The 72,089-nt window shown below is 35.2% G+C and overlaps 2 protein-coding genes, 1 long non-coding RNA gene and 1 other non-coding gene across 4 annotated transcripts; all 4 read left to right on the forward strand.

Annotated features, from left to right (window-relative positions):
* The first annotated feature begins 805 nt into the window (after positions 1-805).
* Positions 806-6,421, forward strand: LOC112727789 (serine carboxypeptidase-like 11). Its single transcript, XM_025777689.2, has 14 exons — positions 806-1,038; positions 1,251-1,399; positions 2,420-2,496; positions 2,620-2,739; positions 2,847-2,949; positions 3,158-3,195; positions 3,309-3,407; positions 3,498-3,584; positions 3,714-3,866; positions 4,119-4,190; positions 4,494-4,609; positions 4,714-4,827; positions 5,398-5,443; positions 6,138-6,421. Exons 1-14 carry the CDS (start codon positions 887-889, stop codon positions 6,219-6,221), a joined length of 1,410 nt encoding a protein of 469 aa, XP_025633474.1. The 5' UTR covers positions 806-886; the 3' UTR covers positions 6,222-6,421.
* An 18,690-nt stretch (positions 6,422-25,111) lies between these two features.
* On the forward strand, positions 25,112-27,263 carry LOC112730306 (uncharacterized). The gene is made up of 2 exons (XM_025780400.1): positions 25,112-26,206; positions 27,054-27,263. Exons 1-2 carry the CDS (start codon positions 25,112-25,114, stop codon positions 27,261-27,263), a joined length of 1,305 nt encoding a protein of 434 aa, XP_025636185.1.
* Positions 27,264-45,446: 18,183 nt separating this feature from the next.
* LOC112732179 (small nucleolar RNA R71) lies at positions 45,447-45,554 on the forward strand. Its single transcript, XR_003167915.1, has one exon. It is a non-coding gene; the product is annotated as a small nucleolar RNA R71 (small nucleolar RNA).
* A 20,162-nt stretch (positions 45,555-65,716) lies between these two features.
* Positions 65,717-66,491, forward strand: LOC114924844 (uncharacterized). Its single transcript, XR_003812482.2, has 3 exons — positions 65,717-65,828; positions 66,145-66,266; positions 66,360-66,491. It is a non-coding gene; the product is annotated as an uncharacterized lncRNA (long non-coding RNA).
* The last annotated feature ends 5,598 nt before the right edge of the window (positions 66,492-72,089 follow it).

The following is a 72,089-nucleotide window of genomic DNA, read 5'->3' on the forward strand; positions in this document are numbered from 1 at the left end:
TTGAAATTTTAGAAATTTAAAATAGGAATTTGAACCAAATATTGAGCACTAAAAGAGTGAAACAGAAACCTACATATATAATGTCATTTTTTGTGTGAGATTTTAAAAGATTTTTTATCCTTTTATTTATATTTTATAAATTATTTTTATTTAAAGTAACTTTAAAAAAATCACTTAAATAAATACGTTTAAAATAATTTTTTAATAATTAAAATTTAATACATATAATCAATTAAATCGTATTATTTTTGTCAAAAATTATATTAAATAAATTGATTTAATCAAAAAATTAATAAATCAAACATTTAATTAATCAACATTTATGACTACAATAATTTTATTATAGAAAATAACTAAAATACTCATATTATATATTCTAATTTTAAAAATTTTAAATCCAAACTTTACCACCACATAAAAAAAAATAGAATATAAAATTCTCAAATAATAATAATAATAATAATAATAATAATAATAATAATATAATTATTTTTATTAAAAATATTAATTTAAATCGATTAAAAATATAATTTATCAATTTTTTAATCAAATTAATATATCTAATTTAATTTTAATAAAAATAATATGAGTTAATAATTATATATATTAAATCTTAATTACTAAAAAACATCTTAAAATACCATTTTATCTGAGTGGCTCCAATCTAAAAATAACATGAAATAAACGAGTCATGTTATCAATTAGGGGGATTTGAAAATGACCAACCTACTTGCATATATTCTTACTGTACAACAACAATAATAATTTATTATAAAGCCATCGGTACTTTGGTAGTAGGTGGGATCCGTGAATGCATTCATCTTTATAAGTCATGGAAGACACCGAATACAGAGAAAAAGTAAAGTGACTCGAAGTAGTAGCAGCCATGGCTTCTAATAATCAAGTGCTGCTTCTTGCATTCACACTCACACTCACACTTTTCTTGCAGCTTCTACCATTTCAGATTGAAGGTATTGGTGCAAAAGTTGAAAACCTTCCTGGTTATGATGGACCCCTTCCCTTTCATCTTGAAACCGGGTACGTTCATTATTATCGTATCACCTGTCGTTCTCAAAATCTTACTAAACATTCTTTTGAATAACAAATGAAGTAGAAAGATATCCGAAAGCAATCAGAAACATGTATTATTCAACATTTTCTTTTAGTTAGTATATTTTTCCAATTCCATGCAGCAATTTTAACGAACAATGTTTGGATCTGAGGAAAAGTTATTATTATTATTATTACAGGTATATTGGGTTGGGGGATTCAGATGATGACATGCAAGTTTTCTACTATTTTATAAAGTCAGAGAATGATCCTAAGAATGACCCTCTTTTGCTATGGCTCACTGGTGGCCCTGGTTGTTCTTCATTTTCCGGCCTCGTTTATCAAATAGGTGATCTTCAATTCTATTTCATAACATTTGATTAAATTTACCCACATTTTACGGTGAAAACTCATGTGCAGTCCTATAGTTGATAGTTAAGAACAGTTAAATGATTTGACTGATTTGACTAAATTATTTTTATCTAATGATTCTCAGTTATCAACTTCGCTGCACTTGAGTTTCTATCACATTTTATTTCCTTAATCTGTTCTTTAAAACAATGTGTTAAATGGCACTTCTTGCCAGTTTTATTTATAAAAACAAGCTAATGTATGAAATTGAAGCACAAGGTTGAAAGTATCGTAGTATAATACAGCATTTACAAGACTTCATTTTTCTCGTTTTAGCATAAATGTTACTGCATTTTGAATCTAAGTTGCATTTCGAGTAAAATCCAAGGTTATGAAACCGAATCGAACCGATTGGTTCACTAGGTTAGTCAAAAATTGGTTATCAAACCGAGTTAGTTCATAACAAAAAACCAGTTACAAGTAAATCGTAGAAAAAAAAGTATAAATCGGTTAAACCGAGTCAATTTTTTAACGGTTAACTGGTTTAAAATATATAATTTACGGTAAAAACTCAGGTGCAGTCGACCTTCACGTGAAGTTGATACCTGAGAGTCGTTAGTCAAATCAGTTAAATCATCTAACGGCTCTCAGGTATCAACTTCACGTAAAGTCGAATACACTTGAGTTTCCACCATAATTTATACATAAATATATATTTTATTATATTCGATTAAACTCTAATTGAATTTCTGTCGAGTCTTTAAACCTTCAGCTTCACTAGTTCAGCGATTCATTTTTACAACCTTGGTAAAATCACATTGTAGTCCATTCACCAATGCTTGTTCCTCTTAAGCAAGGTCTCATGTTCGAGTCTTGCGGACCGAGAAATGTTAACAGAAAAGAAAGGTTATATAGTCCACTTTTGGTATAGACTTTTCAACCCTGCAGAATCATTTTGCAGGAAATTGGAAGCCAAGGTTGTGAAATTTGTTTTCCTAAAAAAAATGCGAAATTGCAGGTCCAATGAAATTCAAAATTGAGGAATTTGATGGGAGCTTGCCTAAGCTCATCCCGAGGCCACAGTCATGGACAAAGGTAACTATTCGTCCTCAATAATTATTTGGTTTGTTTAGTAGTAATAAGACTATTTATTTTAGGTTGTGGTTGTAATAAACTGTTTTTCGTTCTGCTATCTTCATGGTTTTTCTTTTTTCTCAGGTGGCTAACATTATTTTTGTGGATTTGCCAATGGGAACTGGATTCTCTTACTCCAAAAATGTCCTTCCCCATCGAAGTGACTGGAAGTTTGTTCACCAAACCCATCGATTTATTAGAAAGGTAAAGTTACAATGCTTATGAACACGTCACTTCCAACATATTCAGCGCTATATAACTTTGATAATGTAGTAATAAGGTATGGTATTTTTGTGTCTTAATCTTTGTAGTGGCTTGCTGAAAACCCGGAATTTCTTTCAAATAAGTTCTACATGGCAGCTGATTCGTACTCCGGCATTCCTGTTCCTCCTATTACTCAAGAGATCGCTGATGGTAATGAATTACCAATTATCAATGTGTATGATGCATATGTTTTAGAATCAATAACAAATATCTTCATGCCACCCAAATTTTGCAAAATTTGGGTCCTATTTCTTCTCTACAAAGTTTGACTCATACATAGTCATAATTAAACTTACCGTTATTGTATGCATCGACAAAGGAACACAACTAACTGATATTATATTTCCTTAACTAACAGGAAATGAAAGAGGTCTCGAACCCCGGATAAATCTCCAGGTTTGTAAACAGTTCCTCTGCCTATGTTTTCACTACTAACAAGAGTTAAGAAAGTGCATTTTTGCTCTTTGAACTATGAACTATGAAGCCTAAATTGTTCTTAAACTTTACAGGGATATATACTAGGAAACCCACTAACATCAGGATTAGAAGAGAATGATCGGATCCCATATGTTCACGGAATGGGGCTTATTTCTGATGAACTCTACTGGGTAGTAATATTTTTCTTCAAGCATTCAATGAAATTGGTTACTAGAATGAAATGCCAGTGATTCTAATATGTTTGTTATCTATGGATACAGTCCTTGAAAAAAACTTGTCTTGGCAACATTATAAATGTGGATTCTACAAACAAATTGTGTCTAAATGACTTGCAGTACTATCATGAGGCAAGTGATGATGATGACTACCCTTAATTTTACTATATGATCTTTATTTATTTACTTCTTTCTAGTCTTTTTTGTTCAGAATTTGTTCACCATATGGGTAAAACTTTCATTGTTTCTTATCTTTTCCAGCTTCTTGAAAATATTGAGTTGTACAACATTTTGGAGATATATTGTGTTGATGAGAATATCAAAGGAACAAGACGGAACCCCAGGAGATCTCTGGCTCAGAAGATAAAGGCACCTTTGAGTTCTCCGGTCACAGTGCCGGATATGCGCTGCCAAGTAACTTTCTTTTGCATATCTTGTATAATTTCATAAAAAACATTATGTGCACATTAAAAATCAGTCACTATAAATAGGTGTGTAGTTTAATTATTTTAATGTAGTTTTGTATTTTAATATTTATTCTATACAAGTGATTGATTTGGTGGCTGAATTTTGGTATAGACTTATCATGGTTGATAGTTTCATACACATTTTGGCCAAAGTGTTTTCAAAATATGATCTGAACCTTGTTTTTTTTACCTGTTGTAGATTTATGGTTTCTTCCTTGGTACGGAATGGATAAATGACCCTGCTGTCCGTAAGGCACTGCATATTCGCGAGGTTTGTATTATTTTCTGGTTTAAAATTCTAATAAAGTATTAATTAAGGTTTTCAATTAGATATTTAAAAATCATTAGATGACAATTTAGTCAAACTTTGTCAAATTATCTAACGGTTTTCAATTATTAACTTTATATGAAGACAACTGCACATGGGTTTTCACCATTAATTAATTATCTTCTACTAGTGTAATCCTTTTTATTAGTTATTGCTGTTTCAATGTTTGTATCGCCACTTTTTATTAATTACTGTTTTACAATACTTGTTTCATTAACCTTGAAATCGTATATCAATGTTCTGCAGGGAACTATAGGGAAATGGAACCGGTGCTATAGTGACGATTATGTATTTGACATCCGTAGCAGCGTTCCGTTTCATGCGAATCTAAGTGCAAAAGGCTACCCTTCCTTGATATACAGGTGAAGATTACTGCATTCTAAATCGGTTCCTATTTGTCTGAAAACTGTGCTTTTTGTTTTCTTTCATAGCTGATTTTGTGTCACCATTGATGTTATCTTGACAGTGGGGATCACGATGCAGTAGTTCCTTTCTCGTCGACTCAACGATGGATAAGGTCTCTAAATTACTCCATTGTAGATGATTGGAGGCCATGGTATTTAAATGACCAAGTTGCAGGGTATGCTATGAAACTTTTATACAACATGAAAGAAATAGATATAATATTAGGAAGCAAATACCAAAAAAATATATCAATCATAGTTTACCTTTTTTTTCTCTTCAATTTAATATTTTATAGCTTTTATCAAGCACACTAGCTATAAAGTTGCGTTTGGAAAGGAGACTGATATTGAAAAACAGAGACTAAATTAGTCTTTGTATTGTATTGTATTTGGTGTAAAATGTAGTAGACTGAGTTATGTCTTAGTATTATGTTTAGCGTTAGATAAATATGGAGATTAAGGAAAGATTTAGAATTTGAAAAGTTAAATAAGGATATCTTTTAGAAGAAATGTTATTAAAGTTTTAGTTTCCATCTCAAAAAATTTCAGGCTCTATGTCTTCACTTTATAGAGATATTGAAAGGACTGAACTTTTGTATTTTAGGATTAAAATTTTAGTTTCAGTCTCTAGTCACCAAACACAATACTAAGTCCTAGTCCTTAGTGTTAATCCCAGTATCTGAAAACAAATGCTACTTAAGAAAGCATGCCTCCAGATCTTTATGACAAATTTTTCTTTCATGCAGATACACGAGGACTTACTCGAATCAAATGACATTTGCAACTATAAGAGTAAGAACAAATTAAACTCTTGTAGTTTATAAGTGCTCATGATTTATTTAGAATACATTTAGGATATTATAGATTAATATAGTATCTAAATATATTTTACATTGAATTTATATATATTTAGTTTGATACTAGGTCTATTATTATTAGATTATATTTTTGTCCTATAAATAGAAAATTTTTTTTCTAAGTATTTGAAAATGATGTTAATTCTTGAGTTAGTATTACGATATATGAATTCTAATATGACATTCTGGTTGAATTCTAAATTATTTGGACGATCTTTCTAAATCTAATGGGTCCAGTTTCTTGTGAATACATCCTTAAGATGTTGCCACATGGCAGCCAAGCTCTTATCACTTCTTGTTGCCAAAAAGTGTTTGCTGAGTGGTCCATTCTAGCAAATCACATGTCACTCTAGTGTGTTGCCATGTGTCTCTGATTTAACAATGATGATGTATCATGCTGATGTGGCATTCATCTAGTATTCTCCTATGTTTTTTCTTAATTTGATATTTAATTAATTTTATCATTATGATTCGATTGTATTCTTGATGTATAAATATCAAGCTTACTTTTTAATTACAAACTCAAGTTATTACACTTTCACATTATCTAAATATCAGGCTTACTTTTTAATTATTATTTGAGAAGCTGTCTAATTTATTATTATTTTTTTCACCTTATTTAATTGCAGGGTGCAGGGCATACAGCTCCAGAGAACAAGCCGGACGAAGGTTTTGCCATGTTCGTTAGGTGGATATCTAATAAGCCTCTTTAGCTTAGCCACACAGATGCAAGAAATCTTGGTTACACATTGAATTCTGATTAGTCATTAGTCAAATATTAGTCTGAGATAGGTTTGAATTGGTCTACAAATTGTTTTTAAGTTTATCAATTGCGAATTTGCGAAAAACATTTCGTGGACTAAGTAAGCCACGGCCATTTATTCGAAGATCTAAAATTTTGTTCCTTGCTCTACGTATTCTTTGGAGAAAATCCTTATAGTGGTCCTGTGATTCATTTCGTTATTCGATTTGGTTCTTTAGATTTTAATTTTATTATAGTGGTATTTTAGATTGAACTTCGGACTATGATAGTCCTTGGATTCCTTTGGGATGAGTCAGCAATTGCAGTGACGACATAGCAGTCCATTGCCATGTTGGATGCTGCAACGGCCATCTTACGTGGTCAAATTTTCGACCCAATTTGGTCTATACAATTCTAATTCATTCCCATGACTTTTTATTAGGTTTGATTACTCTATTAATTTTTATAGTTTTGCATATGAGGAATGTTAGGGGGTCAGTAATTTTGGTATTTTGTAACTATTAATTGGCCATCAATAGTATTTTTAATGGTATGAGATTACATCTAATGGTGAGAGATCACTCGCTTTTGTTTTGATGGTTAAGTGCTGGTCAGAAAACACAAAAGTTGCTGGTTCCTAAACTTTTTCTTTGCAAAATTTTCAATTAAATTCTTATATTTTATTTTTTTAATTGGATCTTTGTATTAAAATTTTTTTTAAATTAGATTTTTTTTAGTAGTAATTGACTTAAGTTTATAGGGATCCAATTAAAAAAAATTGGTGCAGAGATTCAAATAAAAGGAAAAAAATATAAGGATTCAATTAAAAAAAAAATTTGGTGTAAGAACTCAATTAAAAAAAAAATAAAGAGACCTAATTAAAAATTTTACGAAATTATAGGGAGCAAGAGAATAATTAAACTTTTTTATTATTATTATTATCAAAAGCTTATCTTTAAAAAAAAAAATTCAGTTTAACTTTTGAAGTGTCGATGATTGATAACTAAAGAGGGATTTTTGTTTAAGAGCAATTATACCTATATGAGTATGATAAGCATAGCTTCATTGAGTTGATCATTTCTGACGGGATTTACACATGTTTTCACTTTGGAGCAGCTTATTCAAAGATTCAGATGCACATAAAATTTCTCCATCCTAAAGAATAAGCACATGAAAGGTTTGGGGCTTCTTATAATATGTGAAAGGTACCAAAGTATAATGCTAAATAAGCTATGCAATACCTACAAGAAGTAGTAAAGAAAATGAATTAGAATTATATAAAAAGGAGAGACCAAATTGGATTGAAATTCAAATTTGGCCAGTTGGTCATTGCAGCGTCCAGCGTGACAATAGAGTGCCATGTCATCACTGCAATTTCTGACTTATCATCGAAAAGGGATTTGAGAATCGCTACAATCATAGTTGTAAGAATTGAACTTGGTGATCAAACCGATCATACTACTGGTTTACGAGTTTATTACTACTGGTTTACGAGTTTATTGATTCAATTGATAAATCATTGGATGAATCAATCTCACGTAAATAAAAAATAAAAAATAGTAAAAAAATTAAAAAATTTAAAATATATATCTTCACTAACATTTTTAGAACAACAAAGTCTCAAATTTTAAAGACAAATAATACAAAAATAGATATAAAATTAGTTAATATTATTACAATAATATCTTAATTTTTTTTTAACCAAAGATAAGAGACTCAAATCCGCAATCTCTTAATTAAGTATGAGGAGACTATGCCAGTTGAGCTATTACTCATTGGCAATAATATCTTAATTTGACACAATAAGAATAACAATCAATAATATCAGTAATTTCAATACTAATATTCAAACAGATAACTTTAATCATAACACTAACATTGAAATAGATAAAGCAAATTAATAAATTTTTAGTAAAGTTTATATTTTTATTAATAATAGTACATAATTAAAAATATAATTAATTCAAAAAATAGAGAATACAAAATTAAAATTAAATTACATATTTATAAAATTATTTAATTTATTGGTTTACTGTATAATTAGTCTTTGTCATACATAACATTGAAAAGCATAGTAGTAGAGTGGCAATTAGAAGACACTGCAACCAAGAGGTTCCTTGTTTGTGGCTCTACCATTTTGGAAGTTTCCAAAATAACACATGCAAAGAGGTGGACAAGTAGCACGCTGGAGGACCGTAACCTGTACTGGATCACAGGTGGAGATGCGGTGCTATAGAGCATCATAGAGTGCACAATTACCATATCAAACCAATTGAATCGGTTTTGGCCGGTTCTCACCAAATTTGACCAATTTTTGCCGATTCTCACCAGTTTATGCCAATTCTCATCCTTAAGCGGTCGAAAAAAATGAACTGAACTGATTTATAATCCAGTTCATTGATTTTTCAGTCGAATCAATCAGTTTGATTCAATTTTTACAGCTATGACTATAATAATATTAGAATCTTAAAGATAAATTTATGTAATAGTGTGAATCTCAAAGACTACTACAAAAATTTACTCTATTCTTGGGACTTCATTAGCATTAGCATTTTGGTTATAGTCAAGGTAGTAATATAATAGGCGAGAGCGGCGCTGGCCTCTGGACCTTTTGTGGTTCTAGGGTTAGGGATGGCTCTTTGAAGCCTATTTTGGGCTGCAACTCAAAAAAAAAATTATATTATGTTTATACAAAAAATTAATTATTAATCAATTTAAATTAGTCTAGTAATTAGTTTACTAATCTACTTAAGTAATTAGAATTCAAATTATATCTTATGTATACAGTAATTTATTGACCAATGCAAATTTTTAAATAAAGCTTCAATCCGTTATAAATTAGTTTTTGGCCAATGATTCGAGAATATCATAAAAAACAAAAAAATAATTACTAAATGAGTCATTTGTGTAAAAAATTGGTAAAAAATACATGTATTTATATATAATTATATACATGATAATTAATTTGATGACTAATTTTTTGTATATATATAAAATTTTTGAAAAAAAAAAAGAGCATAGGTGTGTCTGTTTTAGGCTATTTTTTTTTTTTTTTGAGTGACGTCTCTTTTGGTTTATTCATTTAGTTTTTTTGATAAAAATAATTTATTTTACTGAAAATGTTAATTTTGATAAGCTTGTATAAATTCAATGAGTTAATCAAAGTTCTTCAAAAAGCGAATATCAAGGGCTCAAATTTTTACTAGACAAAAATAGAGTTAGTTAATGTAAGTTCAAATGAAACAAAATTATTAATCTCTCATATAAATTATTATTTTTTAAAAAGAGTTAAAGGGCTTGCAAAATCAGTTTTTAGCTTTTCAATTATATAAAAAATTGAAGTCGTAAAATGTGCATATGTCGCTGTTAAACCGAAAACAACATGTAAAATTAGCTTTGTCATTCATGGGGAAATACATTTAAAATGTTACGTGTGCGAAATATAGAAAATATTCATATAAACTTAAAATTTTAATTTTTATATAATTTGATAAATAATTTATTTTTATTTAAATTAAAAAAATCCGTAATGTTGTCCTCCAATTACCAACCACCGACAGTCTCTGATCAATGGTCACTACCATACTGGCATAATATGTATACATCACTCTTTTCTAGGCCATCGTTTTTTCAGGTGCATATGCAGGAAAGCCACCAATAATATAAGGTGGATTCTATAGTATTTTTTATTGTGATGCCTTTTTACCTAACTTGTCTTTATAAGCAAAAAATAAAATATATAAAATAAAAGTAAAATATTTAAAGTTTATTAAATATTATTTTTTTGTTTTTTTTAAAAAAGTTAGGTACCATATCTTAGGCACCATAGCATTTACCATAATATAATCCTCTTTTATAGGCATATATAATGATATATAAGACCATCTCCATTAGAAAATTCATTCCAGTTTTTATTTATGATCCATCTGTTATAAAAAGTAACTTCACATCAGTTTTTGCATCATAAACAGTAAATAGAAACTCAAATCATTTCTCTCTTCTCTATTAGGAAGAACTAGTTTTAGTCCCTATTGTAGTCCCACTTAATTAATTAATTAAAATAATTACTATTTATTACAATAATATTTTTTAAATTTATAAATTCAAAAATAATTCACTATTAAAAAATATTAATATTAAAAAAATCATATAGAAAAATAATACACAATATATAATTCGAGATTACAATAATTTATAAACAGTTAGTTTTGCAACGGCTAAATTTAATAATATGGTTAGCATTTTAAATTTTAAAAATAAAAATAACCAACCCAACCAAAAATTATTTTGTAAGGTATAAAAATTAAATTTATTTTTTAATATAAATAAATTTAATTAATTATAATTTAATATAATAATATAAATAATATTCAATATTAATTATGACTAAAATAACTAATATAAATAATTAAATAAATAAAATTTTAATTATTTAATCTAATTAATTATTATAATTATTAATAAATTAATTATGATTTAATTATTTAATTAATTATTATTTAGATAATTAATATAAATTATTAATTAAATAGAGATATAATTATTTAATATAATTAATTATTATAATTATTAATAAATTATTTACGATTTAATTATTATTTAAAATAATTAATATAAATCATTAATTAAATAAAAATATAATTATTTAATATAATTAATTAAAATTTTATATAATTATTTATTTAAATGGCAAGTTATTATTGGCTATATCCAATTCCTATTAAGAGGGACTTAGTTCCATCGAAACTTGTGCAAGAACCAATTCTATTTCTCTCTAATGGGTAGGAACTCGTTTGTGTCAGAAAAAGTTTTCAAGGCACTCACCGTTAGAGTTGGTCTAAAGATATTTTATTGAATGAATATCCAGTTCGACCTTTGACAATTTTCAAAGGACAACGAGACTCTTTTAAAAAAAAAAAAAATTTAGACGGCCTTTGAGTTTAAATCCGTGAGACCCATTAGTCTCGATATCTCTCTTTTTAGGTTTAACATGACATGCTTATGTGTAGGGGTGGCAAGCGGGGAAGCCCGCCTGCCCCGCCAGAAGCCCGTCCCGCCCCGCCCCACCTAGTGAGGCGGTCCCAGAATCCCAGCCCGCTCCGCCTAACGACGGGCTGGCGGGCTGGCGGGCCGGCGGGCTAAACCCGCCAAATATCCTCTTTTTTTTTTTTTTACTTTTAATTATTAAATAATATATATAAAGGCATAAAAAAAATCTCTTATGTTTTTTACTTTTAACTATTATAATTTCTAAAAGTATAAACAAATTATAATTTTTATATTCACAAATATTAAAGTCTTTGTAATTATAAATATCTAATAAACATAATTATAAATATTGTTTCCAAAGCAAAATAAACATAATCTAAAACATAATTATAAATATTATCTCTAAAACAAAATAAACATAATCCAAAACACTCAATTTTCATCTTCATTTTCTTGTAAGTTGGGTTGGGGGAAGTTGGGTTTTGGCAAAAAAAAATTGTAAGTTATGTGACATGTTAATACGGTGATCTAGATGTTAAATACCAATTTAAAATGCTCACCTAACTCGGTCCCTATTAATTTTATAGAATTAACATATTCCTCTCTTCTTAAAAGAGAAGAACATGAGTGACCCCTTTTTATTAACCCTAATGTTATTGTCGTCTTCTTCCCTTTATAGCCACCATTCCGCTACTATCATGAGCTGTGAAAACCGTTCCTCAAAAATTAAGAGTTGTACTTTGCGTGATTATAGTTTGGGTAGAGACAATAGGAGCTGCATTTTTTTGGGAGTGTTGGACAATCATGAAAGAAGAAATTCGTCTCTCCCAAATGTCACTGTGGCAGCTATGTAATTCTCTTTCAATCTTATACAAAAGTTAACCCAAATAGATTCTTCTTAGAATGTCCTAATTACAATGTAAGTAATGATTTATAATTTTGGCATGAATTTAAATTTATTTTGAATATTTTCAAATTTTTATATTTTTATAATTGATTTTTTTTTGTTTAATTTTCAGACCACATCAGTCTCACATTGTAAGTATTTCAAGTGGTTAGATATTTTAGTTGAAAAAAATGTTAATGAGAATATTATTTGTTAAAATGCTATTTTAATGGAAAGGAGAATGAAAGAGCAAAAACATATAGTAAAGAAGTTAGACATGGAAGTAAATCTGAAAATTTAGAACAAGGTTGGATTTTAAGGTGGTGCAAAAAACAAATATTTTAGGATTGTGATTGTGAGTGTGATTAGTATCTTTATTGTACTAGCCTTTATGACATATCTTAAATAAATGATGTAAGATTATGTTAGGTATATTGTGGCTATAAGTTTAGTCTGTCATGCTTTTGAAATATAAGCAAACTTATGTAAAATTAAATTTTATGCTAATGAATTTGATGTTAGTTGTATTTTTTATTGTCAATTTATTATGAATTCTTTAATATTAAATGAGATTGCATTACACTTTAAATATTTTAGAACATCAATGTATGGAAACATGTTAACAAATAATTGTGTAGCACATAATATTTGTTTCATCAATCTTTAATAAGATGGTTCAAAATTATCTCTGATATGTGTAATAATCTGTATTTTTAAAATTTTTATTATAAATTATTTACAATTTATTTTATTATTCTGAATTTATTATCTTTAGAGGACTATTTCATTAAAAGTAATTACATTAGTTTTATAATTATTAAAATTTAAATTAATTATGATTTATTCTATTAGTTTAAATTATTTACTAGAAACTATTTTAATAGAAAAAATTAAATTAATTTTTATAATTATATTATCATTTGAGTTTGGATTAATTAAGATTATTATATAATTTTTGCTATAATAAGATATTTTACATAATTAAAATTTTAATTTTAGAAATCTATTAACAATGAATATTTTATAATTTAATTTCGGTAATTAATATTTCAAGTTCAAAATCTACCGGTATGAGTAAATATCGGTACTCTTCGATGAACTTAGCTTGACTAATGTTTCATCATGTATCTTCTATCTTTATGATAATCATATTACTAATGTTATTTATGTTAGTAACTCATATATATTTATCTCCGTATATATTTGATTGTGTACTAAAAATATAAACCTTTTTTGTACATAACTAATTTTTATAATGACCTACAAACATGGTAAAAAAAAAGAGTCAAGTTCCTCCTAAAGGTATATTGGGCTAAAAGGATGGAACCCAAAAGAACACCTTGAGGAGTTGAATTTCTCTTCAGTGGGAACTATATTGGTGGAAGTGGATTGGTTGGATTTGGAGTGTAAAGGTGTCATCTAGTTAAAATAAAACCAAACTAGATGTCCCTTCACTAATGTCACATGTCAGGAGCTTTAGTTTAACGTGTGGGAATCAACTTCCTACATTTTTAGTTGACAAGACTTGAGGTGACACAAATACCTAAAGATATTTTGGAAAAAGCAGTAAACCAAATATCAGACTAAAACCATTGGATAAAGATTTCCTCTTCATCATGGTTTTACACTATAAAAAGGACCTCAAGCCACCTCTGTAAAGCATTCTCACTTTTCACTTTCACCTTCACCTTCATTTTTTCACCTTCACCTTCATCCTCTTCTGAGAGCTTCTTTTCTGAAAAACCTTTTATCTTCTTTTTTACTTCTGAAGCTGAGAAGCTAAAGAACCCATCTTTTCCTCTCCCAAAATTCCTCTCATTGTTCTTCATTTCATCCATCACCTTCACGAGTAAAAACTGGTAATCGGGTGTTTCACTAGAACACTCGACGACCCTTAGCCCACCCCTGTCCACTTTAAACAAAGCTCATTCATCCTCTTGTGACATTAGTGGAGGTCTCAACACTTGTTCTCCACCTCTATTTCTCATCATTAGTCCTTGTATTGTTTATTTGTCATTAATAGAAGTGTTTTTCCTCACAAGTATACTTACCCCTAATCTCTCATATTAATCATTATTTTTCACTTAATCTATTTCTCACAAAACCCACCTGAATCATCTGGCGACTCCACTGGGGAGGAACACTTCGACGTGATGGCTAGAGATCAAACGAGGTATAAAACCCCTCACCACATCTGTTCGCGAATCTGGAGAATATGGAAGAAGACGAGAACACCCCAGTTACTTGTAGGGAGTTGACGCGTATTCTAAAAGTAAAGGGATCGTGAAGCTGAGTTGCAAGAGTTGGAAGGAAAAAGAGAAGTTGTGGGAAGCAAGATAGAAGAATATCACCGGAGACTGGCATTAGCTTATGACAAGCACATTCGGCCCAGGGTGTTCCTAGAGAGAGATCTGGTACTAAAAATCAGTAGACGCAGTAATAAGGAAGATGTCTTTGCCAAAATGGACTCCCAAATGGGAGGATCCTTACATTGTTTCTGAGGTACACCCCAACAGACACCGCATCTTGCTGGACCCGGATCATGGAACAACCATCGGCCCCATCAATTTCAAGTACGTTAAACAGTACTATGCCTAATTTCAGTTTTAAAAGTTAGAATTTTAATTCCAAAAGGCTTCTTTATCAAGAGCCAATGTTTATGTTATATTATTCTGCAAGCATCCTGCAATACATGAGAAAACTGCTTTAGCAATCATACACTCAAAAAATGTGAGTGATGCATCTTAAGAAATTTGCAGTACAAAATAGTTCCAAAAAAGTGAAGTGTCCCACCCTCCAAGCTCCTAAAAAGAGTCGAGCATAAATAGGGCAAGAAAGTTATGGGTACCTTTCTTTTTTTTTTTTTGGAACTGTTTCAAAAGAGTGAAGTGTCCCACCCTCCAAGCTCCTAAAAAGAGTCGAGCATAAATAGGGCAAGAAAGTTATGGGTACCTTCCTTTTTTTTTTGCCTAAAAAAAAGGCAAAAAATGGCTACTACTTTTCTTAAAATCATACACTCCCCTTGAAAAAAAGTAATTAAAATAAATTATTTTTAATTTTAAATATCTATTTATGGTTACAAATGAACATTGCTCATAATTTTAATTCAATTTTTTTTTTACTTGTGATTTCATTGGAAACATATACAAATGAGGATATAACATCCAAAGTTGTAAGGTGAAAGATCTTTATTAAAGAATCTCTATAGCTAATTCCAAAATTAGCAACCCAATATACATGGGGGCTGAGAGGGGTTAAGACAAAAACAATGAAAGAAGAAAAATGGTCTTATCAAGTAAGAAGACAGAGTAAAAAAACAGAGCAAAGTTGAATGTGAGAGTGTCCTTTGCCCTAAGAAAAACTCCCAATTGTTGAATGGTGCACGAAATTGTGATCTTAGGCAACGGCGCCAAAAACTCTGTACGCACGTCTTAATAAATCGTTTTTCATTCACAACTTCGATACAACTAACCAGCAAGTGCACTGGGTCGTCCAAGTAATAAACCTTATGTGAGTAAGGGTCGATCCCACGGAGATTGTTGGTATGAAGCAAGCTATGGTCGCCTTGTAAATCTCAGTTAGGCGGATATCAAATGGTTATGGAGTTTCGAAATTAATACTAATTAATCAGAAAATAAAGATAGAAATACTTATGTATATCACTGGTGAGAATTTCAGATAAGCGTATAGAGATGCTTTCGTTCCTCTGAATCTCTGCTTTCCCGCTGTCTTTATCCAATCAATCCTACTCCTTTCCATGGCTGGCTTTATGTAAGGACATCACCATTGTCAATGGCTACTTTTAATCCTCTCTGGAAAATGGTCCGATGCGCTGTCACTGCATGGCTAATCGTTTGGAGGCATCACCGTGGTCAATGGCTGCATCCTATCCTCTTGTAAAAATGGTCCAAATGCTCTGTCACAGCACGGCTAATCATCTGAGGTTCTCGATCATGCTGGAATAGGATTCACCCTCCTTTTGCGTCTGTCACTACGCCCAGCACTCGCGAGTTTGAAGTTCGTCACAGTCATTCAATCCCAGAATCCTACTCGGAATACCACAGACAAGGTTTAGACTTTCCAGATTCTCATGAATGCCTCCATCAATCTAGCTTACACCACGAAGATTCTGATTAAGAAATCCAAGAGATAATCATCCAATCTAAGGTGGAACGGAAGTGGTTGTCAGGCACGCGTTTGTGGGGGAATGATGATGATTGTCACGTTCATCACATTCATGTTGAAGTGCGAATGAATATCTTAGAAGCGGAATAAGTTGAATTGAATAGAAAAACAGTAGTACTTTGCATTAATTCTTGAGGAACAGCAGAGCTCCACACCTTAATCTATGGAGTGCAAAAACTCTACCGTTTGAAAATACATAAGTGAAAGGTTTAGGCATGGCCAAATGGCCAGCCCCCAAAACGTGATCAATATGATCCTAAGATGAACTAAAAATCATAAGATGTCTAATACAATAGTAAAAAGTCCTATTTATACTAAACTAGTTACTAGGGTTTACAGAGATAAGTAATTGATGCATAAATCCACTTCCGAGGCCCACTTGGTGTGTGCTTGGGCTGAGCTTTAGCTTTCCACGTGCAGAGGTCATTCTTAGAGTTGAACGCCAGTATGTAACGTATTTCTGGCGTTCAACTCTGGCTTGTAACGTATTTTTGGCGTTTAACTCCAGACAACAGCGTAGAACTGGCGTTCAACGCCCTTTTACGTCATCTAAACTCGTCCAAAGTATGGACTATTATATATTGCTGGAAAGCCCTGGATGTCTACTTTCCAACGCAATTAGAAGCGCGCCATTTTGAGTTCTGTAGCTCCAGAAAATCCACTTTGAGTGCAGGGAGGTCAGAATCCAACAGCATCAGCAGTCCTTCTTCAACCTCTGAATCTGATTTTTGCTCAAGTCTCTCAATTTCAGCCAGAAAATAACTGAAATCACAGAAAAATACACAAACTCATAGTAAAGTCCAGAAATGTGAATTTAACATAAAAATTAATGAAAACATCCCTAAAAGTAACTAGATCCTACTAAAAACATACTAAAAACAATGCCAAAAAGCGTATAAATTATCCGCTCATCATTGAAGAAGACAGAGAATTTGGATGATGGTGGTGATAGCAGTGATGATACTGCGCTGCGTAAAAAATGCCCTTGCAGAGATGATGAGGAACACCTCTCCCCTACCCTTCCAGGTGTTCTCTCTTCTTATGTGTCTCTCCAAATTCAGGTACTCAAATTTAAAACACATCCAATTAAAAGGGTAAGAGTTTCTCCCCTTCTTATTCCCTTATATATTAAATTATTATATTAAATCAAATCATCCATCTTTTTTTAATATATATATATATATATATATATGTATGTATAAATAAATAATAATAATAATATTATGTACACACATACACTACTTTTAAAAATAAATACATACGTATATACAAATAAATTATGAATATATTTATTTACTAATCTTATTTATCTATTTATTTATTTTATTTTATTTAAAATATTTGTACAAAAATATTCTTTTATTCATTTTTTTATGAGTACATAATTATATTCATATTATACAGAAATATTTATATTTGAATATCATAATATTTACAAATACATATCTCATTATGACAAAAAATGAATAAAAGATGGGAGATTTGATTCTTTAGAGTTATGATATGTTAACAAAAAAAAAAATTAAATTATTTTTGTTCTGTTGAGTACAAAAAAGTTCAATGCAGCTTGAGGGAATACTTTGTACCCTCAAAGCACTACTAGAAATAGGATTTTTTCGGACGAATTTTGAGACGAAATTGAAATAAATTTCGAACAAATTATAGACAAATTTTTTTTTTCAAACAAAATTGGGACGAATTTTTTTTGTCCCAAAAAGCCTTGTTGCTAATTTACATTTTGTCTGAAATTTCGTCCGAAATTTTTTTCAGACGATTTTGTGACAGATTTCGAATAGGCATTTATCTGCTAGATTTCTAACTATTTTAGACGAATTTTAGACGGATTAGCCAACATAAAGACAATGTATTTCAGACAAATTTTAAACAAAAAATATAATTTATTTTAGACAAATTTCTAACGAATTTAGTCAAATATAACAAATTTTTTTCGAACAAATTTTAGACAAATCAAATCTTTCTTTTCAATTAAATTTCAGACAAATTTAATTTAAAAGAATTTACGTATTTAAAACAAATTTCATACAAAATAAAAAATTATTTTCGCAAATTTTATACAAATTTTCATTTAATATATAAATATTTTAGAAAATAAATTGTATTCGATCTGCTTTCTATATTAAGACCATCATAATTATTTTTTCATATTACATCATCGAAATTATAAACACAATAAAATCATGAAAAAAGTAATTACCATAAAAGAGTTAAAAAATTATTTATTATTAAAATACTTTTGTCCATAAATATAATCAAACTAAAATAAGAAAAAATACTTAAACTAAAACAAAGAAAGCCTTTAAAAAGGTCAAATATCATGAATAAAATAAAATATACTAACTAATTCACCTAAAAATTTCTTAATCTAAATCAGAAAAAACATATACTCCTGACATCAATCACTTATGTTATCATCCTTATCATCACTAGAGCCTGTCCCAAGCTCATCTTCTGCAGGCTCAGACAAGGTTGAAGGAAGTGAGAGATTCAACTTTTTATACAAAGATGAATTGTCTTTTTAGTATAACCAACTCTTTTTCTGTTGAACCTTTAGTTGACGTCCTTGATCTATTAACTTGTGCTCAACATCATTCAACTTAACATTTTGCTCTGACCACTGAAGAATACATAAATCAAAACAAAATATTAAATTCAAAGACATTGGCAAATGATAGAAAAAGAAAAGTGTTAATAGAGTTGAAGAAAAACTACTAACAGTGTTGATAGGATCAAGAGTTTTATTACATGAAATAATCGCTTAATAGGACCCAGACAATAACTTCAATAAAAATCCATGTATAAAACAGAAAATAATATAGCAAGAAGAATGCTAGCAGCAAAACTAAGAAATCCAGATTTTCACCTCAATATCAGTACTTGAATATAAATATATATCTGATTTAATCCTAAGGCGTTCTGCTCTGTTACCAAATATTTGATTTAATCCTAAGGCGTTCTGCTCTGTTACCAATTTGCTCAAGGCTCTGTCACATAACAAAAAACAAAATAAATGCAACCAAATTAGAGAATGTTAACTGACTCTAAACTCAAAGCACAGTCACAAATCAAATGTTAAACTTCAATGCCCACATCAGGGAAATCAAATATTATCCCAAACTACAATACCAGGATGCAGGAAAGAAACCCAATAAAAGCTAACCTCTTCTTTCTTTCTATTTTCTCTATCCCACATGCTTTATATATACACATAGAAACTATGGTTACAAGCTTACATACATGGCAAACAATAACACTGGCACTTAAATTTAACTTGAAGATATTCTTGATTTTAGCATAGTAATACAAGCACCAGCGGTTATTGGGGGAAAAAAAGAGAAAAAGAAAAAAGAAGACAGTTGTGTACTAAAAATATAATTGTGTACTAAAAATATAAACCTTTTTTGTACATAATTAATTTTTATAATGACCTACAAACATGGTCAAAAAAGAGTCAAGTTCCTCCTAAAGGTATATTGGGCTAAAAGAATGGAACCCAAAAGAACACCTTGAGGAGTTGAATTTCTTTTCAGTGGAAACTATATTAGTGGAAGTGGATTGGTTGGATTTGGAGTGTAAAGGTGTCATCTAGTTGAAAGAAAATTAAACTAGATGTCCCTTCACTAATGTCACATGTCAGGAGCTTTAGTTTAACGTGTGGGAATCAACTTCCTACCTTTTCAGTTGACAATACTTGAGGTGACACAAATACCTAAAGATATTTTGGAAAAAGCAGTAAACCAAATATCAGACTAAAACCATTGGACAATAGATTTCCTCTTCATCATGGTTTTACACTATAAAAAGGACCTCAATCCACCTCTGTAAAGCATTCTCACTTTTCACTTTCACCTTTACCTTCACTTTTTCACCTTCACCTTCATCCTCTTCTGAGAGCTTCTTTTTTGAAAAACCTTTTAGCTTCTTTTTTACTTCTGAAGCTGAGAAGCTAAAGAATCCATCTTTTCCTCTCCCAAAATTCCTCTCATTGTTCTTCATTTCATCCATCACCTTCACGAGTAAAAACTGGTAATCGGGTGTTTCACCAGAACACTCGACGACCCTTAGCCCACCCATGTCCACTTTAAACAAAGCTCATTCATCCTCTTGTGACATTAGTGGAGGTCTCAACACTTGTTCTCCACCTCTATTTCTCATCATTAGTCCTTGTATTATTTATTTGCCATTAATAGAAGTGTTTTTCCTCACAAGTATACTTACCCCTAATATCTCATATTAATTATTATTTTTCACTTAATCTATTTCTCACAAAACCCACCCGAATTAATATTATTACTTGTATTTTAATATATCTATATTTCGTAATTATCTGTTTAAGATATTTATAACTTGAATGGCTGACTCAGTGACTTGAAAACTTAACACATGTCCCCTTTAATGATACCCAACCCCTTGTTACACCACATCACCATTATTAATCTCATCATTTTCTTCTTCTTCTTCTTCTTCTTCTTCTTCTTCTTTACCGAAAAAGAAAGAGAGAGCCGTGAGAGAAACCATGAAACCTTTGACCTTCCAGCTTGATTTCTTGAACTCCGTAACTTCAATAAAAAATTTACTCCAATTAAAGTGTTCATATCTTCTTCCTCTTCACAACGGTACCACTTTTAATCGGGAGGAGCAATGTGTGAAGTTGCTGTCCCTCCATGCAAGATTCGGTCGAGTGAGCCCCAGAGGTGGAGTAGCCAATTTTGATATTTTCTTCTTCGATTTCTCATTCAAAAAGCTTTCTTGGTGTTTCGGTTTGGTGGCTATCATACAAAGGTAAGGTTTGGTAATTTTGTAATAACTAAATGTGTTCTTGATGTGTGATTGTTGGTTTGATGATTATTGCTTGAAATTGAATGAGTTTATGCTTGATTTTCGTTGAAATGTTAGTGATTCTGTGAGCTTTATGGTTCGGCCCTGTGGAGAGAGCCAAGGACCGAGTTGTTCTTGATGATTTTGGGCTGTTATTCAAGTGTGAATCTAGAAGATTTATTGAGATTTGATAGTTGATAGATTAAATTGAAAATTAAGAGAAATCGGTAACTGTAAAATTCAAAAACAGATTAAAAATCAAATAAAAAACTTAGAAGAGAAGTAAAGAAAAGATTCAGTTTTGATGAGGGAGAGAAGATCACCAACACAAAATTCATTTTGAGGATATAATTGTAATTTAATAAAAAAAGTTAAGGTTAAAGTAGTAATTAAACAAGTTTAGGGATAAATTGGATATTAATAAAGAAGTTTAAGGATAAAACGAATATTTTATAAAAATACAAAGATAATTTTTGGTAACTATAATATTTGTAAAGATATTTTAGTAATTTATAAAATATGTTGAGTCAAAAATGTAAATAATTTAAAAGCTCGAGATTAAAAGCGTACTTCCTAAAAGTTTAAGAATAAGATTTTAATAAACAAATTTTTATAATAAAAATAATAATACTATTACTCTTTTATTATAATATTAGCTTATTTATATCAATATAATTTACTAGTATTTTATTTAAAGGATATTATTTTATATAAGTAATATAACAGAAGAGCAAAATAGTAATCTTTCCTAAAAGTTTTAGAAAGACAAAGCTAATCTTAGAACTTTTGGATCCTCTTCATAAAATATATAGAAAAAGGTGTCAGAGAAGACATAGGAGTGTGTAAGATATTGAAAGAGGTGAAAGATAAGAAAGAATTTTAAATAACAAAAAGAGATTTTTCGCTCTAATCGAAAATTTAAACAAAACTGAAATAATTTGAAAGAACATTTTCCATAGAAAATAAAGAACGGAGACTGAAATAATATTTTAAAGAATTGATATGAAAGAACAAATGATTGAGAATGAGAATTGCTAAGACTAACTTAAAACTGAAAACTGAGAAAGATAAAGGGATTAGTAAATGAGAACTAAATGATTGAAGGTTTGCCTGGCAAGGACGAGGGTTTTGTCCCGCTTGCCTAGTGTACGTATTGATTAATTGTTGAACTTGGAAAAATGCACGTACTGATTGATTATTGAACTCGGGGACTCCCACGTACTGTTGATTTCTGTTTTCCATTGTGCATATATTATGGTGTCTAGTTTTGCGACGACTACCGGTGGTCACATACTGATGGTGTTCTTAACCATATCGACACATATGCACGTACAGTATGCAACGGGAAGCCATATCTGGGACTCAGGTAATGTCGGGAGTGGGTAGGCAACCGACACATCAGCTCATGGCATGCACTAGGAATAGACATGCATCATATTTGGTTGTGCATATTTCTATGTTATATATTTCTGTGAATGTGTATTTGCTTTTGGTTGATTACTTTTTTATTATTTGTTTGTTGAAGTTGTATCTGTTCTATTGTTGTTTGCTGTATAATAAAGAATAAAATAAACTTAACTGCTACCCTGACCCTACTAAAGACTCCCCAGTTCTTACCCCCTATTTCCACCCTATAGATGGAGACGGGAGAACCTTTCCATGATTTACTAGAAGTTTCGCTTACGAGGACCCCGATCTCATTTGTGTGTATATACTTCACAACCTACCAGAAAGAAGGACCATATGGCTGTTGTTGTTTTGACGACATCCTATGTAGCCACATCTAAAAGACCTAGAGTGTCTTTCCCTCACTTTTGTGACCTTAGAGGAGACTAGGCTTATAGAGAGAATTAGGCTAGCCTAGGTTCCAGTTTAGGAGCTTTTTGGACAGGCCAGGACCTGGGATATCATATGTATACATATATAAATATTATCTAGTTATCCTAGGAGTGATTCTAACTGGATCCGTATGAGGTTAACGATGTCTGACTGTATCCTTAGTTCTCTGTGCATATTTGATATAATTGACCATGTTACTGTTAATAATACTTGCTTTATTTGCTAGCCTTTTATAATTCTATTGCATATATCTTTGAATTAATTATTTAACATTTTCAAACAAAAGTTTACCCGTAAATCAACGTGTTAACTATAATCAAGTTCACATTTATTAAATAATAGATAATAATTAGGAAGACAAGTTGGTAGCACTCAGTTTTCGGTATAATATAGACATATTGAAAATTGGGTTATTACAATATGTGCAGTAAGATAGTAGCACATAATGTAACTCTAAGTACAATCCAAAAAGGTCATAACATGTCCTAATTTACGTAATCAAAATCAAGTCATTGTTTGTGCATTATCAAGATACACATAACTCTAATATATTGGTTTTCTAACATATGGACCAGCTCATAAGGTTATAAGTACTAACAAAAAAGTAGCTTTAGTAGACAATGCTCTTCATAAACTAATATCCTCAAATCTTTCTTCGAGGCCTAAAACCAGGTGTTGGCATGAAGGTAAGCATACTTGCATATGTCCCTAAGGTAGCTGCTACAAGTGTCTCTAAATTATTTTGTGATGGTGGTACTAGAGGCCTCATAATGGGTTGCTTCATTCTGAGCCCAACAGAAGATAGTGGTACTGGACTAGCAAGAGGTGGTGGTGTTGATTGAGTAGCCTACATAAGACAAATAATATTTTTAGCCTAATGAGACAAGAAATAACAAATTTATTGTCATAACTCTTCTACCCTATACTTACAGGCCCATCATTCTGTGGTTTAGATTGAGATAAAGTAATCTCTTTAGCGTGCTCTAAAATAGTTGAGGCTGCCATTCTTGGTTTCTTCTTCTTATTCTTTTTTCTCCTTTCCTAGAAGTAACAACAAGATTTTGAAAATTGAACCGGAGCGGTCGGTTTAATCGGATTAATCGAAAATCGATCATTTGGTTGGTCTGATCCAATCCCAAAACCGCCCTGTAAAAAATTGACAAAAAAACTAGTTGAACCGTGGGTTAACTGCCAAACTGGCCGGGTTTTTTAAAGTTACAATTTTCCAAATCTACCAAAACGGCGTTGTTTTGACGTCGAAAAAAAAAACTTACATAGCTGAAGCTGAGTGACCTAGTGACCCACCTAACCCATTTCGAAGAGCACTCACCACACCTCCTCAACCCTAATTTCCTTTTCCAACTTCCTCCAACAAACTCTATCGTCACTACCACAATCAACGTCGGACTGTAGTTGCTTTCAGCGGGCAGAAGGAACTCACCGTTGCAGATCGAAGCAGCTAATAGCGGCATCGTCGTTTTGAACTCTGAACTCTGAAGCTTCTAGCATCGGCGTTGTTTGGTTGTCCTGGTCGTTGGCTTGTTGTCCTGGTCATCAGCTTCTGTCAACGTCGTTGTCAGGCATCTGTTTTGCCGCTGTGAACTCTAGGACTTGGACTTTTGTGCTCTCTGCCACAGTGAGTTCTTAGGTTTTTCAATTAATTTTTTTATTTAGTTCATTAACTATATGAATTGATGGTTGCTGTAGTGAGAAATTTAGTCCACCGATTTGAGTTCAGTTAATTTTTTTATTTTGTTAATTTTATGAATTGGTGGCTTGATGCAGAGTTTTTCTTCTGCTTTTCAATTTTTTTTATTTTGTTAATTATATAAATTAATCATTCTGTAATTCTGAATTTTGCTGAATATAAATTTGATATAAGTTCAATTTTGGATTCTGGATTTTGAATAATATGTAAAATTGATACAATTTTGGGAATCTGGATTTTGAATGCTATATTGAATTTTGCTGAATATAATTTTGGATTTTGAATGCTGTATGAATTAATATAATCATCTGGATTCTGAATTGCTATCATTCTAAATTTTACTATAATTGTTGTAATGGCTAAGTTTTTATTTTGCTGTGTGCTATTTGTAATTAGTGAAATATTCTATGTAATTTAGATGGAACAACCACAAAGTGATCAACAACCACAAGATAATCCCTTCCAAGAATCTCAAACAGGTTCCTCTCAAGGAAAATTTGATCCAGCTTGGGAATATTTCATTGTGAAGTATGACAAAAATCACAAGGCGCAATATACATGTAACTTTTGTTTGAATACTTATAATGGAGGGGGTATATATAGAATGAAATATCACCTTGCAAAAATTCTTGGACAAATTAAAGTATGTAACAAAGTCACTGAAGATGTTGAACTTCAATTCAAAAGGCTTCTGATGGAAAAAAAAAAGATGGAAAAAAGAAAATTTGAGAAGGAGTCTTATGGTGTGGAAACACAAGCACAAGAGTCTAAATTGCCTAACCCTGTACAAGCTACTATTCCTACAACAACGGGAGGCCAAGGAAAGAGAAGAGCTATAGTTGCTACACAAATTGGAAGTTACTTTAAAGAAAGGACTACTCCAGGGTCTCAACCGACTTTGGAAAGTGTTCTGGCTAGTAAAGAAATTGTGCACAAGGCTAAGTTGGGACTTGCTAAATGGATCGTTGATGCACATATTCCTTTCAATGCAATTCAATCACCTTACTTTCAACCTGCATTGGATGGTATTGCTGCAATTGGACCTAGTTTCAAGGGACCGTCATATGATGAAATGAGAGTTCATTTGCTGACCGATCTTAAGAAAGAGTGTCAGTTGCTTGTTGAAAAGTATAGGAGCTCATGGAAAAGCACCGGTTGTACGCTGATGGTAGATGGTTGGACTGATCAAAGGCAACGGACTTTAATTAACTTTCTAGTTTATTGTCCTGCTGGTATGTCATTTGTTAAGTCTGTTGATGCTTCTGATGTGATAAAAACTGCCGATACCTTGTTTAATTTGTTTGCTGATGTTATTGAGTGGGTTGGGCCTAGTAACATTGTGCATGTGGTCACTGATAATGCTGTTGATTATGTATCTGCTGGAAAACTCATTCATGAAAAATATCCAAACATTTTTTGGTCTCCTTGTGCTGGTCATCGTATCAATCTTATTTTGAAAGATATTGCTCACATAGTTGACCTTGCTTCCCGTGCTTCAAAAGTGGCTGTGTTTGTTTACAATCATATGATCTTCTTGTCTTGGCTTAGAAAAAGAAAAAAGTTGGAAAGAAATTGTTTGACCAAGAACCACACGTTTTGCCACTGTTTTCATTACTTTGAAAAGCATATATGATCACAAGGAAGATTTGCAAAGTATTGACGGTGGACAAATATTTCACTTCTCATAAATTAGCCAAAAGTGCTAATGGGAAGATTGTTAGTTCAATTGTTTTGAATAGTAAGTTTTGGCAAAATTGTGTTACTACTGTAAAAATTGTTGGTCCTCTTATTAAGTTGTTATGGATTGTTGATGCTGATGAGAAACCCTCTATGGGATACGTGCATGAAGGCATGCAAAGAGCCAAAAATGCTATCAAGACAATGTTCAGAAATCGATTTTTACCGTCGTCTTATAGTTGATGGTATAAACGGAGCTAGAAAACCCTTTCCAGCAGATTTTTTCCGTCCAACGCTAATTACCGGCGAATTTACCGTTGGTGTTATCAATGGATTATTGAGCATTGGGTTGATGTTACCGTCGGATTAATCTGACGGTAACTTTGGCGCCATTTCACTTTAAAACTTACCTTGGAGTCATCTGACGGTAAATCCGCCGATAGCATTATTAATTTTTATTTTTTTTGGATTAATCTCGGATTAAAACTCTTGTTAATGAAATTGATATAAGAAATCTAAAAGCAGTAGAAATCAACAAATTATTTTATTAAAAATAAATTGTATGAATGCAATAAAATGTCGTAGAAGAGTAATGTATGCTAAAATAAATGGCATGAATGAAATAAAATGTCACAGAAGAGTAATGTACCCTAAACGAACAAAATGGCATAAAATCCTAACAGCTAGAGATCCTGATAATCGTCGTTGGAAGTGGCAGCGACGTCATCGTGGTCCCCCTGCTGAGGCGGCGGAATAGGTGCTGCCGGCTATGCCCCACCAGCAGTATTGCAGCTAGAACCAGCAGCATTGCTGCCTCCAATGCACATCTATCTGCTGGCTGTACTTCTCCATCTGATGTCGCAGCCGATCAAGCTGCTCCAGCTTCTCCGTGAGGTCCGAGCTGGCAGCAACATGTGCAAGAATCTCTCGATACCTATGCTAAGACTACTGGACCTCCTCCCTCAGGTTGATAACTTCCTGGGGATCAGCAGGGCTGGTGGCAGAGTGATGAGCGGATAATTTATACGCTTTTTGGCATTGTTTTTAGGTAGTTTTTAATATGTTTTAGTCACTTTTTATTATATTTTTATTAGTTTTTAAATAAAAATCACATTTCTGGACTTTACTATGAGTTTGTGTATTTTTCTGTAATTTCAGGTATTTTCTGGCTAAAATTGAGGGAGCTGAGCAAAAATCTGATTCAGGCTGAAAAAGGACTGCTGATGTTGTTGGATTCTGACCTCCCTGCACTCGAAATGGATTTTCTGGAGCTACAAGAGTCCAAATGGCGTGCTCTCAATTGCGTTGGAAAGTAGACATCCAAGGCTTTCCAGCAATATATAATAGTCCATACTTTGCTCAAGGATAAACGACGAAAACCAGCATTCAACGCCAGTTCCATGTTGCATTCTGACGTTAAACGCCAGAAACAGGTTACAAGTTGGAGTTAAACGCCCAAAATAGGTTACAACCTGGCGTTTAACTCCAGAAACAGCCTAGGCATGTGTAAAGCTCAAGTCTCAGCCCCAGCACACACCAAGTGGGCTTCCGAAGTGGATTTCTGCACTATCTATCATAGCTTATTCATTTTCTGTAAACCTAGGTTTCTAGTTTAGTATTTAAACAACTTTTAGAGATTTATTTTGTACCTCATGACATTTTAGATCTGAACTTTGTACTCCTTGACGGTATGAGTATCTAAACTCCATTGTTGGGGGTGAGGAGCTCTGCTGTGTCTCGATGAATTAATGCAATTATTTCTGTTTTCTATTCAAACACGCTTGTTCTTATCTAAGATGTTCATTTGCACTTCAATATGATGAATGTGATGATCCGTGACACTCATCACCATTCTCAACCTATGAACGCGTGACTGACAACCACCTCCGTTCTACCTTCGATTGAATGAGTATCTCTTGGATTCCTTAATCAGAATCTTCGTGGTATAAGCTAGAATCCATTGGCAGCATTCTTGAGAATCCGGAAAGTTTAAACCTTGTCTGTGGTATTCCGAGTAGGATTCAGGGATTGAATTACTGTGACGAGCTTCAAACTCACAAGGGTTGGGCGTAGTGACAGACGCAAAAGGATCAATGGATCCTATTCCAGCATGAGTGAAAACCGACAGATGATTAGCCGTGCGGTGACAGCGCACCTAGACCATTTTCACTGAGAGGACGGAGGGTAGCCATTGACAACGGTGATCCACCAACACACAGCTTGCCATAGGAGGAACCTTGCGTGCGTGAAGAAAAAGACAGGGGGAAAGTAGAGATTCAGAAGACAAAGCATCTCCAAAACTCCAACATATTCTCCATTACTGCATAACAAGTATTTATTTCATGCTCTTTTATTTTTCGCAATTCAAACTGATAATCATAATTAATCTCCTGACTAAGATTTACAAGGTAACCATAGATTGCTTCAAGCCAACAATCTCCGTGGGATCGACCCTTACTCACGTAAGGTATTACTTGGACGACCCAATGCACTTGCTGGTTAGTTGTGCGGAGTTGTGAAAAGTGTGAATCACAATTTTGTGCACCAAGTTTTTGGCGCCGTTGCCGGGGATTGTTCGAGTTTGAACAACTAACGGTTCATCTTGTTGCTTAGATTAGAAAAATTTTGTCTTTTGGGTTAGAGTCTTTTATTATTGTTCTTGTTAAAATTTTAGAATCCTTATTTCCTTTTTCTTAATTATTTTCGAAAATTTTTAAAACCAATAACTTCATGATTTAGTCTTCTGTTTGAGTTTAGTTTCATGTTTTAAGTTTGGTGTCAACTGCATGTTTTTATTTTCCTTTAAATTTTCGAATTGCATGTTCTTTGTTCTTCCTTGATCTTCAAGTTGCTCTTGTCAATTTTTCTTGTTTGATCTTTAGTTTTCTTGTTCTGTGTCTTTTCTTGTTTTTCTTGTGCTTTTTCAAAATATCAGTTTTCAAAAAAAAATTATATTATTTATTATATACCTTATTAAAACACGTTAAATTTATAGCTCAATTGGCTAGAGCGTGGTGCTTATGTTCTTGGTAATTGGCTATCTTCTTTTTAAAACTTTTTCAAAAATAATTTTTCTTTGAATAAATCTTGTGCCAAACTTTAAGTTTGGTGTTCTCCTGTTAACTTTTCTTTAGTTTTCAAAAAATTTTATTTTGGTTTTCTAAAAATTTTAAGTTTGGTGTTCTTTCTTCATGTTCTTGTGTTCTTGTGAGTCTTCAAAGTGTTCTTGAGTCTTCCTTGTGTTTTGATCTTAAAATTTTTAAGTTTGGTGTTCCTTGGTATTTTCCCTCCAAAATTTTCGAAAACAAGGAGCATTAAATCTAAAAATTTTAAGTTGTGTGTCTTTTGTGTGTTTTTCTCTTTCATCATAAAATTCAAAAATAAAAAATATATTTTCTAACTATTTTTAAGCAAATATTTCGAATTTTTTTTTATAAAAATTCAGATTTCAATTTCAAAATTTTATCTTATCTTAGTTTTAAAATTTCAAAATTCAAATCTTATTCAAAAAAAATCATATCTTTTTCAAAATCTTATCTTATCTTATTTCAAATTCAAATTTCAATTTTCAACTTCCAAAATTCAAAATTCAAAATTCAAAATTCAAATTTCAAAATTTCAAATTTCAAAATTTAATTTTCAAACTTAAAAATCAAATTTTTTCAAAATTTAAATCTCTTTCAAATCCTTATCTTATATTGTTGACTTTTTCAAAATTCAAAATTTTCAAATTTTCAAATTTCAAAATTTGAATTTCAAATTTCAAAAATTTAAAAATTCAAATTTTAATTTTCAAATCTAAAATTTAAATTTCAAAACTTCCTAACCACTTTCTCTCTCTTCATTTTTCGAAAATCCTTACCCCTTATTTTTCAAATCTTTTTAATTAATTAATTATTTCAGTTTTCATTTTCCTTTTAATTTTTGAACTTATATTCGAATTTTCACTTATTTTATTTTATTTTATTTTATTTTATTTTCGGTTTCCAAAAAAAAAATATTTACAATCCACGTCATCTCCCTTTCTCCATCATGGATTTAAGTGGAAATGAGCAGTCCAGAAGGACTCTAGGGTCATATGCTAACCCCACTACTGCTGCATATGGGAGTAGTATCTGTATACCCTCTATCAAGGTAGGCAGTTTTGAGCTAAATCCTCAACTCATTGTCATGGTGCAGCAAAACTGCTAGTATTCCGGTCTTCCACAGGAAGAACCTACTGAGTTTCTGGCACAATTCTTGCAAATTGCTGACACAGTACGTGACAAGGAGGTAGATCAGGATGTATACAGGTTGTTACTGTTTCTGTTTATTGTAAAAGATCAAGCTAAAAGGTGGTTAAATAACCAACCCACAGCAAGCATAAGGACATGGAAACAGTTATTAGACAAATTCCTGAATCAATATTTCCCTCCAAAAAGGATGACACAGCTAAGGCTGGACATCCAAGGCTTTAAACAAGAGGATGATGAATCCCTTTATAATGCCTGGGAGAGGTACAGAGGGATGCTAAGGAAATGCCCCTCTGAAATGTTTTCAGAGTGGGTGCAACTAGACATCTTCTACTATGGGCTTACAGAGAAAGCTCAGATTTCTCTAGACCACTCAGCTGGTGGATCTATACACATGAGAAAGACAATTGAAGAGGCTCAAGAGCTTATTGATACAGTTGCCAGAAATCAGCATCTGTACCTAAGTAGTGAATCTTCCAGGAAAGAAGAGGCTAAAACAGTAACTGCTGAACTCAGTCCTGCAGAACAAATTACTAAATTCAATCAGCAATTGGACTTTCTAACAAAATAGCTGGCCGAATTCAAGGAGATACTATAAGACACAAGAATGGCTAATCTAAATATGGAAGTACAGTTGAAGCAAACAGAACAGCAGTTATCAAAATAAATAACAGAAGAGTGCCAAGCAGTTCAATTAAGAAGTGGGAAAACATTAAATACCTCACTTCAAGGCAGCAGGAAGCCAAGAAATGAACAAAATACTATTCAAAATCCCTCTGAGGACAGTAAGAGCCCAGCGAGGAATAACTCTGGCGTTCAAATGCCAGAAACAGGCAGGGATTTGGCGTCAAACGCCCAATGGAAGCTCAGTTCTGGCATTCAAACGCCAGGAACAAGTAAGGAGTTGGCGTCAAACGCCACTCCAGCTTCTAACTCTGGCATTCAAATGCCAGTGAGGGATCAGACACACACAAGTGCTGATAACAACCCCTCTAAAAAGGCTTCTCCAACCACCTCTGTAGGAAATAAACCTGCAGGAACTAAGGTTGAGGAATACAAAGCCAAGATGCCTTATCCTAAAAAACTCCACCAAGAGGAGCAGGATAAGCAAATTGCTCGCTTTGCAGACTATCTTAGGACTCTTGAAATAAAGATTCCATTTGCAGAGGCACTTGAGCAAATACCCTCTTATGCCAAGTTCATGAAAGAGATCTTGAGTCATAAGAAGGATTGGAGAGAAACTAAAAGAGTTCTCCTCACTGAAGAATGTAGTGCAGTCATTCCGAAAAACTTCCCAGAAAAGCTTAAGAATCCCGGGAGCTTTCTGATATCGTGCACATTAGAGGGTAATTGCACCAAGACAGCTTTATGTGATCTTGGGGCAAGCATCAATCTAATACCTGCATCCACTATCAGAAAGCTTGGTTTAACTGAAGAAGTCAAACCAACCCGGATATGTCTCCAACTTGCTGATGGCTCCATTAAATACCCATCAGGCGTGATTGAAGACATAATCGTCAGGGTTGGGCCATTTGCCTTTCCCACTGACTTTGTAGTGCTGGAAATGGAGGAGCACAAGAGTGCTACTCTCATTCTAGGAAGACCTTTCCTAGCAACTGGACGAACTCTCATTGATGTCCAAAAGGGGGAGTAACCCTGAGAGTCAATGAGGATGAGTTTAAGTTGAATGCTGTCAAAGCCATGCAGCATCCAGACACACCAAAAGACTGCATGAAAGTTGATCTCATTGACTCTTTGGTAGAGGAGGTCAACATGGCTGAGAGTCTCGAATCAGAGCTAGAAGACATCTTTAAAGATGTTCAGCCTGATTGAGGGTTCAGAGGAATTGAAAGAGCCTCTGAGACTTTCTCAGGAAGAGGAGAAACCTCCTAAACCCGAGCTCAAGCCATTACCACCATCCCTGAAATATGCATTTCTGGGAGAAGGTGACACTTTTCCAGTGATCATAAGCTCTGCTTTAAATCCACTGGAAGAGGAAGCACTAATTCAAGTGCTAAGGACACACAAGACAGCTCTTGGGTGGTCTATAAATGACCTTAAGGGCATAAGCCCAGCTAGATGCATGCACAAAATCCTATTGGAGGATGATGCTAAGCCAGTGGTTCAACCATAGAGGCGGCTAAATCCAGCCATGAAGGAAGTGGTGCAGAAAGAGGTCACCAAATTACTAGAGGCTGGGATTATTTATCCTATTTCTGATAGCCCCTGGGTGAGCCCTGTTCAAGTTGTTCCCAAGAAGGGAGGCATGACAGTGGTTCATAATGAAAAAAATGAACTGGTTCCTACAAGAACAGTTACAGGGTGGCGCATGTGTATTGACTACAGAAGGCTCAATACAACCACCAGAAAGGATCATTTTCCTTTACCATTCATAGACCAGATGCTAGAGAGACTAGTAGGTCATGAATATTACTGCTTTTTGGATGGCTATTCAGGTTACAACCAAATTGCAGTGGATCCTCAGGACCAAGAGAAAATAGCATTCACATGTCCTTCTGGAGTATTTTCTTACAGAAGAATACCTTTTGGTCTGTGTAATGCACCTGCAACCTTTCAGAGGTGCATGCTCTCTATCTTCTCTGATATGGTAGAGAAGTTTCTGGAAGTCTTCATGGATGACTTTTCAGTATTTGGAGACTCATTCAGCTCCTGCCTTGACCATTTAGCACTTGTTCTGAAAAGATGCCAAGAGACCAACCTAGTTTTAAACTGGGAAAAATGTCACTTTATGGTGACTGAAGGAATTGTCCTTGGGCATAAAATTTCAAACAAGGAAATAGAGGTGGATCAAGCTAAAGTGGAAGTAATTGAAAAATTACCACCACCTGCCAATGTTAAGGCAATCAGAAGCTTTCTGGGGCATGCAGGATTCTATAGGAGGTTTATAAAGGATTTTTCAAAAATTGCAAAACCTCTGAGCAATCTGCTAGCTGCTGACACGCCCTTTGTGTTTGACACAGAGTGTCTGCAGGCATTTGAAACCCTGAAAGCTAAGCTGGTCACAGCACCAGTTATTTCTGCACCAGACTGGACATTACCATTTGAACTAATGTGTGATGCCAGTGACCATGCCATTGGTGCAGTACTGGGACAGAGGCATAACAAGATTCTGCATGTCATTTATTATGCTAGCCGTGTTTTAAATGATGCCCAGAAAAATTACACAACCACAGAAAAAGAATTGCTTGCAGTGGTTTATGCCATTGACAAGTTTAGATCATACTTAGTAGGATCAAAAGTGATTGTGTACACTGACCATGCTGCTCTTAAATATCTACTCACAAAGCAGGATTCAAAGCCCAGGCTCATAAGATGGGTGTTGCTTCTGCAAGAGTTTGATATAGAAATAAGAGACAGAAAAGGGGCAGAGAACCAAGTGGCTGATCATCTGTCCCGGATAGAACCAGTAGAAGGGGCGTCTTTTCCCTCTATTGAGATCTCTGAAACCTTTCCGGATGAGCATTTGTTTGCCATTCAGAAAACACCATGGTTTGCAGACATTGCAAACTATAAAGCTGCAAGGTTCATACCCAAAGAGTACAACAGGCAACAAAAGAAAAAATTAATCACTGATGCAAAGTACTACTTGTGGGATGAACCATATCTCTTTAAGAGATGTGCAGACGGAATAATCCGTAGGTGTGTGCCTAGAGAAGAAGCATAGAAGATCCTATGGCATTGTCATGGATCACAATATGGAGGACATTTTGGAGGTGAGCGAACAGCTACAAAAGTCCTCCAATGTGGCTTCTACTGGCCCACTCTCTATAAAGACTCCCGAGAGTTTGTGCATAACTGTGACAGCTGCCAGAGAGCTGGTAATCTGCCTCATAGTTACGCCATGCCTCAGCAAGGGATCTTGGAGATTGAGTTGTTTGATGTATGGGGTATTGACTTCATGGGGCCTTTCCCACCATCATACTCAAACACTTATATTCTGGTGGCAGTCGACTATGTATCCAAATGGGTAGAGGCCATTGCCACACCCACTAATGATACTAAGGCAGTGCTGAAGTTCCTCTAGAAACATATCTTCAGCAGGTTTGGTGTCCCTAGAGCACTAATTAGTGATGGGGGCACTCACTTCTGCAACAAACAGCTTTACTCTGCTATGGTCCGATATGGAATTAGCCACAAGGTGGCAACTCCATATCATCCACAGACAAATGGGCAAGCTGAAGTCTCTAATAGAGAACTAAAAAGAATCCTGGAATGGACTGTAAGTACCTGTAGAAAGGATTGGGCAAGAAGCTTGGATGATGCTCTGTGGGCTTACAGAACAGCATTCAAGACTCCTATAGGGACCTCTCCATACCAGCTTGTGTATGGTAAGGCCTGTCATCTGCCCGTGGAACTGGAGCATAAGGTCTACTGGGCAACCAGATTCCTAAACTTTGATGCCAAATTAGCTGGAGAAAAAAGATTGCTCCAGCTGAATAAGCTAGCGGAATTCAGACTCGTTGCTTTCAAAAATGCCAAGCTTTACAAAGAGAAAGCAAAAAGGTGGCATGACAGAAAGCTGTCATCTAGAGTCTTTGAACCAGGACAGAAGGTTCTGCTGTTTAACTCTAGGCTCAGGCTATTCCCCGGGAAACTGAAATCCCGGTGGACGGGACTATATGTGATTACAAATGTGTCACCATATGGCTATATGGAGCTTCAAGACATTGATTCTAATAAGAAGTTCATTGTTAATGGACAGAGAATCAAGCACTATCTTGAAGGCAATGTTGAGCAAGAGTGCTCAAGGCTGAGGCTAGATTAAAAGCTCAGCAAGGTCCAGCTAAAGACAATAAAGAAGCGCTTGTTGGGAGGCAACCCAATGTTATTTAATTATATCTATTTATTTTCTATTGCTATTTTATGTCTTCTTAAGGTTGATGATCATGTGAAGTCACAAAAACTACTGAAAAATCAAAAACAGAATGAAAAATAGCAACAAAAATAGCACACCCTGGAGGAGGAGTATTCTGGCGTTTAAATGCCAGAAACAAGCATCTACCTGGCGTTAAACGCCAGAAACAAGCTACATTTGGGCGTTTAACGCCAAAAACAGGTAGCAGTCTGGCGTTAAACGCCAGGATTGCACAGCAAGGGCGTTTTACACGCCTAATTGGAGCATGGATGTTAAGTCCTTGACCCCACTTGATCTGTGGACCCCACAGGATCCCTACCTTTCCTTCTTCATTTTCACACAACAAAACCCTCTCTTCTTCCACTTGGCTGAATACATATTCTTCCCCAATCTCCTCTATTTTCTTCTTCTTCTACTACTTTCTCTCTTCTTTTGCTCGGGGACGAGCAAACCTTCTAAGTTTGGTGTGGAAAAAGCATTGCTTTTTTGTTTTTTCATAACCACTAATGCCTCAAGGGATGCACTTCCCTCCACAAAACTATTAGGAGCAACAGAGACAAGGAAGAGACATAGAGGAGCTCAAGAGCACCATTGGTTCTTCAAGAAGGGGAAGATGTCACCCTCACTAAGGTGGACGCGTTCCTTAATCTCCTTGTTCTTATTTTCCTATTTTTCATTTACTATGCTTTATGTTTATTTATGTTTGGGTCTTATTACATGATCACTAGTATCTAAGTGTCTATGTCTTAAAGATATGAATGTCTTAGGAATCCATCACCTTTCTTAAATGAAAAATGTTTTCTGAAAAGAAAAAGAAGTACATGAATTTCGAATTTTAAAATAGTTTAATTATTTTGATGTGGTGGCAATACTTTTTGTTTTCTGAATGAATGCTTGAACAGTGCATATGTCTTTTGAATTTGTTGTTTATGAATGTTAAAATTGTTGGCTCTTGAAAGAATGATGAAAAAGGAGAAATGTTATTTGATAATCTGAAAAATCATAAAAATGATTCTTGAAGCAAGAAAAAGCAGTGAAGAACAAAGCTTGTAGAAAAAAAATGCAAATAAAAAAGAGAGCAAGAAAAAGAAAAAGCAAGCAGAAAAAGCCAAAAGCTCTTTAAACCAAAAGGCAAGAGCAAAAAGCCAATAGCCCTTAAAACCAAAAGGCAAGGGTAAGAAAAAGGATCCAAGGCTTTGAGCATCAGTGGATAGGAGGGCCTAAAGGAATAAAATCCTGGCCTAAGCGGCTAAACCAAGCTGTCCCTAACCATGTGCTTGTGGCGTGAAGGTGTCAAGTGAAAACTTGAGACTGAGCGGTTAAAGTCGAGATCCAAAGCAAAAATAGAGTGTGCTTAAGAACCCTGGACACCTCTAATTGGGGACTTTAGCAAAGCTGAGTCACAATCTGAAAAGGTTCACCCAGTTATGTGTCTGTGGCATGTATGTATTCAGTGGTAATACTGGAAAACAGAGTGCTTAGGGCCACGACCAAGACTCATAAAGTAGCTGTGTTCAAGAATCAACATACTGAACTAGGAGAATCAATAACACTATCTGAATTCTGAGTTCCTATAGATGCCAATCATTCTGAACTTCAAAGGATAAAGTGAGATGCCAAAACTGTTCAGAAGCAAAAAGCTAATAGCCCCACTTATCTAATTAAGACTGATCTTCATAGATGTTTTTGGAATTCATTGTATATTCTCTTCTTTTTATCCTACTTTGTTTTTAGTTGCTTGGGGACAAGCAACAATTTAAGTTTGGTGTTGTGATGAGCGGATAATTTATACGCTTTTTGACATTGTTTTTAGGTAGTTTTTAATATGTTTTAGTCACTTTTTATTATATTTTTATTAGTTTTTAAATAAAAATTACATTTATGGACTTTACTATGAGTTTTTGTGTTTTTCTGTAATTTCAGGTATTTTCTGGCTGAAATTGAGGGAGCTGAGCAAAAATCTGATTCAGGCTGAAAAAGGACTGCTGATGCTGTTGGATTCTGACCCCCCTGCACTCGAAATGAATTTTCTGGAGCTACAAGAGTCCAAATGGCACGCTCTCAATTGCGTTGGAAAGTAGACATCCAGGGCTTTCCAGCAATATATAATAGTCCATACTTTTCTCAAGGATAAACGACATAAACTGGCATTCAACGCCAGTTCCATGTTGCATTCTGGCGTTAAACGCCAGAGACAGGTTACAAGTTGGAGCTAAATGCCCAAAACAGGTTACAACCTGGCGTTCAACTCCAGAAACAGCCTAGGCACGTGTAAAGCTCAAGTCTCAGCCCCAGCACACACCAAGTGGGCCCCCGAAGTGGATTTCTGCACTATCTATCATAGCTTATTCATTTTCTGTAAACCTAGGTTTCTAGTTTAGTATTTAAACAAATTTTAGAGATTTATTTTGTACCTCATGACATTTTAGATTTGAACTTTTGTACTCCTTGATGGCATGAGTCTCTAAACTCCATTGTTGGGGGTGAGGAGCTTTGCTGTGTCTCGATGAATTAATGCAATTATTTCTGTTTTCTATTCAAACACGCTTGTTCTTATCTAAGATGTTCATTCGCACTTCAATATGATGAATGTGATGATCCGTGACACTCATCACCATTCTCAACCGATGAACGCGTGACTGACAACCACCTCCATTCTACCTTCGATTGAATGAGTATCTCTTGGATTCCTTAATCAGAATCTTCGTGGTATAAGCTAGAATCCATTGGCAGCATTCTTGAGAATCTGGAAAGTCTAAACCTTGTCTGTGGTATTCCGAGTAGGATTCAGGGATTGAATGACTGTGACAAGCTTCAAACTCACAAGGGTTGGGCGTAGTGACAGACGCAAAAGGATCAATGGATCCTATTCCAGCATGAGTGAGAACCGACAGATGATTAGCCGTGCGGTGACAGCGCACCTGGACCATTTTCACTGAGAGGACGGAGGGTAGCCATTGACAACGGTGATCCACCAACACACAGCTTGCCATAGGAGGAACCTTGCGTGCGTGAAGAAAAAGACAGGGGGAAAGCAGAGATTCAGAAGACAAAGTATCTCCAAAACTCCAACATATTCTCCATTACTGCATAACAAGTATTTATTTCATGCTCTTTTATTTTTCGCAATTCAAACTGATAATCATAATTAATCTCCTGACTAAGATTTACAAGGTAACCATAGATTTCTTCAAGCCAACAATCTCCGTGGGATCGACCCTTACTCACGTAAGGTATTACTTGGACGACCCAGTGCACTTGTTGGTTAGTTGTGCGGAGTTGTGAAAAGTGTGAATCACAATTTCGTGCACCACAGAGCCAAAGAAAGAAGAAGCTTCCAACACGAAGGAGCGGAGGGAGCTGGCGAAGAACGAGCCCAACCCGAAGCGGCGATTCTTGTGGGGCTCGGAGGCGGTCTCACGCCAAATTTTGTCGGGGTCCACGATTGAGGTCTCTGGTGCGCAGAAATCGTGACGGTTCCATTCCTTGGTAACGGCGCTAAAAACTCAATTCGCACATTCATAATCTTAGTTCTTTGTCACAACTTCGCACAACTAACCAGCAAGTGCACTGGGTCGTCCAAGTAATAAACCTTACGTGAGTAAGGGTCGATCCCATGGAGATTGTCGGCTTGAAGCAAGCTATGGTCACCTTATAAATCTCAGTCAGGCGGATTCAATTGATTATAGAGATTTAATAATTAAAAGATAAATAAAATATAAAATAAAGATAGTGATACTTATGTAATTCATTGGTGAGAATTTCAGATAAGCGTATAGAGATGCGTTCGTTCCTCCTGAACCTCTGCTTTCCTATTGTCTTCATCCAATCATTCATACTCCTTTCTATGGCAAGCTGTATGTTAGGCATCACCGTTGTCAATGGCTACATCCTGTCCTCTCAGTGAAAATGGTCCAATGCGCTGTCACTGCATGGCAAATCATCTGTCGGTTCTCAATCATACTGGAATAGGATCCAATGATCCTTTTGCGTCTGTCACTACGCTCAGCACTCGCGAGTTTGAAGCTCATCGCAGCCATCCCTTCCCAGATCCTACTCGGAATACCACAGACAAGGTTTAGACTTTCCGGATCTCAAGAATGCCCGTCCATGGATTCTAACTTATACCACGAAGATTTTGATTAAGGAATCCCAGAGATACTCATTCAATCTAAGGTAGAAAGGAAGTGGTTGTCAGGCACGCGTTCATAGGTTGGGAATGATGATGACTGTCATGATCATCACATTCATATTGAAGTGCGAATGAATATCTTAGAATCGGAATAAGATTGAATTGAATAGAAAAACGATAGAACTTTGTATTAATTCATGAGGAACAGCAGAGCTCCACACCTTAATCTATGGTGTGTAGAAACTCTACCATTGAAAATACATAAGTGATAATGGAGTTCATTGGTTTCGGCCCCAGAGGGGAACCGGAGTGACCAAGACTTCGAATACAATGATAAAAAGTTCTATTTATACTAAACTAGTTACTAGGGTTACAGAAATGAGTAAATGATGCAGAAATCCACTTCCGGGGCCCATTTGGTGTGTGCTTGGGCTGATCCATGAGCTTTACACGTGTAGAGCCTTCTCTTGGAGTTGAACGCCAGTTTGTAACCTGTTTCTTGCGTTTAACTCCACTTTGCAACCTGTTTCTGGCGTTTAACTCCAGAATGCAGCATGGAACTGGCGTTGAACGCCAGTTTGCGTCATCTAAAATCGGGCAAAGTATAAACTATTATATATTGCTAGAAAGCCCTGGATGTCTACTTTCCAACGCAATTGAGAGCGCACCATTTGGAGTTCCGTAGCTCCAGAAAATCCACTTTGAGTGCAGGGAGGTCAGAATCCAACAACATCTGCAGTCCTTCTTCAATCTCTAAATCTGATTTTTGCTCAAGTCCCTCAATTTTAGCCAGAAATTACCTGAAATAATAGAAAAACACACAAACTCATAGTAAAGTTCAGAAATGTGATTTTTATTTAAAAACTAATAAAAATATACTAAAAACTAACTAAATCATACTAAAAACTATGTAAAAACAATGCCAAAAAGCGTATAAATTATCCGCTCATCACAACACCAAACTTAAATTGTTGCTTGTCCCCAAGCAACTGAAAATCAAATAGGATAAAAAGAAGAGAATATACTATAAATCCCAAATATCAATGAAACTTAGCTCCAATCAGATGAGCGGGACTTGTAGCTTTTTGCCTCTTGAATAGTTTTGGCATCTCACTTTATCCATTGAAGTTCAGAATGATTGGTATCTATAGGAACTTAGAATTCAGATAGTGTTATTGATTCTCCTAGTTCAGTATGTTGATTCTTGAACACAGCTACTTTATGAGTCTTGGCCGTGGCCCTAAGCACTTTGTTTTCCAGTATTACCACCGGATACATAAATGCCACAGACACATAACTGGGTGAACCTTTTCAGATTGTGACTCAGCTTTGCTAAAGTCCCCAATTAGAGGTGTCCAGGGTTCTTAAGCACACTCTGTTTTTTTTTTTGCTTTGGACCTTGACTTTAACCGCTCAGTCTCAAGTTTTCACTTGACACCTTCACGCCACAAGCACATGGTTAGGGACAGCTTGGTTTAGCCGCTTAGGCCAGGATTTTATTCCTTTAGGCCCTCCTATCCACTGATGCTCAAAGCCTTGGATCCTTTTTATTTACCTTTGCCTTTTGGTTTTAAGGGCTATTGGCTTTTTGCTCTTACCTTTTGGTTTAAAGAGCTTTTGGCTTTTTCTGCTTGCTTTTTCTTTTTCTTTTTCTCTTTTTTTTTTCGCATTTTTTTTCTGCAAGCTTTTGTATTCACTGCTTTTTCTTGCTTCAAGAATCATTTTTATGATTTTTCAGATTATCAAATAACATTTCTCCTTTTCCCTTATTCTTCAAGAGCCAACATATTTAACATTCATAAACATCAAATTCAAAAGACATATGCACTGTTCAAGCATTCATTCAGAAAATAAAAAGTATTGTCACCACATCAAAATAATTAAACTAGTTTTAAGGATGAATTCGAAATCCTGTACTTCTTGTTCTTTTGTAATTAAAACATTTTTCATTTAAGAGAGGTGATGGATTCATAGGACATTCATAGCTTTAAGACATAGACACTTAAACACTAATGATCATATAATAAATACACAAATATCAATAAAACATAAGGCTCAAAAATCGAAAAACAGTAGAATAAATAGACAAGGAGATTAAGGAATGAGTCCACCTTAGTGAGGGTGGCGTTTTCCTCTTCTTGAAGAACCAATGGTGCTTTTGAGCTCCTCTATATCTCTTCCTTGCCTTTGTTGCTCCTCCCTCATGGCTCTTTGATCTTCTCTAATCTCATGGAGGATGATGGAGTGCTCTTGGTGCTCCACCCTTAGTTGTCCCATATTGGAACTTAATTCTCCTAGGGAAGTGTTGATTTGCTCCCAATAGTTTTGTGGAGAAAAGTGCATCCCTTGAGGCATCTCAGGGATTTCATGGTGGGGAATTTCCTCATGCTCTTGTTGAGGTCCATGATCTCTTGTTTGCTCCATCCTTTTCTTAGTGATGGGCTTGTCCTCTTCAATGAGGATGTCTCCCTCTATGTCAATTCCAGCCGAATTACAGAGATGGCATATGAGGTGAGGAAAGGCTAACCTTGCCCAAGTGGAGGACTTGTCAGCCACCTTGTAAAGTTCTTGAGGTATAATCTCATGAACTTCCACCTCCTCTCCAATCATGATACTATGGATCATGATGGTCCAGTCTATAGTAACTTCAGACCGGTTACTAGTAGGAATGATTGAGCGTTGAATAAACTCTAACCATCCCCTAGCCACTAGTTTGAGGTCATGCCTTCTTAGTTGAACCGGCTTGCCTCTTGAGTCAATTTTCCATTGAGCTCCTTCCTCACATATGTCTATGAGGACTTGGTCCAACCTTTGATCAAAGTTGACCCTTCTTGTGTAGGGGCGTGCGTTCTCTTCCATCATTGGCAAGTTGAACGCTAGCCTTACATTTTCTGGACTGAAATCTAAGTATTTCCCCCGAACCATGGTGAGCCAATGCTTTGGATTCGGGTTCATACTTTGATCATGGTTCCTAGTGATCCATGTGTTTGCATAGAACTCTTGAACCATTATTATCCCGACTTGTTGAATGGGGTTGGTGAGAGCTTCCCAACCTCTTCTTTGGATCTCAAGTCGGATCTCCGGATACTCATTCTTTTTGAGCTTGAAAGGAACCTCAATGATCACTTTCTTCTTGGCCACAACTTCATAGAAGTGGTCTTGATGGACCTTTGAGATAAATCTCTCCATCTCCCATGACTCAGAGGTGGAAGCAATTGCCTTCCCTTTCTTCTTTCTAGAGGTTTCTCTGGCCTTAGGTGCCATAAATGGTTATGGAAAAACAAAAAGCTATGCTTTTACCACACCAAACTTAAAATGTTTTCTCGTCCCCGAGCAAAAGAAGAAAGAAAGTAGTAGAAGAAGAAGAAAATAGAGGAGATGGGGGAAGAAGATGTATTCGGCCAAGGAGAAGAAGAGAGGGTTGCTTTGTGTGAAAATGAAGAAGGAGTAAGGGGTTTATATAGGAGTGAGGGAGGGTTTAGGGTTCGGCCATTAGGGTTTGGGTTGGGAGGGAAAAGAGTTTGAATTTTGGAGGTAGGTGGGGTTTATGGGGAAGAGAGGATGGATGTGAGTGGTGAAGAGGTGATGGGAAAGAGTGATTGAGGTGATTGGTGAAGGGTATTTGGGGAAGAGAGTTATGAAAAGGTGTGAAGAGGAGAGAAGAAGATATGGGGATCCTGTAGGGTCCACAGATCCTGAGGGGATCCTGTGGAGTCCACAGATCAAGTGGGGTCAAGGACTTAACATCCCTGCTCCAATTAGGCGTGTAAAACGCCCTTGGTGTGCAATCCTGGCATTTAACGCCAGACTGCTGCCTGTTTCTGGCGTTAAACGCCCAAATGTAGCTTGTTTCTGGTGTTTAACGCCAGGTAGATGCTTGTTTCTGGCGTTAAACGCCAGACAGATGCTTGTTTCTGGCGTTTAAATGCCAGACTGCTCTCCTCCAGGGTGTGCTGTTTTCAATGCTGTTTTTCATTCTATTTTTTATTTTTTAGTAGTTTTTGTGACTTCACATGATCATCAACATAATAAAACACGAAATAACAAAAAGAAAATAAAATAGATATGCTTAAATAACATTGGGTTGCCTCCCAACAAGCGCTTCTTTAATGTCAATAGCTTGACAGTGAGCTCTCATGGAGCCTCACAGATAATCAAAGCAAGGTTAGAACCTCCCAACACCAAACTTAGAGTTTGAATGTGGGGGTTCAACACCAAACTTAGAGTTTGGTTGTGGCCTCCCAACACCAAGCTTAGAGTTTGACTGTGGGGGCTTTGGTTGACTCTGCAGTGAGAGAAGCTTTTCATGCCTCCTCTCCATGGTTACAGAAGGAGATCCTTGAGTCTTAAACACAAGGGTGTCCTCATTCAGTTGAAGGACCAATTCTCCTCTGTCCACATCAATCACAGCTCTTGCTGTGGCTAGGAAGGGTCTTCCAAGGATGATGGATTCATCCTCTTCCTTCCTAGTGTCTAGGATTATGAAATCAACAGGGATGTAAAGGCCTTCAACCTTTACTAACACGTCCTCTACTTGTCCATAAGCCTGTTTTCTTGAGTTGTCTGCCATCTCTAATGAGATTCTAGCAGCTTGCACCTCAAAGATCCCAAGTTTCTCCATTACAGAGAGTGGCATTAAGTTTATTCCTGACCCCAGGTCACACAGAGCCTTCTCAAAGGTCATGGTGCCTATGGTATAAGGTATTAAGAATTTGCCTGGGTCCTGTTTCTTTTGAGGTAATTTCTGCCTATCCAATGCATTTAGTTCATTGGTGAGCAAGGGAGGTTCATCTTCCCAAGTCTCATTACCAAATAATTTGGCATTCAGCTTCATGATTGCACCAAGGTATTTAGCAACTTGCTCTTCAGTAATGTCTTCATCCTCTTCAGAGGAAGAATACTCATCAGAGCTCATGAAGGGCAGAAGGAGGTTTAATGGAATCTCTATTGTCTCTAGATGAGCCTCAGATTCCTTTGGTTCCTCAAAGGGATACTCCTTATTGGTCACTGGACGTCCCATGAGGTCTTCTTCACTAGGATTCACATCCTCCCCCTCCCTTGTAGGTTCGACCATGATGGTTAAATCAATGGCCTTGCACTCTCTCTTTGGATTTTCTTCTGTATTGCTTGGGAGAGTACTAGGAGGAGTTTCAGTGACTCTTTTACTCAGCTGGCCCACTTGTGCCTCTAAATTTCTAATGGAGGACCTTGTTTCATTCATGAAACTCACAGTGGCCTTAGATAGATCAAAGACTATATTTGCTAAGCTAGATGGATTTTGCTCAGAATTCTCTGTCTGTTGCTGAGTGGATGATGGAGAAGGCTTGCTATTGCTAAACTTGTTTCTTCCACCATTATTAAAGCTTTGTTGAGGCTTTTGTTGATCCTTCCATGAGAAATTTGGATGATTTCTCCATGAGGGATTATAGGTATTTTCATAGGGTTCACCCATGTAATTCACCTCTGCTATTGCAGGGTTCTCAGGATCATAAGCTTTTTCTTCAGAAGATGCCTCTTTAGTATTGTTGGATGATTCCTTCAACCCATTAAGACTCTGAGAGATCATATTGACTTGCTGAGTCAATATTTTATTCTGAGCCAATATGGCATTCAGAGTATCAGTTTCAAGAACTCCCTTCCTCTGAGGCGTCCCATTACTCACAGGATTCCTCTCAAAAGTGTACATGAACTGGTTATTTGCAACCATATCAATGAGTTCTTGAGCTTCTGCAGGCGTTTTCTTTAGGTGAATGGATCCACCTGCAGAATGGTCCAATGACATCTTTGATAATTCAGACAGACCATCATAGAATATATCCAGGATGGTCCATTCTGAAAGCATGTCAGAAGGACACTTTTTGGTCAGTTTCTTGTATCTCTCCCAAGCTTCATAGAGGGACTCACCTTCTTTCTGTTTGAAGGTTTGAACATCCACTCTAAGCTTATTAAGCTTTTGAGGAGGAAAGAACTTGGCTAAGAAAGCCGTGACCAGCTTATCCCAAGAGTTCAGGCTATCCTTAGGCTGAGAATCCAACCATATTCTAGCTCTGTCTCTTACAGCAAACGGGAAAAGCATAAGCCTGTAGACTTCGGGATCAACTCCATTGGTCTTAACAATATCACAGATTTGCAAGAATTCAGTTAAGAACTGAAAAGGATCTTCTGATGGAAGTCCATAAAACTTGCAGTTCTGTTGCATCAGAGAAACTAATTGAGGTTTCAGCTCAAAGTTGTTTGCTCCAATGGCAGGGATTGAGACGCTTCTTCCATGTAAATTGGAATTAGGTGCAGTAAAGTCACCAATCATCTTCCTTGCATTGTTATTATTTTCGGCCATGTCTCCTTCTTTTTCGAAATTTTCAGTCAGATTTTCTCCAGAGAGTTGTGCTTTAGCTTCCCTTAGCTTCCTCTTCAGAGTCCTTTCAGGTTCAGGATCAGCTTCAACAAGAATGTTCTTATCCTTGTTCCTGCTCATGTGAAAAAGAAGAAAATAGAAAAAAAAATATGGAATCCTCTATGTCACAGTATAGAGATTCCTTTATGTGAGTAGAAGAAGATATGAATAGAAGATGGAGAATCCAAACACAAGGGTGAGGAGTAAGAAAATTTTAAAGATTGAACCTTTCTTACTAGGCAAGTAACAAACTTAAAATTTTTTAATCTAAAAATTAAATGTTAGTGAGATTTTTGAAAATATGAAGTAAGAATAGGAAAAAGATTTTGAAAATAAAAAAAATTTTTAAAAAAATTTTCGAAAATATAGATAAAAATAAATGAAAAAGATTTGATTTTTGAAAAAGATTTGAAAAGATAGAATTTTGAAATTGAAATTTATGAGTAAAACAAGGAAAGATATATTTTTTATTTTTGAATTTTAATAAGGAAAGAGAAAAACATCAAAAAGACTCAAGACATAAAAATTTTGGATCAAAACAAAGAAAACATGCAAGAACACTTTGAATGCAAAGATGAACACCAAGAATACTTTGAATGTCAAGATGAACACCAAGAACTTATTTTTGAAAATTTTTAAGAAGAGAAATACATGCAAGACACCAAACTTAAAGATTTTTAATGTTGAGACACTAACAAATTGAAAATGCATATGAAAAACAGGAAAAGACACAAAACAAGAAAATATGAAGATCAAACAAGAAGACTTGTCAAGAACAACTTGAAGATCATGAAGAACAAGAAAGAAACTCAATGCATGTGTTCTTCGAAAATTTAAAGAAAAATTAAAAATATGCGATTGACACCAAACTTAAAAATTGACACTAGACTCAAACAAGAAACACAATATTTTTGGTTTTTATGATTTTGTAAATTTTTTCTTGGATTTTTTTTTTCGAAAATTATTTTGGGAAGAACAAAAAAAGAAGAATTTTTTTTTGTATTTTTCGAAAATAAGAAATAAAAGCTTAAAATTAAAATAAAATTACCTAATATGAGCAACAAGATGAACCGTCAGTTGTCCAAACTCGAACAATCCCCGGCAACGGCGCCAAAAACTTGGTGCGCAGAAATTGTGACGGTTCCATTCCTTGGTAACGGCGCTAAAAACTCAATTCGCACGTTCATAATCTTAGTTCTTTGTCACAACTTCGCACAACTAACCAGCAAGTGCACTGGGTCGTCCAAGTAATAAACCTTACGTGAGTAAGGGTTGATCCCACGGAGATTGTCGGCTTGAAGCAAGCTATGGTCACCTTGTAAATCTTAGTCAGGCAGATTCAATTGATTATAGAGATTTAATAATTAAAAGATAAATAAAATATAAAATAAAGATAGTGATACTTATGTAATTCATTGGTGAGAATTTCAGATAAGCGTATAGAGATGCGTTCGTTCCTCCTGAACCTCTGCTTTCCTATTGTGTTCATCCAATCATTCATACTCCTTTCTATGGTAAGCTGTATGTTAGGCATCACCGTTGTCAATGGCTACATCCTGTCCTCTCAGTGAAAATGGTCCAATGCGCTGTCACTGCATGGCTAATCATCTGTCGGTTCTCGATCATACTGGAATAGGATCCATTGATCCTTCTGCGTCTGTCACTACGCCCAGCACTCGCGAGTTTGAAGCTCGTCGTAGCCATCCCTTCCCAGATCCTACTCGGAATACCACAAACAAGGTTTAGACTTTCTGGATCTCAAGAATGGCCATCCATGGATTCTAACTTATACCACGAAGATTCTGATTAAGGAATCCCAGAGATACTCATTCAATCTAAGGTAGAATGGAAGTGGTTGTCAGGCACGCGTTCATAGGTTGGGAATGATGATGACTGTCACGATCATCACATTCATATTAAAGTGCGAATGAATATCTTAGAATCGGAATAAGATTGAATTGAATAGAAAAACAATAGTACTTTGTATTAATTCATGAGGAACAGCAGAGCTCCACACCTTAATCTATGGTGTGTAGAAACTCTACCATTGAAAATACATAAGTGATAATGGAGTTCATTGGTTTCGGCCCCAGAGGGGAACCGGAGTGACCAAGACTTCGAATACAATGATAAAAAGTTCTATTTATACTAAACTAGTTACTAGGGTTACATAAATGAGTAAATGATGCAGAAATCTACTTCCGGGGCCCACTTGGTGTGTGCTTGGGCTGAGCATTGAGCTTTACACGTGTAGAGGCTTCTCTTGGAGTTGAACGCCAGTTTGTAACCTGTTTCTGGCGTTTAACTCCAGAATGCAGCATGGAACTGGCGTTGAACGCCAGTTTGCATCATCTAAACTTGGGAAAAGTATGGACTATTATATATTGCTAGAAAGCCCTGGATGTCTAAATTCCAACGCAATTGAGAGCGCACCATTTGGAGTTCTATAGCTCCAGAAAATCCACTTTGAGTGCAGGGAGGTCAGAATCCAATAGCATCTGCAGTCCTTCTTCAACCTTTAAATCTAATTTTTGCTCAAGTCCCTCAATTTCAGCCAGAAATTATCTGAAATCACAGAAAAACACACAAACTCATAGTAAAGTCTAGAAATGTGATTTTTATTTAAAAACTAATAAAAATATACTAAAAACCAACTAAATCATACTAAAAACTATGTAAAAACAATGCCAAAAAGCGTATAAATTATCCGCTCATCAGTCTCCAAGTCGGCTTTGTCAGATCCACTGGGTGGCTGAGATTGCTGGGTCGCAGCCTCCAGCCTCTGCTGATATAAATCCTGTGTCACACACGTTAGTTGTGATTAGGATAATAGTTAAATAAATGAACTTAAAACTAATTAAAACTGAAATTTATAATTAATTTAAACTCACATAATGGGTCGCCGACCATTCGTCAGCAAATCTCTCCTTGTTTGCCTTCAAAGTATGCGTATACTTGAAGGTCTTCGCCAGTACGGCCTCGTGATCCAATGACTTAGAATACAAATTCATATATCAATCAAATAGTAAAATAAACGAATAAATTAAAGAATGACAGATAAATACATATGAAGCAAATTTTAATTTTAATTTTTCAATTTCAATGAAAATCTTATAAAAATTTCGATAGAGTTTCCCCTGAAATTCGGATGATCCACCCTTGAAGGGTTCTATCTAAACCAAATTAACATCATTGTTTTCACAGTCAAGCATTTTCCAAACAATTTCAGCAGTAGGAATTAGCAAACAATTAAACAATCCAATATTTTTCAGCTGTCTTAGAGCCTAATCTAACCTATTGCACCTATCCTAACCACCTAAATCCTCTAAAACTGAATATTAAACACTCTACACTCTACTAACTACTTAAGTAACTTCATGAAAAAAAGGAAATTAAACACTGTAAACTCTTCTAACTAATTCAAGTAACTACTAAAACAATGAGGAAATTCTTACCAGCCTCGTTTTTGTCTTCATGAAGGTCGTCGACCCACCGATATACCTTGATGACCTGGGCGAAGCTTAGTTGGCAATGTTCGTCAGACATCAATGCTTGAAGGCCTCGTTATCTCTAAAGTGAGCCTCCAGGTCACATTTGATGTTTGGACGGATCCACTTCGTCAGGTGGTCTTTCCCCTAACGAACATCGCTCATCATCTACTGAAAACGCTTGGCTGCCTGGTGGTCGTATATCTTGCGGATCATGAAGTCATGCTCCGTATCCCACTGAAAATTTCAACTGCACAAAGTGATTCACCAACGTTAGTAACTTGGAATAAAATACAGTTCAAAAATAGTAAATCATTTCTAACAAAATTGGGTTCTTACCGCCCACTTCTGATATCAGCGCTCTCTGGTATCACCTGGGATCTATGTATAGGTCGCCCATGGATAGTTGTACTTGGACTTAATGACCTCCGAGATCTCCTGTGTGCAGGCATTGTGGTTCGGTGCAATCCTGTCACAGAACAAACTACACAGTGACAATCACATAAGATAAGCAAACTTAACATAGACGAACTAAAGATAAACAAACATAATATTATAAAATTGAACTCACGACTGCATGCCGTCGGGTCAAATCTTCGGCCAGAATATGGGCGGTGGTGGAGGGGCATCCTGTCGGGGGCATTGGAGGTATCACCCACCGCAGGCTCAGTCAACGGAGTCGCTGCATCTGCCGGAGGAGCATAGCAGACGGAGGCACCCAGTTCGGGTTCAGGACCATGATAAACTGCTGGTCCAAGGACCCGCCTGTGATGTCACAGCGGTCAACAGGATAGCCGGAATAGAGGGCGATGACTGGGCAGCCCTGGGTGATTCGGTGGCAGCATGTCCTCTACCATGACCACGAGATGACCCACTGGACCTACCTCTATTATCCGTCGTCATGTTTGTACAGCAAACATATTAATAACATATTAATACCATAACAAACACCAATAAATAATTACATGAGAAAAAAAAGCATTAACTTGAAGCATTAAAATGAATAAGTGTTTCCGTTAGTAAATTTATAAAACATTTATTGATTAAGGTAAAATCTCTTAACTCTTATTCTTGACTTGTATTTTCATTGAATTATTAGCCGTTTATATAAATTAAATGCATGCAACTCAGGTTCATGGTAGTTTCAGAAATGTGTGTTTGTTTCTTTTTTTTTTTTTTTACTTTGAATGTGGATTTTATTGGATGTAGCATTGCCTCAGCTTGTTTCTGATTTGAGTTAATTTTGTTTAAATCTCAATTTTCCTCACTCTTATGCATTAACTATGTTTAACATGCATCCACCAACTAATAACATTCATTTTTGTCATCTATATCCAAAGTTGAATCAAAGCATAGACAGATATACTTTTATGATTTTAAATGAGGTTTGAAACATCCATAAAATAAAAAATAATTTTAAATATAAATGACATGTTTTATCAAAGCAGATACTAATTAATAACTATGCTAATTCTTATGCGTTGATCAACTTAAAACTAAAGTACTGCAACGTAATTACTTGAATTAATGATTTATTTATTTATTATATAAAAGTATTAAAATAAAAATTAAATTTTATTAAAAATTTATAAAATTTAAACAAAAATACTTTTTATAATTATAAAAAAATAAGCACCGAGAAGAATTAAACAAGTCAATCGCAATTTATCATCCAGACATAACCAGAATTACAATTCATCAGAGTTAGTAGTGAAACAGTGAATTTCACACAATCAAATAAGTTTCAACCAATCTCAGTAGTAATTTTCGGCAACTCAATCAATATCTCAAAAAAATTCTAAACACTTTCAGCTAAAATCAAAATTTAATAAACTAAACTAACCTATCCTAAATACCTAAAATTCACTAAACAGCAAATTAATCTAACTAATTAATTACTAAAATCAAACTAACTAAATAAAATTAAACTGAACTAAACAGATATTAGAACAGATTTTAATCAAGAACCTGAAAGGGAAGGGGTGTGATGCGGAAGGAATAGAGAGCAACGAACAGGGCGGTTGGAGGCGGCGGCGGTCTTTCCAGCTGCGGCAGGGCAAGGCAGCAACAGTGGCGAAGGCGGTTGGAGCAGTAGCAGCGGTGGTAACAGGGGCTAGAGAAAGATTGGGAGGTGAGAGGGTAGAGGGTAGAGAGAGGGGAAGGTTAGAGAGAGAAGAGGAACTCGAAAGGGAGGGGGGAGGAGTTCGTGGTTCCAATATAGGGTACTATTACCGTCAGATTTACCGGCAGATATTTCTGATGGTAACGCGGTTCAAATCACCAAAACGCAGCATTTCTATTAAATGCGGTTACCGTCGGATTAGTCTCCCGATAAATCTGACGCTACAGCTGGTGCCCATTTCTCGTGGTTTTTCGCCAACATTTACCAGAGCTTTTACTGTCGGAAGCCACTATCCGCTGGTAATTTTTTTTATCTAACAAATTCCTCATCAAATCCGATGCTAAATTCAATGGCAAACGCCGCCGCTAATTCCGACGGTTTTCAACATTTTTCTTGTAGTGTCACAAAGTGATCATAAGTTATTGTCCGATCTACTAAATGGTATAACACATATTCTTTAACGAAACTAATTGATTCTCCATTACAATTATAAAAGGCGGCATAATGTAAAAACTTTTCTAATCATTTTAAGTATTTTTCACTAACTCTATCACATTGCATCTATTTTCTATTTCTATAATTGTCCATGACTATTCAATAGATATTTTTTTATTGTTGAGTTAAGAAATTAATTAAATTAATTAATGATGACAAACATTATTTTTGGGAAAAATAAATAATTAGTGTTGATTATTAAAAATTGTATGTTGCTAATTATTTATTAAATGTTGCAGGCCAAAACTCAACATTGCAACAGCCCAATATAAAAGCAAGCAACCCAAACTGAATGAAATCAATAAACAAGGCTGGCGGGCTATAAAGCAATGAAAGCCCAAAGAAAATCAAGGCAAGGAACCAACAGGCTGAACTTGAGTAGAACCCGATCCAAGCCCGATTTGATTTCAGCAAATCCCTCCATCTTGCTTCCAAAGCAACGTTCTTTTTCTCTGTCTCAGTCAAATCACAGAAGCAAGAGAAAGTGCTTAGTTCCTAAGCTATTCAAAGGAGAGGAAAGAAAGAGAAGGTTAGCAAGAAAGACTGAGGTCAAATCAACCATTTCAAACCAAATCAAGCTTAGGTAAAGGTTAAAGGTAGCCCATTTTCTATTACATGCAAGCTGCCTTCTTTTCTTCTTCCCATCTCTCTGCAAGTCCGAAAATGGCATACAAAAAAAATTTGATTTTTGCCCTAATCTGCTCTGTATCTACGGTCACAAGTGATTCTTGGGGACCAAGTAGCTTCTCAATGGCTGAGATCTGGTTTACCATTGAAAGATCCTTTTGTGTTTGCTGTCTTGAGGCTTTCGGTCAACCCAAGAAAGTCAGAAGCAAAGTTTCTACTCTGAGGATTAATGAGAAAAAGTGAGTTTGTGAGTTGGTGAAGCACAGTGCTCAAGAAGTTGACCTAGGAAGAAGAACCCAGCAACATGCAAGGAGATAAAAGAGGTTTGCTGCTCATTCAGAAGCTAAGGAGAGATAACCTAGAGGATTGAGGTTTTGTTCTGTGAAGAAGTTCTTTGAAAAAGTTCATCAACTTGGATAGTGCTCTCTATCAAAGAAGCATTCCGCCAAAATGAAGAACTAAATCAGAGACATGCAAATCTGGTTTATCACATAGCAAAGAGGCTGTTGATGAAGTCAATCTCCTTCATGTTTTACAGATTGTAATTTACTTTTCAATGTTTATCTTTCTGTAATTTCTTGAGTAAAAAGGCATATTGAGAGAGCTCAAGAAAAAGCCAAAGAGTGGAAAGAGGCTGAGTGATACACTTGAGGGAAAAGCCTAAAGTTATTTTCAGATTTCTTTAGGTATGTCTGTGTCTTGTATCTTGTACCTATAAGATATCCCTTTCTTAGTTGGGTTAGCACTAAGAGTGAAGACTTAGGTATTAGCATAGCCAATGTCAAGTTAGGTTAGAACTTGAGTGTGAGAGGATTGGGTCAATCCTGTGAAATTGGTGTATGTAATACTTTTAACTATAGTGGAAATTCTTCCATTGTTGTGGAAGAGACTGGACGTAGTAGGTTGCATAGCACATGGCAACCGAACCAGGATACATGCTGGTGTTCGTTTCTCTCTTCTCTGCTATGCTCTGTTTTCTGATATTCATGAGACAAAAATAATTTGCTCATAAATTTCCGATGTTGAGTTCAAACAGAATCAGAATTCAAAGTTTGCTTTAAAAGGTCATTTCAGTAACTCAAAAGGAAGGCATAGATTCAACTCCCCTTCTCTAAGCCTACTACAACCTTCAATTGGTATCAGGAGCTAAGGTCTCAAGAATCAAGCTTAACCGTTTGGAGCAAAGATCCAATGGCGAACAACTTGGGCACAACCACAGTTGCCTACACCCTCACTGAAGGCCAGTCAAACAACCGGCCACCTTTCTTCAACGGGAAGAACTATGCCTACTGAAAAGAGAGGATGAGGATCTTCATCCAATCCATTGACTACAACATATGGAAGATTGTTATGAGCGGTCCCAAGATTCCAACAAAAACAAGTGCTGATGGAGTGGTGACTCCAAAAGAAGAAGCTGAATGGAATGAGGACGACAAGAAGAAGATGGAGCTGAATGCTAAAGCCATCAACCTTCTTCACTGTGCTATCAGCTTTGAAGAGTACCGAAAGGTGTGTAGATGCAAGACAGCCAAAGAAATCTGGAAAAAATTCCAGGTTACACACGAAGGCACTAAACAGGTCAAAGAAACGAGGATTGATATGCTGCGAAAAGAATACGAGATGTTCAACATGAAGGATGGAGAAAGTATTGATGAAGCGTTTGAGAGATTTTCAATCATAATCAACAATCTTGATGCTATGGATACAAACTACTCAGAACAAACCCTAGTGAGAAAACTCCTTAGAAGCCTCACAAAAGAATGGGAAACCACTGCCACTGTCCTAACCAAGAGTAACAACCTAAGCCCTATAACCTATGATGAGATGAGAGAAAAACTCCTTGCCTATGAAACCACACACACAAACCCGGACTCAAAGAAAAAGGGAATAGCCCTCAAGTCAAAAATAGAACCAAAAGAGAGTGAGCCTAGTGATGGTATTTCAGATGATGAACTTATGTTTTTTGCTAGGAGATTTAGAAGGATGATGAAGAATAAGGGCAAATACAAGGGTTCAAGCTCAAAGGAACATGGTGCACGAAATTGTGTATGTCAATGTCAATATTACTATTTCTCACAAATTCGCACAACTAACCAGCAAGTGCACTGGGTCGTCCAAGTAATACCTTACGTGAGTAAGGGTCGAATCCCACGGAGATTGTTGGCTTGAAGCAATCTATGGTTATCTTGTAACTCTTAGTCAGGATATCAATTAGAATTATCAATTTGAATTGCGAAGAATAAAAGAGTATGAAATAAATACTTGTTATGCAGTAATGGAGAATATGTTGGAGTTTTGGAGATGCTTTATCTTCTGAATCTCTGCTTTCTCCCTGTCTTCTTCTTCACGCACGCAAGGTTTCTCCCATGGCAAGCTGTGTGTTGGTGGATCACCGTTGTCAATGGCTACCATCCGTCCTCTCAGTGAAAAAGGTCCAGGTGCACTGTCACCGCACGGCTAATCATCTGTCGGTTCCCACTCATGCTGGAATAGGATCCATTGATCCTTTTGCGTCTGTCACTACGCCCAGCCCTGGTGAGTTTGAAGCTTGTCATAGTCATTCAATCCCTGAATCCTACTTGGAATACCACAGACAAGGTTTAGACTTTCCAGATTCTCAAGAATGCTGCCAATGGATTCTAGCTTATACCGCGAAGATTCTGATTAAGGAATCTAAGAGATATTCATTCAATCAAAGGTAGAACAGAGGTGGTTGTCAGGCACGCGTTCATAGGTTGAGGATGATGATGAGTGTCACGGATCATCACATCCATCATATTGAAGTGCGAATAAACATCTTAGATAGAAACAAGCGTGTTTGAATGGAAAACAGAAATAGTTGCATTAATTCATCGAAACACAGCAGAGCTCCTCACCCCCAACAATGGAGTTCAGAGACTCATGCCGTCAAAGAGTACAAAGTTCAGATCTAAAATGTCATGAGATACAAAATAAATCTCTAAAAGTTGTTTAAATACTAAACTAGTAACCTAGGTTTACAGAAAATGAATAAACTATGATAGATGGTGCAGAAATCCACTTCTGGGGCCCACTTGGTGTGTGCTGGGGCTGAGACTTAAGCTTCTCACGTGCCTAGGCTGTTTCTGGAGTTAAACGCCAGGTTGTAACCTGTTTCTGGCGTTCAACTCCCATTTGTAACCTGTTTCTGGCGTTTGACGCCAGACTGCAACATGGAACTGGCGTTGAACGCCAGTTTACGTCGTCTATCCTTAAGAAAAGTATGGACTATTATATATTTCTGGAAAGCCCTGGATGTCTACTTTCCAACGCAATTGAGAGCGCGCCAATTGGAGTTCTGTAGCTCCAGAAAATCCATTCCGAGTGCAGAAAGGTCAGAATCCAACAGCATCAGCAATCCTTTTTCAGCCTGAATCAGATTTTTGCTCAGCTCCCTCAATTTCAGCCAGAAAATATCTAAAATTACAGAAAAACACACAAACTCATAGTAAAGTCCAGAATTGTTATTTTTATTTAAAAATTAATAGAAATATAATAAAAACTAACTAAATTATACTGAAAACTATGTAAAAACAATACCAAAAAGCGTATAAATTATCCGCTCATCAGAACACAAGATGGACTTGAGCAAGGTAACGTGTCATCATTGCAAGGAGGCTGGACACTTCAAGCTAAACTTTCCAAAGCTCAAAAAGGAGGACAAAGGAAAGAAGAAAAGGAAGAGAGTGCTCATGGCAGCTTGGGAGGATCTCGAGAACGATTCCAATGTGGAAGAAAACTCTGAAGGTGAAGACAAAGATTGTTTCATGGCTGGAAACAATAATTTTGATGAGGTAAATTACTTTGACTTGTCTATGGATGATTTACATGCTATTATTGATGATCTTACTTTAAACACCTCAAAACTGCTTGACAAATACAATGAGTGCAGATCTGAAAGAGATGTGTTAAGAGCTGAAAATGATTTTTTAAAAGAAAAAGTGAAGGAAACTGAATGTGCTTTGGACATTATTGAAGAAAACAGATTTCTAAAATCTGAACTTGAAAAATTAAAAGGAAAGCACATTGTGATCCTTCTCATGAGTTAATTGCTGAAAATAAAAGATTAAATGATATGATTAAACGGCTGAATGGTGACTTAGAAAAATTTGCTCAAAGTTCCAGTAACTTGGACAAATTGCTTGCAAGCCAAAGACCATTATTTGAAAAATCTGGTTTAGGTTATATAGCCAAGGAAGATACAGTTTTCAATAATTCCTCTATAAAATTTGTGGCTTCTTCATCGAATACTAAATCCGCACCAATCAAATCTGGTACTGGATATGTTCCAACATTTGAAGAAAAATTTGATGAAGTATACACAAGTGAAATTGAACCTTCACCAAGAAACGAACCTAGTTCAAATAGGTCAAGTTTGGGATACATTTCAAAAAATGAGGTTGCTTTCAAGAAACAACCATCTTACAACAAAGCCTTATATTCGAAAAGCCCAAAAGTTCAACAAAATTCTGGTGAAAATGCTTTTGCAAAGAGGAACAATTTTAATAAAAATAAATTTGTCAAAAGAAATGCACCTCTTCCTAAAACCAGAAAATTTCAACCCTTTAATCATTTCCAGCAAAATAACTCACCTCAATTTCAGCGATACCCATAAGAAAATCATTGTGCTAATTGTAAGAAAATTGGTCACTCATATGCATAATGTTTCATTGAAAAGAGAGTTGTGGGAAACAAGATTTACAATGTTGTTTGTGATTTCAATGCACTTGGGCAACCAAGATGGATTAACTTCAAAGGATCCAAATTAATTTGGATACTTAAGGTTACTTGAAGTTTCTCATGCAGATTTGCCTAGCATCCAAGAACAAGAAAGATATGTGGTACTTGGATAGTGGATGCTCAAGGCACATGACTGGAAGGTCAACTTACTTCATCAAACTAAACAAGTATGATGGAGGCTTTGTGACATTTGGAGATGATGGTAAAGGTAAAATAATTACTGTTGGAAAAGTAGGTAATGAACAATCTACTTTCATTGATGATGTCTTTTTGGTATGTGGTTTAAAGCACAATCTCTTGAGTATAAGCCAGCTGTGTGACTTAGGATACTTAGTGACTTTCAAAAGGCTTGAATGCTGTGTTATAAACGAAAAGACAAATGAAGTGCTTTTTGTTGCCAAGCATTTTAATAATGTGTATGGACTTACTTTTGATTAACTAAAGGATCAAAATGTACCTTGTTTTCACTCTAAAGAATCTGAAAAGTGGCTATGGCACAAGAGATTGGGCCATGCAAGTATCTGTCAAATAAACAAACTTGTAAAGAAAGAGTTAGTTAGAGGTCTTCCTTTGATAAAGTTTGACAAAGACATCACTTGTGATGCTTGCCAAATGGGAAAACAAACAAAAAGTTCTTTTAAACCAAAGGAAGATATCTCTACTAAAAGGCCACTTGAGTTGCTATACATTGATTTATTTGGTCCAATAAGAACTCAAAGCCTAGGTGGTAAACATTATGGTTTAGTGATTGTGGATGACTATACTAGGTTTGGTTGGGTTTTATTTCTTGCACATAAAAATGAAGCTTTTTCGGTCTTTGAACCTTTTTGCAAGAAAATTCAAAATGAAAAGGATTTAAAGATTTTTTCTATAAGAAGTGATCATGGAACTGAATTTGAAAACAATTTATTTGAATCCTTTTGTGAGGAACTTGGAATATCTTACAACTTCTCTTGTCCAAGGACACCACAACAAAATGGTGTGGTGGAAAGAAGAAATAGAAGCATACAAGAAATGACAAGAGCTATGCTTTGTGAGAGTAATGTTCCAAAATTCCTTTGGGCTGAAGCGGTTAACACAGCTTGCCACATTTTGAATAGAACAATCATAAGGAAATTTTTGAAGAAAACCCCTTATGAACTTTGGAAAGGTTACCCACCAAACTTAGATTACTTGCACATCTTTGGATGCAAATGTTTTGTTTTAAATAACAAGGATAATTTGGGTAAATTTGATCCAAAGGCGTATGAGTGTTTGTTTGTAGGATATTCCACAACTAGTAAAGCATATAGGGTTTATCATCAAGATGCTAGGATTATTGAGGAGTCCATACATGTTACATTTTGTGATACTAACTTGGTGCAAAGTATTTTCGAAGATTGTGATGCAGGAAATCAAGCTCAAAAGGACGCTGAAACTGTGCAAAATCAAGAAAATGAAAATTCTGTTCAAGCTGAACCAGAAATTGCTATTGCTGAAAATTCAAGAGACAATTCCATTTTGTCTAATGAATCTGAAGGAAACCCTGAAGCCAGCAGCACCCAGAATCCCTTGGTATCTGAATCTGCCTCCAAGTCCACCAGACCTCGTGAATAGAGATTTTTGAAGAATTATCCTGAGGAATTTGTTATTGGGGACGTCTCTCATGGGGTTAGAACTCGATCTTCCACAAGAAAGGCAAATGAAGGAACAAACATTGCCATTCTCTCTCAAATGGAGCCTCAAAACGTCAAGGAAGCCCTTGGTGACCCTTCTTGGGTAAAGGCAATGGAAGATGAGCTCCAAGAGTTTGAGAAGAACCAAGTTTGGACATTGATTCCTAGACCAAATAGAAAGAAAGTGACCGGAACCAAGTGGATTTTTCGGAACAAGATAGGAGAGGATGGTAGCATTGCAAGAAACAAAGCAAGGCTAGTGGCACAAGGATGTGACCAAGAAGAAGGAATAGACTTTGATGAATCCTTTGCCCCTGTTGCCCGAATGGAAGCCATAAGACTCCTCTTAGCTTATGCTGCGTTTTGTGGTTTTAAATTATATCAAATGGATGTGATAGATAGAGAAGTGTATGTGGAGCAGCCACCTGGTTTTGAAAATAAAGAGCATTCTAATCATGTTTTCAAATTAGCAAAAGCTCTCTATGGTTTAAGACAAGCTCCTAGAGCTTGGTATGAGAGACTTAGCTCTTTTCTTTTGAAAAATGGTTTTCAAAGAGGCACCACAGACACAACTCTATTTATCAAGAATTCTAATAATTCTTTCATTCTAGTCCAACTATATATTGATGACATTATTTTTGGATCAGCAAATGAATCCCTTTGTTCTGAATTTGCATAATTTATGACAAGTGAATTTGACATGAGTATGATGGGTGAACTTAATTTTTTTCTTGGGCTGCAAATTAAACAAACAGAAAATGGTATGTTCCTTCATCAAGAGAAGTATGCCAAGGAATTAGTTAAGAAATTTGGTATGGAAAATGCCAAACCTATGGGAACTCCCATGCACCCTAATTCAAAATTAGACAAGGGAGAAATTGAGAAAGATGTGGATGAGACTAGGTATACAGGAATGATTGGTTCTCTTATGTACTTAACTTCCTCTAGACCCGATATCGTACAAAGTGTTGGATTGTGTTCAAGGTTCCAATCCAAACCAAAAGAGTCACATCTTTCTGCAGTTAAGAGGATCATTAGATATGTTCATGGTACATCCAATTTTGGTCTTTGGTATCCTAAGATTGATGATTTTTCTGTAGTTGGGTATTGTGATGCAGATTTTGCCGGTGATAGAGTTGATAGAAGGAGCACTTCAGGATTATGTTGCTTCCTTGGAAAGTCCTTAAATGTTTGGTCAAGTAAGAAGCAGCCAACAGTGGCCTTATCCACTGCAGAGGCTGAGTATATAGCTGCTTCTTCATGTTGTTCTCAACTTATGTGGTTAAAAACACAGCTTGCTGATTACAAGTTAAATGCTGAAAATATTCCCTTGTTGTGTGATAATATGAGTGCCATTAATATTTCTAAAAACCCAGTTTTGCACTCTAGGGAAGTGAAATTTCACTTAATAAGAGAACATGTCCAAAAGGGGGATATTAGCATTCAATTTGTTAAATTGGAGGAGCAATTAGCAGACATTTTCACTAAACCACTGCCTGAGGACAGATTCTGCATGCTTAGGACTAGTCTAGGTATTTTAAGTTATGATTCACTGTTTGAAAATTGCTAATGTGTTTGCTGGAGCATTTTGTCTCATGAACAGGTATGAGACAATTCTGGACATGGGAAGAACGTTCCCTTCAATCAGCGTGTTCTGGGCTTGTTGCAAGTGAAAGTTGATCTGGGCCAACCTAAAAAAAAACCAGATCATGGGTGGTCCTACATGTTTCCTTAATTCAAACCACCTCTGGGCCCAATATGAATGTTACATTTTTAATATTTGTTTTTGTTTGCTTGTGTATTTCGGTTTCTTGTCCAAATGATTTAATTTTTTTATTCAAAAAGGCTTTTAAAAATTTTAAAATTAATTTCCTATTTTATTTTAAAATCAAATAAAATCTTTCTTTATGAGGTCATGTCTTTTCACGTCATATCACAAGGTGATGTAGTTGCATGGTTTAAGAAATTTTCTTTTGGGTACGGTTACCAATAATCCTTCTCTTCCCTCCATAACTCCTTCTCAAACCCTTCGGTTTCCTCTACTACCTCCATTACTCCTTTTTCTTCTTAAACCAGAAACCTCCAAATGAGGAAGAAAACCATAGTGCAAAAACCTCCTAAAGAAAAGATGCACAAGCTTCCTGCAAAGTCTAAACCCTCAACACGTTCTCACGACAGAACCTTCACTCCATCTCCATCTCCTCCTACCTCGCCTCCTAGAACTGATCCCATGGCTCGCACCAAGAACCCTTCAAGGTTCCCTTCTTTGGCCAAGTCGACGCCAAACCCTCAACCTCCGAAGGAACCTCCATCAAAACCAGGGTCGTCGAAGCCTAGTACTTTGAAAGGAAAGCTACCAGCCGCAACTGAACCTACCTCCGAGCCAACACAACCTAGGTCAAGGTCTGTCCCCTTGCGTTCATAGAGAGGTAATCCTCGTATACCCCTTAAATCAATTAGAGAACCTAACATTGATCCTTTGCTCATAAATCTCACTTCATGACATCACACTCCAACGATAATCCTTTTAGATTTAGGTCTGCCATGAACAATGACTTTTATGAAGGCGTTATTAGGTACCGTACCTTATGCCCCTCTTTTCTTGCTGATTTACCAACTTTGAAAAAGAAAGGGTTTTCTTTTGTTGAAAACTTGAAATTTCTGGACTGGAATCATCTTTTTGATATCCAAAAACCTGTTTATCCTCTGTTGGTCAAAGAGTTTTATGCAAACATGACATATCATGAGGGCACTGTTCAATCCTATGTAAAGGGCAGAGATATTGTACTAAATAATGAAACCATCAGTGATTCATTGAAGTATACTGATGTTGGTCCTTGTGCTTATACCTCTGTTAAGTGGGATGAAGGAGTTGGTATTTCTTACAATGATGCTTTGGCTAATATTTGTGAACATGTCTCCTTGATTGATGGCATTACACCCACTCACAAAGCTCTAGGATATGAACATGCTCAGTTACACAGAATCGTCAACCACATCATACTTCCTCAAGGTGGTTCATATCAAAGGGTTTCCTACACTAACACTCTTTTTTTATATGCCCTTCTCACCAAAACAGAAATTTTATTTGCATATTTGATGGTTAGATACATGTTTGACTCTGTTAGGAGTGAAAAAGACAAAGCACTTCCTTATGGCATGTTTCTAACTTGCATATTTGAGCATTTTGGTATTGACTTGACCAATGAGGATTATGAAAATAAATATTCATATCTAAAGGGAGGTGGTACAGTGAAACAGCAAAAAGGACCTACTCGATCTGAGAGAATGGTTCTAGATGATGATGATGAAGAGTTCATTCCTGATGAATCTCCTCCTCCTTCCACGGAGGGTACCTCCATCTTTACTGGCAAAAAATCCGCTCTGCTGAATATTGTCAAGAATGTTGTTCAAGAGTTTGTCTCTCAATCTAATCACATGATTGCTATGAGCAAAGAGCAAAGAAAGCTAGCCAGCAAACATGAGAATTTCCTCCAAAAATCAAGGGATAGAGTGGCTATGTTTATGAAGTTTATTGATAATCTTAACCAAGATGAAGATCTTGCCACTGATGTTGAAGAGGAAGCTGATTCGGAGGGAAATGGTTCGGATGCCTAGGATTGTTTTATGAAGCTGCTGCTGTCTGCTCTTTTTGTCTTATGAATTATGTTCATTTTGCTACTCTGGAACTTATGTTTTTTATTTCTGGATGGCTGTAATATCTTAACAACTGCTGCAGTTACTTTTAACTTATTTTGGTATTTTGAACTGTGTTCTAACACCTTCTTGCAGGTTTTAAGGTGATGTTTTTGTTCATCTTGCTTATTATCCGCCCTTGATGACAAAAGGGGGAGTAATAGCCTGCGTGAAATGTTGATTTTTGAATCTTAATTGTGAATTTTTGATAGATGTGGCTGATAGTTTTGAACATACATTGCTACTGAGCTGCTGTAGGAAATGTAGTGACATGCCTATTGGAACATGCTTTTATATGTTGTTGGTTTGCCCTTGATTAATCTTGATACTTAGCTTTGGTTGACATGATATGTTTTGTGTTGGGCTGATTTGGTGGTGATGTTTACTTAAACTCCTTTAGTCAAGATAAATGTGTGTAGCTCTTTATTGTGTTCTCCATAAGTACAATGTAAAACAGGAACAAAGAGGAGAGCATAAATCTAGGGGGAGCTACTCTTGAAAAGGAAAGGGGGAGCAACACTAAAGCAAGAAACATCAATCAAAGGGAAGTTTTCTAACTTTACTAAAATTCAATTCCTTTTGGTTATTGCTTAATTATGTTTGTCATCAAGGGGGAGATTGTTGAGTTAAGAAATTAACTAAATTAATTAATGATGACAAACATTATTTTTGGGCAAAATAAATAATTAGTGTTGATTATTAAAAATTGTATGTTGCTAATTATTTATTAAATGTTGCAGGCTAAAACTCAACATTGCAATAGCCCAATATAAAAGCAAGCAGCCCAAACTGAATGAAATCAATAAACAAGGCTGGCGGGCTATAAAGCAATGAAAGCCCAAAGAAAATCAAGGCAAGGAACCAACGGGCTGAACTTGAGTAGAACCCAATCCAAGCCCGATTTGATTTCAGCAAATCCCTCCATCTTGCTTCCAAAGCAACGTTCTTTTTCTCTGTCTCAGTCAAATCACAGAAGCAAGAGAAAGTGCTTAGTTTCTAAGCTATTCAAAGGAGAGGAAAGAAAGAGAAGGTTAGGCAAGAAAGACTGAGGTCAAATCAACCATTTCAAACCAAATCAAGCTTAGGTAAAGGTTAAAGGTAACCCATTTCCTATTACATGCAAGCTGTCTTCTTCTCTTCTTCCCATCTCTCTGCAAGTCCGAAAATGGCATACAAGGAAAAGTTGATTTCTGCCCTAATCTGCTGTGTATCTACAGTCACAAGTGATTCTTAGAGACCAAGTAGCTTCTCAATGGCTGAGATCTGGTTTACCATTGAAAGATCCTTTTGTGTTTGCTGTCTTGAGGCTTTCGGTCAACCCAAGGAAGTCAGAAGCAAAGTTTCTACTCTGAGGATTAATTAGAAAAAGTGAGTTTGTGAGTTGGTGAAGCACAGTGCTCAAGAAGTTGACCTAGGAAGAAGAACCCAGCAACATGCAAGGAGATAAAAGAGGTTTGCTGCTCATTCAGAAGCTAAGGAGAGATAACCCAGAGGATTGAGGTTTTGTTCTGTGAAGAAGTTATATGAAAAAATTCCTCTACTTGGACAGTGCTCTCTATCAAAGAAGCATTCCGCCAAAATGAAGAACTGAATCAGAGACATGCAAATCTGGTTTATCACATAGCAAAGAGGCTGTTGATGAAGTCAATCTCCTTCATGTTTTACAGATTGTAATTTACTTTTCAATGTTTATCTTTCTGTAATTTCTTGAGTGAAAAGGCGTATTGAGAGAGCTCAAGTAAAAGCCAAAGAGTGGAAAGAGGCTGAGTGATACACTTGAGGGAAAAGCCTAAAGTTATTTTCAGATTTCTTTAGGTATGTCTGTGTCTTATATCTTGTACCTATAAGGTATCTCTTTCTTAGTTGGGTTAGCACTAAGAGTGAAGAGTTAGGTATTAGCATAGCCAATGTCAAGTTAGGTTAGAACTTGAGTGTGAGAGGATTGGGTCAATCCTGTGAAATTGGTGTATGTAATACTTTTAACTATAGTGGAAATTCCTCCGTTGTTGTGGAGGAGACTGGACGTAGGTTGCATAGCACATGGTAACCGAACCAGGATACATGCTGGTGTTCATTTCTCTCTTCTCTGCTATGCTCTGTTTTCTGATATTCATAAGACAAAAATAATTTGTCTCATAAATTTTTGTTGCTGAGTTCAAACAGAATCAGAATTCAAAGTTTGCTTTAAAAGGTCATTTCAGTAACTCAAAAGAAAGGCATAGATTCAACCCCCCTTCTCTAAGCCTACTACAACTTTCATATATTCTAATCAAAACAAAAAAAATTTAATATATATATATATATATATATATATATATATATATATATATATATATATATATATATATATATAAACATCAAATATTAAAAGTCTAATAAAACAAGAAATAAATCTTGGTAAAAATATACAAGGACAAAAATTAAATAAGCTTTTTTAATTTTACCTATTTGACTGCAGCAGTTAAGTCTCTCTTTCCTTAAAAAAAATTATTCTATATAATATGAAAGGAGTGTCCAAAGAATCCAAGATTTATTTCACACTTAATTCGTTGGTATAACCTAAAAAAAAAACTAGTTAAGATGATAATGACATATGTATAATATGACTAGTCAAATAAATAGTTTCTTAAAACTTCCCAATAAAAAAGAAAAAAATATCATGCATATATATGTTCATATCAATTTTAAAATAATCCTTATCAACATATCTTTTATTATTATAAAGTTAGGTAGTCCCCAACAGTGGGTTACAACCCAGCCTATTGACACCTGTCTTTAATTTCACTATTACAGCTATTTTTGAAATTCTAAAACTAAAATTGGGGAAGAAAATGATTTAGGTTGTTTCTCTTTATCCTTTGGTTGAAACATCACACCAGGTGCTGGAGTTGGGAAAAATAGGGAAACGAGGTGTCGACAAGGTGCATTAGCGTAATGCGATTGACTGAGAAGAGAAATGCTACCTTCTAATTGGCAAATCATGGTGAGCCACAAATCCAGAGATTAAAATTCAAAGTATAGTATGATTGAATCTTCTAAATTGGTTTTAACTTTCAAATCTGGCGCTCTTTTCTTGCTTTTTAAGAGAGTGATGTTTAGGGTTTGGATCCTGAACAGTGTTCTTCGTATCGTCTATATATTCTATTCAATATGGATTTGTGAATATGTGTCCAATTTAAATTCCAGAGCTTTTAAAAAACATCTTTTGTATACTTGAGATAGATGTGCCTTCTTGTGTTTTGCTATGGCTCTCATCAATCCTGTTGCTGCTCTGAATAAAATAGTGGATGCTATTGCAGATATCAACCCAACAAACCTGGCTTGAAATCTAAAAGTCAGGATTATGCGCATGTACGAGTTTCCTAGCAAGTGGAACCCAAGAGAGATTTACAACATGAAGTTGGTGCTTCAAGATGAATGGGTCAGTGGCTAAACCCTAAACTTTTCTAATTAGATTCACTTTGGATTTTTTTTATCGATTGTTGTTTATTCTATTTGCTTCCTTTTTGTGTAGGGTGATCGTATACACTACTCCATCCCGAAATCAAATATGGTGGTATTTAGGACATTGGTTTGTGAGCACGAACTTTATGCAATGAGGAATTTTATTGTGTAAGCGGTAGGACAATCTATACAAACAACTAGCCACAAGTATAAACTAAGCTTTTATAGCAAGACCTCTGTCAGTTTGCTTCCCAAAAATAGTTTCCTGTTTAATCCTTTTTAGTTTATCTCATATGAAAAGATTGAGGCAATGGTTGGTGTGAACAAGAACAACTTGCTAGGTAAATCAAGTTACTGATTATTTATTTTGTTCATTCTTTTAATATTATTGTATCATGTTGGTAACTTATTTGGTTAAATTTGTATGTACCTTTATGAATCTCTTTCCTCTTTGGATTGCTTTGTATACTCTTTTGTAGACTGCATGGGTCATGTTGTAGGAAGAAAGGACGTTACACCATTGGTTACAAAATCAGAAGATGAGAGAAAATGCATTAAACTACACTTGGAAGATCTAGAGTCCGTTTCCTGTTTATTTTCAAATTCTTTTTTTCAGTTTTGTGATTTTCCATTGATTTATCATTTGGGTGGGCTTTGTTTACATTGTTTATCCTTATATTTTGTTCCACTTAAAAAATTAGAAAAAATTCCATGAAGTGCACCCTCTTTGGTGACTTGGTTGACAAAGCCCTTGGCTTATTTGATAAAGATAATGGTCAGTCTATTATCTTGGTGGCACAACTCTTTAAGTCTAGTTTCTATCTCAATGAGGTCAATGTTCAAAATAGCCTTTATGCCTTTCGCCTATTTTTTAACTCCCAAGATCTCGATGTCCTTGTATTCAAGAATAGGTGTGTTCAAGATTCGTAGTCTGTTCTCACTTAACTGGCTCCCTTATTTCATTAATTTCACTATAATATCTTCGTAAGGTTGTTTGCCTATTTTATCTCATGTACTTAAGATTAATAAAGAGAGGTGATATAAAGGCTCAGCGTATTAATTATATACAAAGCCAGCCCATAAATTCAGTTAGTGATGAGTTGTCTGGCGATTCCTTACCAATCACTACTATTGAGGAGGTTTTGAACAAAACTAATGTAAGCTCCTCTATTGTTGGTTTTTTCAACCATGACATGCTTTGTTCATGTGGGTCTACTACTAGCATTATTGTGTTTTTTTGTGCAGGAAACTTCATGTTGGATACAAGCCACTGTGGTTTTTATTGAAGTTAATGGCAGTGACTGTTATTATGCTTTGTGCAAGAGTTGTCCTAGAAAAGTGAAGGAGAATAAAGGACGTTATCTGTGCGAGCATTGTGGAAAAATTAGTTTCAATGTTCCTCTAAGGTAGAGACCTTCCAACTTAAAAGAGCTTAATATATTTAAGTTCTTTTAGGGTATTGCTTAGTTTTCTAATGTATTCCATAATGCATTTTTAACAGGTATCGTCTTCATGTTATTGCCACTAATGGTACTGGCTATATTGGCCTAATCATTTGGAACCAGGAGGCCAAACTGGTTGTTGGAAAGTCTGCAAGTGAAGTCAAAGACCTCAGTGTAAGTTTTTTAATATTTGTGTGGAAAATAATTTAATGCGAGACATTCATTAGAGAGTAATGAATAATGAACTGATTCTTTTTCCTAAATCAAGAGAGAAGAAATTGTGGCATGCTATCCCAAAGTTTTGGATAGCATTGTAGACAAGAAATTTCTATTTAAATTGTCCATTACCAAGAAAAATCTCACCTCAATTGATTAAGTATATAATGTTATTAAGATCAGCGATGATGACACACTCGTTACCCTTTATGAGTCCCAGTCTTCCTCTATAGATATGGTGATGTATTTTCTATTTTTTAATTGTTATGTTGTTCTGTATTTGCTTTGTTATTGTAGTGATCACATTATTTTTTTCAATAATGACCTCTTAAGGAGTTGACCAAGGTGTTTCCAATCTATTGCCTGCATCCTTTACTAATGAGGCTAAGTTTGATGTACATTCTGCTACAGTTGTGTCTTTATCTAAGGTTTGTATATCAATGAAACATGCATAGAACATCTGATGTGAACAAATTTTATCAATCCCTACCTCTTAAGATCTATCTTTTTTGAGATGTGTTGTTACGCATGCAGAATTCAAGTTTAGAGAGCATTTTTGAGTGCGGTCTTGAGACTTCTAGCAAGGGTGTTGTGGCTAATTCAAATGCAGGTGCTGCTATTGTTGGGGTGTATTGTCCAGATGTTCAGGGCTCTACAATCAAGACATTGAAAGGTCTTGCTAGGAAAAGGAAGCATGAGTAGTTAGTATACATAGGCTTCGGTTAATGGGAAATCTGAGGAAGAGATTTCCAACTTAGTTGAAAATGCTCCTTTTTTTACGTACTTTTTGCTTTAATGTCATCTTTAGTTGGGTTCTGCACGAGAACTTATTTGAAAGTTTATTGTAAGAACTCTATATATGTATGTCATTTATATTTTGATGCTTCTTTTTGTAAACAAAGTTTATGAATAGATAGTTTATTAGAGAATACTTGGTCCTTAGGTTGATTACATTTTTTGTAACTTACCTTTGGAAACATATAAATACTCATTCCTTAGATTTTGATTATTTAAGCTTATTTGTTTCAATTAAGCTGATATTGGGCAATAAGAACTCTTTAATGACAAAAACCTGGGTTCATGATGAAGCCGTGCCATTTCATTGTACAATTTGATGTCTGAAAATTTTATCTCGTGTTATATTAATTTAAAAATAATTAATATTAAGATATATGAATAAAGTTTGCATTATATTTTGTACAAACTGGTATGCATGGTTAGATCATTAAAGGTGTAACTTATAATATGTGTATAGTTCTTTTTTTTTTGTTTTAGTTTACTCTTCGAGGAACCAAATTTCAAAGTAACTTGAATCATTAGGCTTAGATATAAATGGTTGTATAATAAATTAGATTGTATATAAAATCAAATATCTCCTTAGTACTTTTTTATTCAACTTTTTTTGTTCCTAACATATTTACTCATGAATTATTCAACTGCCAATATGATCCCTCATAGCTTCAATTATATTTAATAGGATCAAGTAAATGAGATTTGACAGTTTACAATCACATTGAGGTTAGATATGAATGAGGTAGCCTATAAAGTAAAATGTTATTATGAAGTTAATGTTTGTAGATATAGGTTTCCCAGAAAAATTACTATTTGGCCTTGGCTTTATAATCTACAACTTTTTTACTCCATTAATTATGATGATCAATTTTGTGATGGGTTATTAGCTGCATCAAGAAACTTTTAATGCCTGTTGTCAATCAAGCACATCTTACTAGCCTATTAACCTAGCATAGGAAAGTAATTTGTGACTAACTAAACTAAATAAAAGAGCTTCAACTTATTATATACTCAATGAGCGTAACGGTCACTATTTCTCCATGGTAACTATGCTCTCTAATTTGGTTTACTGCACCAAATACAATCTTGCTTTCTTTTTAAATTTGTTAACTTAACTAGCCTTTAATAGTTGACAATTATATTTAATAGGATAAAGTAAATGAGATTTGACGGTTTACAATAAGACTGAAATTAGATATGAATGAGATAGCCTATAAAGTAAAATGTTATTATGAATTTGATGTTTCTAGATATATGTTTCCCAAGAAAATTACTATTTGGTCTTGGCTTTATAATCTACAACTTTTTTACTCCATTAATTATGATGACCAGTTTTGTCATGGGTTATTAGCTGCATCAAGAAACTTCTAAAGCCTGATGTCAATCAAGCACATCTTACTAGGCTACTAACCTACTATAGGAAGTAATTCGTGACTAACTAAACTAAATAAAGGAGCTTCAACTTATTATATACCCAACGATCGTAACAATCACTATTTCTTCATGGTAACTATGTTCTCTAATTTGGTTTACTACACCAACTACAATCTTACTTTCTTTTAAAATTTGTTAACTTAACTAGCTTTTAAAAGTTGACGTATTATTACATCACCGTTTTTCATGTTTATCATCGTTGTCATATAATAAGGTGAAACTATACATTAAGGAAAGAACTCTCGGTCTCTGTAAGGACTAGAAACTAGTGTTCAGAAACTAATCAATAGGCTACTAAAACTCTGTACAGCTAATAAATAATTGGTAATTATATTAAAATGTGAATTTTCTTAACAAAAGTACTTATATTTATCTATTACATATATCAAACAAAGTGTCTTCAGCAATTACAAAGGATATTTCACCAATTCTTCTCTTCTTAGCCCTCTTAAGTCTGTTGTAAGAGTTAACAATGTCTACTTCTTCTCTACAAACACAAAGCTGATCACTTTTGCCAAATGATATTATTTTTGAAATTTTTGCCAGAGCCAATTTTAGAAGCATTGGCCGTGGCAGAAGCCTTTCTACCTTTTGGAGGAACAACTTACTAACCACAAATTTTGTCCTAGCACATTTGGAACATGCCAAAAGAAGGTGTGGATCCATTTATGTTTTAATATTTCTAGAGGGTGAAGATCGGGTGCAACTTGGCTTTTCAAAATAAATATACAAACTGAAATCAGAGAAGCTTTAGTGTTCCATTTGTAAGAAACAACTAAAGCCAGTTTGAAATAATTGGCTGTGAGAATGGGAATATAGCAATTCGATACTCAACGATGGAGAGTCCAACTAATCTTTTTGTTTGGAATCTAAACTCTGGACATGTAAATAGCATCGATGATGTCATCCAGCATCGTTGGAGTTTATGTGGTTTCACCTATGACCGCATTCTGTGAACTATGTTTAGATCAACATATAGAAGAACAAACTCATAAATGCACATTGTTGGTTGACTTCGTATTCCTCAGCAAGTGGTGTAACACCCTAATATCCAAATCCTTATGCTCGAGTCATAAGTCAATGATATTACGGTGGTACGACTCTCAGGTGGATTTTTAATATTTAAATATAGGTAATTTCAAAAGGAGTATTAATCGAGAAGCCTGAAAAGAGTAGAAATAAAATCGCGAAGACGTATCACTCGCGTTTCGACAACAAAAGATAAACCGTGAAGCCGAAAACGATATACGGACAAGGCATAGAGGAAATTAAGAGATAGATAACAGATAGATATATATAACATAAGTAAATAGCCACTAGTCGCGACCCGCGAAGTTTAGGTCGGCTAGGGTACAGTATGAAAGTAGTTGACAACAGTATATCCTAATCTCTCCCGAAGGAAACATGAGAGCCTCTATAGGCAAATTCAAAGAGTTCAATACATAATATAACCTTTCCAAAACAAAGGTGGAGAGATTCTAATCAAAACATAAAGTAGAGGAAATAAAGATCTTCGCCGTCTCTCAGACGACCCACAACTCACTTCTGAGCACCTGGACCTGTATTTGAAAAACAAGAGATATATACAGAATGAGAACCCCGAGCCCATGGGTTCCCAGTACGGTAAAAGTGTCAAATAATTACAATGCACTGCAATAAAAACTCACTAAGCATCCTAAACTTCTTCACCAATTATTCATCCTAGGTTCTCGCTAATCCATGAATAGGCAACTGTCATAAGGGAGTGCTAAATTTAATTCATGTTTCACATGTTTCCCACTCGCTGACTCTTCCACGAATCAGACTCAGAATCATAAGTAAAACCATCACCAGTTGTTCTGCCTCAGCAATTCTATATCAATACATCATACCCTTGCCTGGAGCTAGTGAAACCACATCACTGCGTCTACCCAGGG

This window comes from Arachis hypogaea, chromosome 12, assembly GCF_003086295.3.
Source record: "Arachis hypogaea cultivar Tifrunner chromosome 12, arahy.Tifrunner.gnm2.J5K5, whole genome shotgun sequence".
NCBI lineage: Eukaryota > Viridiplantae > Streptophyta > Magnoliopsida > Fabales > Fabaceae > Arachis > Arachis hypogaea.

Bases quoted from the DNA above. Each gene is read 5' to 3' on its own strand.
- LOC112727789 (XM_025777689.2), top strand. From the start codon at position 887: ATGGCTTCTAATAATCAAGTGCTGCTTCTTGCATTCACACTCACACTC. The intron at 1,039-1,250 runs GTACGTTCATTA...TTATTATTACAG, and splicing joins CCCTTTCATCTTGAAACCGG to GTATATTGGGTTGGGGGATT. The intron at 4,610-4,713 runs GTGAAGATTACT...TTATCTTGACAG, and splicing joins TACCCTTCCTTGATATACAG to TGGGGATCACGATGCAGTAG.
- LOC112730306 (XM_025780400.1), top strand. From the start codon at position 25,112: ATGGAACAACCACAAAGTGATCAACAACCACAAGATAATCCCTTCCAA. The intron at 26,207-27,053 runs GTTTACAATCAT...AAATCCTAACAG, and splicing joins CTTCAAAAGTGGCTGTGTTT to CTAGAGATCCTGATAATCGT.